Below are 68,301 nucleotides of genomic sequence, written 5' to 3'. Positions count from 1 at the left end.
AGCCTGAAAAAGCCTCAGTTAATGTTAGCTTGAGATGCTGACTGAAAGAAAGTGAGCCGAGATGCCGGCTGCCGTGCAAGCTTTACTAAAGGCAAAGACCCTGCCGGGCTGTGCTCAGAGTGGGGAACAGCCCAGGGCTGCCCTGAAAATGGGGACAGCCACTGCCATAGGGCGGTGGGAACTTATACTGGTATGTTGGCGCCAAGAGCTGGGTGATGTAATTCTGGGGTGGGGATTGAGTTAGGTCATGGGGATGGAGAGTTCTGCACATGTGGAAACGCTGAAAGTTTCATTTTCTCTGAAACCATGAGGCTCCTTGTAAAAGAGGAGGGGGGGAGGGGAGGAGGTGGACGGTGCCATTTTGTACTTGGGCTTGTCTAAGATGGTGCTGGTTATGTGCTGATCTATTACTAAGTTAGTGGGGAAAAGCACACCGAAGTATTTTTCCTCTGCTCTCGCTCAGCAACAACAATCACCAGCACAGAAATCTGACATCTGTGACCAAGTGCGTGAGGACTTCTCCCTACTGGCAAGCAAGCCAGCAGTTTTCCAGCAGCCAGCACTATCTACCTGGAGGCAGCGTCACATCTCACAGGTGGAGGGCTCAGTCCCCAAGACTGCCCCACTTCAGATGCCAGGTGCAAGTCTACACCTCTGGAACTTCTCACCAACCTGCTATAAACTGGGTTCCTGACAACACCCTCCTCAGGTTCAACTGACTTACCGAGCAGCTCACAGAACCCAGGGAAATACTTCTTACATTTGCTGGTTTATTACAAAGGATACAGGTGAAGAGATGCACGGGGCGAGGTGTAAGGGAAGGGGTGTGGAGCTTCCAGGCCCTCCCTGGAACCACTACCCTCCAGGAACCTCCACATGTTCAGCTATTGCTGAACCCTGTGCTCTCGGGTTTTTATGGAAGCTTCATGACGTAGGCATGATTCAAGCATGGACAGCCGTGTGGACGTGTGCTTGGACACAAAGGGCCTGATCTAACCCTAACAGCCTGGCAGCCTGGGTGGGGAAGCCCAGCGAGGCCTGTCTGCTCAGGTTCTTCTCGGGCTCTCTGTGCAGCATTCCTTCCACCTGCGCATGCGGCAGGACCCCTTCTGGGATGGGGGTCTGTGACCTACAGTCAGACAAGGTAGGTCAGAGAAATTTCCTGCCTCGGGGAGAAAAAAGATCAGGTGAAAGGAGGGCGGGAGAAGGTCAGAGAGCAGCGTGAGCCAGGAAGTGGGGACGAAAGCCAGTACATAAATGTGATAATATCACACTGATAAAAGTCCATATTAGGTTAAAAAAAAAGAGAGAGAGAAATGCACTGATAGATTTAACTCTGTGTATGTTGGCTATTATTTAAACAAGCCTTTGAAGGTGATCACCCCAAAGCCATGCAGATGGGTTCTGGGCCCAGGTGATTCTCCTGTGGATGGTGCTGTACCTGAGTCCAAAATCGAGCAGCTTAGACAGTACGTTGAAGATACTTGTCGAGGACTTAAACAAAGCTTTCATTAAATGTGAGAATGAAAAAAGTCATTGTTTCCAAATGGACTTTCCATGTTATGGGATTTTTAAAAATCAAACTTATTTTGAGCTAATTTTAGATTCACGTGCAGTTATAAGAAATACATGGGGGTGCTGGCCAGTTGGCTCAGTTGGTTGGAACACAGCGTGTAACACCAAGGTCAGGGGTTCAGATCCCCTTACTGGCCAGCTACCAAAAAAAAAAAAAAAAAAAGAAAAAAAAGAAAAAGGAATACAGAGAGATCCCTTGTACATTGTACCCAGTTTTCCCCAAAAGGTAATGTGAAAGTTGATGAAATAACTTTATGTCGGACTCAGACAAAATAGGGTGGGAAAGACACGGAGGAGGGGACTTATGCTGACTTGCCCGAGATAAGAACTGTTTCTAAGGACTTTCTAAAACCCATCAGAAACCCATTCAGGTCCTTCACACATCTCTAGCTTTGCACGTATGCACATATTTCTGTGACGAGGTTTATCATTAGACATTCTTTAGAACTGCAGTAATTTGGATAAGATGCTCCAAGAAGAAACTTGCTCAGTAACAGCATCTCTTCCGATGAGCTGACGACACACCTGGCTTGGAGACTCTGGAACCAATGACCTCTGCTTGCAAGCAGCTTATGTGACCCTCTCCCTCTGTGCCAGCAGAAGCTTCTTCTTACCCACCCCCCCTCACCAAATGCATTCTGGATTAAACTCAATACACTTGGACACACTTTTCTCTAACTTTTTTAGGGCAACAGTAACACTTTGCAAACCACAAATGCGCAGCATGACAACATGGTACTGACGTTGGTGCGAGCATCGTCTCGCTCTGGCTCCCGGGTCTTGCTGGCACTCACCTGTGTGTGCAGGTGCTCCGCCTCCTACCACTCCTCACACGTGTGGGCTGCTCCACCGCCACCGTCAGGATGCCGCACAGTCCCAGCACCCGGGGGTCCCTCCTGCTGTCCACCTTCAACCCTGCCACCCGCTGGTTTGTTCCCCATTTCTAAGATCTTGGTTTTTCAAAAATGTTACACAAATGGCTCCACACAGTGTGTAACCTTCGGGGATTGGTGTTTTTCCACTACTCTCCATAATTACCTGGAGATTCACCAGGTGTTTTAGTCCGTTTTGTGTTGCTATAACAGAAATACCTGAGACTAGGTAGTTTATAAGGAAAAGAGGTTTATTTGGCTTATGATTCTGGGACAGCTGCATCTGGCACGGGCCTCAGGCTGCTTCTATTCATGGCAGAAAGTGACAGGCAGCTGGCGGGTACAAGCAGATCACATGAGGACAGGAAGCAAGAGAGAGAGAGAAGGTGCCAGGGTCTTTTTAAGCAACGAGCTCTCGTGGGAACTAATAGAGCGAGAACTCACTCATTAATCCCCCCACCCCCAGGAAGAGCATTAATCCATTCATGAGGGATCCGCCCCCATGACTCAGTCAGTTTCCAACACTGCCACAGTGGAGATCAGATTTCCACATGAGTTTTGCGGGGACAACACATGTAAACTCCATCACCAGGGTACTGTGCATTGTACTTGAGTCAGGGCATTGAGTCGTACTTGGGTTCACTTCAGTGCTTAACTGTCCACCTACTAAAGGATGTCCGGGCTGTTTGAAGTTTCTGGCTATCACAAAGCTGTTACAAACGAACGTTTGGGCACAAGTTTTTGTGTGAACATAAGTTTTTAATTCTCTGGGATAAACGACCAAAAGTGCAGTCACTGGGCCACAAGATAACTGCGTGTTCAGTTTCATAACAAACTGCCAACCTGTGTTTCCCAATGGCTGCAACATTTACGTTCTTAGCAATGTACGAGTGACCCAGTTACCCACATCGTTGTAAGCGTTTGGTGTTATCAGTGTTTTGTTTTCGTCATTCTGGAAGGTGGGCACTGACATGCCATGTGGTTTCAGTTTTTCTTTTCCCAGTAGCTAATGTTAGTCGTTCATTCTTATTTGCCATTTGTATATCCGCACCAGTAAATAATGTCTGTTCATTTTTTACCCATTTTCTAGTGGAATTTTCTTTTAAAACTGTTGAGTTTGAGGGCTGTTTGTATATTCCAGGTACCACTGCTTTGTTGGAAATGTGGCTTGCAAATATTTCTTCCAGTCTATGTGTACAAAACCTTTTGACAGGAATTGCATGACCCTGTAGATGGACTGAGGGAGAGCGACGTCTCTGCTGTTCAGTCCAGGGGCACCTGGCGCCTCTCCGTTTACCCAGGTCTGCACCGATTTCTTTCATTAGTGTTGCGTCACGTCAACGTGCAAGCCCTGCACATGCTCCACTAAGCGTGCACCTCGGTACTCGTTTCCTCTGACGTCGCTGGAAACGGTATTGTCTTTAATTTTGGTCTGTGCGCATCCTTTGTGGTACATAGAAACACAGCTGAACGTTGTGTGCTGAGCTCACCTACTCAACCCAAAGACCCGAAGGATGGGGAAGAGCCCACCATGGTGGGGGCTCGGGGGAGCCCTAACGACGGGAGTCAGCTCCTGCGACCGCCCCAGTGCGGCCGAGGCCCGGACACTACCTGGCCCTGCAGCTGGTGAGGGGCAGAGTCCGTAGACCGGGTGCCTCGCAAGTGAAGCCAGCACCGGCCCCTCCCCGGCTGCCAGGTAGAGGGAGGCTACGAAGGGGCCAGGTCCTCAAGGGAAGGGGTGTGAATGGATGGGTGGGGGCGAGCCAGAGGTGACGAAGAGGAGGACGGGGGAGAGACGGGGGAGAGACGGGGAGGACGGGGGAGGACGGGGAGAGACGGGGGAGGACGGGGAGAGACGGGGGAGGACGGGGGGGAGGACGGGGGAGGACGGGGGGGAGGACGGGGGAGGACGGGGGAGACGGGGGAGGACGGGGAGAGACGGGGGAGGACGGGGGGGAGGACGGGGGAGGACGGGGGAGACGGGGGAGGACGGGGGAGGACGGGGAGAGACGGGGGAGGACGGGGAGAGACGGGGGAGGACGGGGAGAGACGGGGGAGGACGGGGAGAGACGGGGGAGGACGGGGAGAGACGGGGGAGGACGGGGGAGGACGGGGGAGACGGGGGAGGACGGGGAGAGACGGGGGAGGACGGGGAGAGACGGGGGAGGACGGGGAGAGACGGGGGAGGACGGGAGAGGACGGGGGAGGACGGGGAGAGACGGGGGAGGACGGGGAGAGACGGGGGAGGACGGGGGAGAGACGGGGAGGACGGGGAGGACGGGGGAGGACGGGGAGAGACGGGGAGAGACGGGGGAGGACGGGGAGAGACGGGGGAGGACGGGGAGAGACGGGGAGAGACGGGGGAGGACGGGGAGAGACGGGGAGAGACGGGGGAGGACGGGGAGAGACGGGGGAGGACGGGGAGAGACGGGGGAGGACGGGGAGAGACGGGGAGAGACGGGGGGAGGACGGGGAGAGACGGGGAGAGACGGGGGAGGACGGGGAGAGACGGGGGAGGACGGGGAGAGACGGGGAGAGACGGGGGAGGACGGGGAGAGACGGGGGAGGACGGGGGAGGACGAGGAGAGACGGGGAGAGACGGGGGAGGACGGGGGAGGACGGGGGAGGACGAGGAGAGACGGGGGAGGACGAGGGAGGACGAGGAGAGACGGGGGAGAGACGGGGAGGACGGGGGAGGACGGGGAGAGACGGGGGAGGACGGGGGGAGGACGGGGAGGACGGGGGGGAGAGACGGGGGAGGACGGGGAGGACGGGGGAGGACGGGGAGACGGGGGAGGACGGGGGAGGACGGGGGGAGAGACGGGGGAGGACGAGGAGAGACGGGGGAGGACGGGGAGAGACGGGGGAGGACGGGGAGAGACGGGGGAGGACGGGGAGAGACGGGGGAGGACGGGGAGAGACGGGGGAGGACGGGGGAGGACGGGGGAGACGGGGGAGGACGGGGAGAGACGGGGGAGGACGGGGAGAGACGGGGGAGGACGGGGAGAGACGGGGGAGGACGGGAGAGGACGGGGGAGGACGGGGAGAGACGGGGGAGGACGGGGAGAGACGGGGGAGGACGGGGGAGAGACGGGGAGGACGGGGAGGACGGGGGAGGACGGGGAGAGACGGGGAGAGACGGGGGAGGACGGGGAGAGACGGGGGAGGACGGGGAGAGACGGGGAGAGACGGGGGAGGACGGGGAGAGACGGGGAGAGACGGGGGAGGACGGGGAGAGACGGGGGAGGACGGGGAGAGACGGGGGAGGACGGGGAGAGACGGGGAGAGACGGGGGGAGGACGGGGAGAGACGGGGAGAGACGGGGGAGGACGGGGAGAGACGGGGGAGGACGGGGAGAGACGGGGAGAGACGGGGGAGGACGGGGAGAGACGGGGGAGGACGGGGGAGGACGAGGAGAGACGGGGAGAGACGGGGGAGGACGGGGGAGGACGGGGGAGGACGAGGAGAGACGGGGGAGGACGAGGGAGGACGAGGAGAGACGGGGGAGAGACGGGGAGGACGGGGGAGGACGGGGAGAGACGGGGGAGGACGGGGGGAGGACGGGGAGGACGGGGGGGAGAGACGGGGGAGGACGGGGAGGACGGGGGAGGACGGGGAGACGGGGGAGGACGGGGGAGGACGGGGGGAGAGACGGGGGAGGACGAGGAGAGACGGGGGAGAGACGGGGAGGACGGGGGAGGACGGGGAGAGACGGGGGAGGACGGGGGAGAGACGGGGAGGACGGGGGGAGGACGGGGGAGGACGAGGAGAGACGGGGGAGAGACGGGGGAGAGACGGGGAGGACGGGGGAGGACGGGGAGAGACGGGGGAGGACGGGGGAGGACGGGGGGAGGACGGGGGAGGACGAGGAGAGACGGGGGAGGACGGGGAGGACGGGGAGACGGGGGAGGACGGGGGGAGGACGGGGGAGGACGAGGAGAGACGGGGGAGGACGAGGGAGGACGAGGAGAGACGGGGGAGAGACGGGGAGGACGGGGGAGGGACGGGGAGAGACGGGGGAGGACGGGGAGAGACGGGGGAGGACGGGGGAGAGACGGGGAGGACGGGGGAGGATGGGGAGAGACGGGGGAGGACGGAGGAGAGGCGCAGGGAAAGGCCACGGGCCCCTCGAGGGTCTCAGGGAGTGGCAGCGCCCACACTTCTGGGGCAGCCCCGCTTGCTCTGTGTTTCTGGACCGGACCCCCAGTGACAGTCCCACAGCGGGCACCTCCATGTGACTCGCACCCCCCATAAGCACCCAGCGTGAAGAAGTTGGCTCCTCTCCCGGCTTGTTCAGTCCTACGTGTGGGCGACAGGTGGGACCTGTGAGGCGGATGTCGGTTCACCACACAAGACAGGCACACCTCGTGTCGTGTGAGACGTGGGGGTGTCCGCAGGAAGAGAGGGCTTCGTCGCTGGGAAGTCCTGCGGGCCCCGCTCCCCAGGCCGCCGCCCCCGCAGCACCGCCGGCCTCGGGGCAGAGCCAGGATCCAGGCGGGCACTGGGGTGGGCTCAGCGAGCTCTTGCAGGAGCCCAGACTCCACCTCCCGCCCCCAACCCACAGGACGCTCCACCCTAGGGGACAGAAGCTGCGTCTGCCGGCTGTGCTCGCCTGGACCGGACAGGCGGGTCCGACCGGCCGGGGCACGGTGGGCGGGGCCTGGCGGGAGGCTGGGCGGGGCGGGGATGCGGCGGGCGGGGCCTGGTGGAGGCAGGGGCGGGGGCCGGGCACGGTGGGCGGGGCCTGGCGGGAGGCTGGGCGGGGCGGGGATGCGGCGGGCGGGGCCTGGTGGAGGCAGGGGCGGGGGCCGGGCACGGTGGGCGGGGCCTGGCGGGAGGCTGGGCGGGGCGGGGATGCGGCGGGGCCTGGCGGGAGGCTGGGCGGGGCGGGGATGCGGCGGGCGGGGCCTGGTGGAGGCAGGGGCGGGGGCCGGGCACGGTGGGCGGGGCCTGGCGGGAGGCTGGGCGGGGCGGGGATGCGGCGGGGCCTGGCGGGAGGCTGGGCGGGGCGGGGATGCGGCGGGCGGGGCCTGGTGGAGGCAGGGGCGGGGGCCGGGCACGGTGGGCGGGGCCGGGCGGGAGGCGGGGCCGGGGCCGGTCGGGAGGCGGTGGGCGGGGCCGGCGGCTGCTCCTGGCGCCCCCCGCTCCCGCCGTGGATCCTGCTGCGGGCGAGTTCCGGCCGGTCCGGACTCGAGGCTCCTGCTCCGGCGGACCCGCCTCGCTGGGACCTCAGGAGTCGCGGGGGGTTGCTTTCCACACGCCTTCGGGGAAACGCGCACCTGCTGGGGCACAGCGCCTGCGGGCTCCCCTGTCGGCTCCACCCACGTGGGCGTGTCCTCGTGGGAACCGCACGGGCGTGACGCGGCGGTCACAAAGTCCCCGCGGGAGAGAACTTCGTCGCAGGACTGTGGCAGGGACTTGACCGTGAGGCCGAGGGAGGCGGGTCCGACGTCTCGGCCTGGCCCGGAAACCCGACAGGTCCCGGAGGGCGGCGCGCGGGGCGATGGCGGGGCCGGCGGCGGACGGGCCGGGGGTCGCCGCCACCCTGGTCCCGGGCGCGCCGCGCGGCCACCGCACCTACGCGCGCCGCTGGCTCTTCCTGCTGGTGGTCGGCCTGCTCAGCTGCTCTAACGCCACGGTACGAGGGGGCGGGCCGGGGTCCGGAGCCGGGGCTCGGGGACCGGGAACCGGGGGTCGGAGGCTCGGGGGCTCGGGGGCCGGGGGCTCGGGGCCGGCGTCTTCCTGCTGCGGGGCAGCCCGGAGCCCGGTGAGGCTGCGCCCCCCAGTTGCTGGTCCCGACCCCTCCTGCTGCTTCCCTGAACCCTCCCAGCCGCCATTCGCTCCAGCCAGAGGCCTGGGGTCCCTCTTGTCCCAGCGCATCACATGCAGGTGGACTGGGGTGGGGCGAACCTTCCTCCAGCCCCCCCGCCCCAGGACCGGCCGTCCCCATGCCCCCCCGGACAGGCGGCCACAGCACGAGTGGAGGGAGGGTTTGGGGCCACCTGACCCTCAGAATGACCCCTTTTCATGGGATTAGGCCGTGATGGGGACTCCATGGGGTCACCCCGAATCACCTCCCTAGTGTGCGTGAGGAAACTTGAGTGAGATTATTGGGCTTCGGGAGAACTTCAAGAACTGCTTGGGCAGCATGAAAAGGTACAGCTGGCAGCAGGACAGGCGGCATCCGCTGCACGGACCTGGGGTCTGCTGGCCGCAGTGACTCCAAAACCTCTTTCCTTTGCCTACAGCTGCCCAGATGAGCCGCGACTCTGCTGTGACTTGGCTCCCTGGTCCCCTGTGTCTAGACGCTGGGGAAGCCCTAGCTGGCTTTGGGTTGGCAGAGGGGGAGCTTTCTGCTGCCCCTTTCAGGAAAGGCAGACCTGAGTGGCTGAGGATGCAGAGCAGGGATCCCCCCACCCTGGGGCTGCTTCAACGAGTCTGAGAGTCCAGGGTGCGGTGCTGTGGTCTTGAGAAATCACTGGACACTCAAGTGGTGTTCTCCTGCAGTTCTTCCCTTTTTTTATCCACAAATCATTAGGAGCAAACAAAAGTCTCACCCTGACACCAGGACTTGTCGTGACTCCTGTCCGGGTCACCACAGTGAGCAGTGGGTGCCATGATTACCTCGCACAGGTTACCCTGGCCCCTTGTTACCCAGCTGCTGCAGCGGGCCAGCAGGGATCCCAGGTTCTGGGGGCAGACGGAGCAGACACAGCCTGCCCCACAAATTGTCATGCCCACGTTGCCTTGCACGTTTTAGACCATCCCTGCCCCATGACGGGCCACAGGGAGGGGCTTGGCTGGTCAGCCAGGCAGGGAGCCTCTGGGCCTGTGTGGGGCTGTTCCTGAGCCTGGGAGGCCTGTGCCTTGTGCTGTCCCAAGGAAGAAGGAAGAAAGTGCAGCGGCTGTCCAGGCTCACTGTCACAGGAGGCTTTGTGGTCAGACCTCCTGGGTCTCACTGCTCAGCCAGGGAGGGTGTGGCCTGGAGTGCTCCCATCCTCAGAGCTGGATGAGTCACAAACTTTGACTCATGACACACTCTCGTCATTGCCCCATGCCTGCCCGCCTCCTCCCTCCTGTGGGAGCCTTGGTGACCCCTTCTCCCGTTTGGGCCCTCCCTCCAGGGCTGAGCCAACTCACCTCCTCCAGGAAGCCTTCCCCATCCAAGGCCCCAGGGCTGAGTGTCCCAGCACACCTGCGTGTCCTGTAGGGGAGGTGAGGTTGGCCTTGGATGGGGCCAGCACACAGCCCAGGTGTTTCTACATGAGACTCGATCACCAAATTTGCAGACCGGCCAGAGGTGCCTTAGCCCTCACCCCCAAAGCGAAGGGCTCTGAGCTCTGCCGTGCCTTCAGCTCTGTCCTCGTCCCTTCCTGGCCCCACCATGCCTCCTGCCCCAGCCCACCTGGAGGTCGGACCCTGGGTCTGCACCACCCACCAGCCCTCACAGCCTTCCCAAAACATGCCCCCCAACTCCACGTCCATGTGATTGGGGACCAGGGCCACCACCTCCCCTCGCCTCGACCTCCTCTCCCCGCTATGCTCCAGCCTCAGTATCCCTCCCTGCCACAGCTGAGCCTGGGCTGCCTGGCCTTTCACACCCAGCTAACGCACAGTGCTTCTTGGACAGTGGATGCTGCCCCCTGATGATGGCCCTCAGCCCTCTCCTAAAGGGTCAGGTCCAGTCCTGGTGGGGCTCACTGTCCTGTAGGCCCTGGCCAGGTCGCTGGCCCACCAGCTGGCACACGGTCTGTGCACGCTGTCTGACCCTGTTGCCAGGTGCCCTCCTTTGGAGCTGACAGGGTGAGGAGTGGCCTCCAGCAGGAAGACCCCGAGTCCATGTCAGGCTGTGTTCCCATGGCCCTTCCAGGCCTGCCAACACTTTCTCTCCCCTGGCTGATTCCCGCACCTTCCTACAGCTGTGGCTCAGCTTTGCACCCGTGGCTGACACTGTCGCTGAGCGCTTCTCCCTATCTGTGGGGCAGCTCAACTGGCTCTCGCTGGTCTACCTCGTGGTCTCCATCCCGTTCGGCATGGCGGCCATCTGGGTCCTGGACTCTGTTGGGCTCCGCTGGACGGTGCGTCAGACCCCCACCACGGCTGCTCTGAGACAGCGCGGGGTCCCCTGCCTTTGGGCATGAGAGCCATTGCCTCCTCCCAGACCGGGGCCCACCAGCCCCACCAGCTGGGGCCCCAGGAGAGTCACTGGGCAGTGGGGTGGCTGGAGGTCTGGGCGCTGGGAGGATGACATCTGGGGACCCAGGAGATGGGGGAGCCTGGGCTGGCCGGCAGCACTCCTGACCCCTCCCCGCAGACCATCCTGGGTGCATGGCTGAACTTTGCCGGAAGCGTGCTCCGCGCCCTGCCCTGCCTGGCTGCTGGGCCCCTCCACCCATTTGCCTTTTTCATGGGCGGCCAGAGCCTCTGTGCCCTGGCTCAGACCCTCGTCATCTTCTCTCCGGCCAAGCTGGCTGCCTTGTGGTTCCCGGAGCACCAGCGAGCCACGGCCAACATGATCGCCACCATGTGTGAGTCCTTTGGCTAGGGCGGGAGCACTGGAGCCAGGAAGGCTGTGCCTGTGGGCTGGGGACAAGGCTGGCCGCAGCTGAGCTGATGCATTTCTCTGTCCATCCAGCAAACCCCCTGGGCATCCTTGTGGCCAATGTGCTGTCACCTGCCCTGGTCAAGAAGGGGGAGGACATCCCCCTAATGGTGAGGGGGCTCATGGGGGGCACGTGTGTGTCTGGGTGTGTGCACGTGTGTGTGGTATCTGCATGTGTCTGTACGTGCATGCACACCTGTGCATCCACACCTGTCCATGTGACACACCTGGGTGTGTTAAGTGTGACCTGCTTCTCATGTGGGTGTGCAGTTGGTGGTAAGTCGGGTGAGTCTGGAGCTCGGGAGGTCAGGCTCGCGCCGTCAAGGAGGAATCACCTTGAGTGTTATTGTGAGAGCCTGCGTTCTGCAGGAAGCCCCCCTGGAGCAGGTGAGGAAGACTGTGGAGCAAGCCCAAGGCAGGCCAGAGATTGAGGGCTGGGCTCAACCAGCAATGGGGCAGGAGTTGCTGGGGTGGGTGTGGCCGGGAGCCAGGGCAGGGGCCGGGTGAGTGCATCTGCGTGGTTCTCTGTGCACATGTACATCCTCTCTGCAGCTTGGCATCTACGCCGTCCCTGCTGGCCTCACCTGCCTGCTGGCCACTGTCGGCCTCTGGGAGAACGTGCCCCCCACCCCGCCCTCCGCTGGGGCTGCCAGCTCCAGCTCGGAGAAGTTCCTCGATGGGCTCAAGCTGGTTGGTGCTGTGGGAACCAGGGCTGGGGTGACTGGGGAGAGGGGACAGGGCGGGGAAAGCCCCTGGCCAGGCGCTCCTACCTGGGCTCCTGGGCTGAGAGGCCCCTTCCCCTCCAGCTTGTGCGGAACAAGGCCTACGTCATCCTGGCTGTGTGCTTCGGGGGCGGCATTGGGATCTTCTCCAGCTTCTCGGCCCTCCTGGAGCAGATCCTCTGTGTGAACGGATACTCCAATGTGAGCCTCTGGCCCCTGCCCACGGAAGTGTGGCTGCGGATCCCCACAGCCTCCCGCGCTCATGTCCACACCCTGATGGGGCTGATGTTGGCGTCCTCCTGATGTCAAGAGCCCTGCGGGTGGGAACTGTGCATGAAAAGCCGCAGTGACAGCTCTGGGGGAGGCAGGCAGGGGTGGTGGCCATGGGGACAGGGTGGTCGTGGCACTGGGACTTTGTATCTCTTCGCCCTGTTTCCAGTGCCCTTCCCAGCAAGGCCCCGGCCCTGCAGGTCTCCCGGCATGCAGAGGAGACTACCCTCTGCCCTCTGGCATCCGTGTTGGGTGTGGGTATCTGTGGTGACAGTCTCTCCCCTTTGGTGATTGTTTTGTTCCTGGGGGGGCAGGTGGCACAGTGCAGGACACACTACCCCGCAGGCAGCCTTAATGCAGTGCAGCCTGCATTTGTGCCTGGGCCCGAGCGCCGCATGGTGGTCCTACTGCGGGCCCCCTGATGACAGTGTACATCCTGGTGAAGGTGTGGCTCCCTGCCCTGGTGATGTGCCCAGGGCACATCCTCTCCTCTCCTCCTCCAGGAATTTTCAGGCCTCTGTGGGGCTCTCTTCATCGTGTTTGGGATCCTGGGGGCCTTGGCCCTCGGGCTGTATGTGGACCGGACCAAGCGCTTCACCGAAGTCACCAAGATAGGCCTGTGCCTGACCTCCTTGGCTTGCGTGGCCTTTGCCCTGGTGAGAGTACCCCTGAGCCAAAACCACCTTGCAGGAGTGGGAGGGGTGCCCGGGTAGGCTGGTAGGTTGTGAGGCAGCTTGGCCAGCACAGATGTCCGGACCCGCAGTCCTTGCCTCTGCCACTGGGGTGGCCCCTGGGTGGACTGGGCTCCTTTCTGCAGGTCCAGGGCAGAGGCACGCTGACTGCTTCCTTGTCCCTCTACTGCTGTGCTGCTCCCAGGTGTCCCAGCTGCGGGGACAGACTGTGGCACTGGCCGCTGTCTGTGCACTGCTCGGGTTCTTTGGCTTCTCCGTGGCGCCCGTGGCCATGGAGCTGGCGGTCGAGTGCTCCTTCCCTGTGGGTGAGGGCGCCTCCGCAGGCCTGGTCTTCGTGCTGGGGTGAGTGTCCATCTGCACCACCTGGCCTGTGAGGTGCTGCTTGCCCAGGGGGCCCAGAGACCCTCCTACCCCAGGCTGCGTGGCCCAGGCCCCTTTCCCACAAAGCAGGAAACCTGCCTGCTCTGGAGAGGGCTGAGCACGTAGAGGGCCTGCTGTGTGCAGGCCTGGGTGGGCTGCCCTGCAATGACTGGTGGCACCGTGGGTGGCACAGATGTCAGCCCCTCTGGGTGCCCAGCTGAGGGCCGTGTGTGTCCAGGCAGGCTGAGGGCGTGCTCATCATGGTGCTGCTGACAGCTGTGACTGTGCGACGCCCAGAGCCACCCTTCTCCACCTGCCGGCATGGCGAGGACCCCCTGGACTGGACGGGTGAGGGCCTGGCCCCCGGGGAGTTCCGGGCAGTGGAGGCACGGCGGCTGGGGACAGCCCTGGAACCTCCCTGCACAGCCCTTTCTCTTGGGGCCCCTCACTCTCCTCTCATGGGGCAGGGTTGTGGTGGGGTCAGAGGTCAGCAGGCAGACCCCTGTGTTCAGCATGGTGGGTACAGCTTGGAGATCCAGACCAAACCCCAAGCTCTACATCTCCTGTGTGGGTCATTTTAAAACCAGGGAAAGAGAAAGCGAGACAGCGACAGACAGAAAGAAAGACAGAGACAGAGAGTCAGAGAGAGACAGACAGAGTAACAGAGAAAGAGAGACAGCAATAGAGAGACAGAGATACAGGGACAGAGAGACACAGAGAGGAGGACAGATACAGAGGTAGCCACAGAGATAGAAAGAGACATAGAGTGACAGAGAAAGACAGAGACAGAGACAAACAAGGAGACAGAAGGACAGAGATAGAGGGAAAGACTGAGAAACAGAGAGGGGGGGTGTGCTGCTGACCTCGGAGCCCACAGCTGGGGACCTTGGGTCTGTCAACAGCCCCTAGGGGCCTGCCAGGGGCTGGGAAGGGGCCTGTCTGGGCCCTGCTCTGTGGTCATGGTTAGTGGGGTCAGCGTGGGTCAGGATCACCCGGGCTTGGCCGTGGCCCCTGTGGGGGGAGCTTGGCTGCTCGGGGGGAGCTCCGGGACAGAGCTGTCCATGTGTCCCCAGTGTCCATGCTGCTGATGGCCGGCCTGTGCACCTTCTTTAGCTGCTTCTTGGTGATCTTCTTCCACACCCCATACCGGCGTCTGCAGGCCGAGTCTGGAGCGTCCCCCTCCCCGCAGGACGCATGCTTGGGAGCTGGAGATGATGCACCACACCCCACCCCACACCCACCCCCTGAGGCTCCAGGCACGGCACCCTCAGGGGCAGCTCATGCCTAGAGCTGGTTCTCCTGGCCCTAGCTCCCCCGAGAGACTCCAAGACTCTCAGAGACTGTGACCAGTGATATCCCATGAAGGGGAGGCAGGACAGATAGGCCTGCGTCACTGGGCAGTGCCAGCCACAGCTGAGAGCCCGAGACAGGACCCTGGGGTCCTTGGCACACCCAGGGCACCGTGGGATGGCTCCTTGGCCCCAGGGCAGACTGTGTGGCTGTAGCAAAAAGAGCTACTGCTGTGTGGACAAGCGGCCACTGACTGGTCAGGACACTCTGTGGCCTGGCCAGACCCAGGGTGGCCAGTGCAGGGCAGGCAGTGCAGGGGCAATATGGCAGGGGGGCTGGCCCAGCATGTGGAGCACAGGGTAGAGCAGGGGGCATGGGGGTCCTGAGGGGTCCTGAGGCCAAGTCTGGAGTGGACAGGTGTGGGGAGGGCCTTGCTAGAAGGGGCCTATCCCAGAGCCTCTCCCTCTGCTAGCCACAAGGACGGGGGCAGCAGAGGGGCTCCCAGGCAGATGCAGACCCTCCCTCCCCCGCTCCTCCCCACAAGCAGACATTCGCAGGCAGGTCTGCGGGTCCACGTTTATTGAATTGGCAGGGGGGAACCCCTCACTTGTCCTGTTCCTGCCCATGGGAAAATTGGAACATCTGGTCTACCTGCCAGCGGTTGCAGGGTGGGGGGTCAGTCAGAGTGGGTCAGGCCCAGGCATGAGGGGTGAGAGCGACAGGGCTCCCCACCGACCCAAGTGGGGCCCAGAATTCGGCAGGTGAATTACAGGTGCCGAACTCAGGCCAGCTCTGGCTCCGGATCTTGCTTTGGGCTGGGTGGGCAGGTGGGGAGGGGGCTGTGCAGGGCGATGGGCGGGGCTGGGGGATGCACAGACAGCCCGGGCCTTCGGTCTGCTCCGTCCACAGTCTGTCCCTCTGGTTACCAAGTCAGCGATGCCCAGGTGTCCAGCTCGGGCCTTTCGGCACCATGGGGGAGGACGGGGGCCCAGGAGGTGGGGGGCCACGGTCTTGCCCAGTGGTACTGGGGATGTGGAGTGGCAGGGGTGGAGAGCAGTGTGGGGACAGCACTGCTGGGAGCCGTGCCCCTCGGGCCAGGACAGGCCACACTGGCTGCTGAGTGGCCTCCACCGCAGATCTTCAAATGGGCACTCAAGGGCTCCCGCCCCAGGGGCCTGTTCCGAGCACCCCACGTCCCACCCACCACCAGGCTGCAGCCTCTGGGGGCCGGCATCATCCCCCCAGCTGCCGCGGCGGCCCTGCCCCCACCTCGGGCCATACCTGGGCTCCGCAGACCTCATCCAATGTCATTTTGTCAGCCTGGGACATCAGCAGGCGTTTGACGCTGAGGAGAGGAGCCGGATTAGGAAAGGGGTCAGCGAGGCCCTTGGTGCCCCCCATGCCCAGCACCCCCTCCTTGCTGATGCTGCCTATGCCGTCGGGGTCCAGCATCTTGAAGGCTTTGACGATGGTCTCCTCAGCGTCTGTGCCTGCAAAGAGGCCTTGAGCCCCGGCATTGAGGGTTCCAGGCCCTGGGCTGCAAGCCTGAGCCTCAGGGAGGCCCTGCCCTGTTGTTCCCACCCTGGGGGCTCAGCTGGGGCCTGGAGATGGGGGGTGAGTGCAGGGCAGAGCCCACCATGGCTCTGGGGTGGCCACAGGGGCCCCACAGATGTGGGTCCCCGAATGCTGGGGACTAGGTGGGCCACACCCTCTCCCAGGCACGCACCATCCAGCTTCTCCCCAGACAGGTTCAGGAACACGGTGATGTTGATGGGTCCTGAGGCCTCCTTCAGCATGGCGCCCATCTCCTCCTCCTTGATGTTGATTTTGCCTGCTGCAGATGCAGTGGGGGCCAGGAGTCACTGTGGCAGGAACGTCATCTCCACTCTCCCTATCTGTCCTTGTTAATGTGTCTGCTGTCCCCACTGACAGGTGACCCCACAGGGCTGTCACCTCTGTTGTTCCGAGAACAGTGTGGGGCACATGGAGACAAGGGAGGAGACAGGCAGAGAGGCTGCCCTCATGATGGGCACAGGCAGGGCTGCACGAGCCTCGCCCCAAACCCTGAGCCTGGGGAGACCAGCTGCTGAGGAAGAGAGCACCTGGGCCACCGAGCCCAGGAAGAGGCTGTAATCTGCTGCTTTACTCACTGGGGTGTAAGGGGGCCCCTCTCAGAAGGAAGGCAGGTCACTTGGGACCTCATCCCCACCCCAGGTAGAAACCGGAGTGCCTTCCCCAGTTCCCAGGGTAGGATCCAGAAGCCCCCTGCCCTCCCGCCTCATGTGTGGATCAAGGCTGCCGAGGGCAGTGTGCCTGGCTGAGCTGCGCTTGTAGGTCCTGGGGCAGAACTGGGGTCTGCTGTGCATAGGGTCTCCCAGCTCCATGAGGCTGAGCTGAGGGAGGGGCACACCTCCTGGTCAAGACCACCTGTCCCTGTACATTGGCTCTAAGGCAGCTGCCTGTGGCATCCCAGTGGGGCATTGGCTCCTGCCCCAAAGCCCACCCCAGGCTCCCAAGGTGGGCTGCACCACCCACCCTGTTTCCTGGGAATGTGCTCTGCCAGCTCTGATCAGATCAGGGGCTAGGGGGAGCTCCCCTGCCTGGGGCAGGCAGAAGCCACACTCGCACAGCCTGCGGGAAGTTGGGTTGGCCCACCTCCTCCAGGGGCACCTACCCAGGGAGGCATAGGTGTCCTTCAGGTCCTCCTTGTCAATGAAGCTGTCTTGGTTCTGATCCATGAGAGTGAATGCCTGGGAACCAGAGCCGGGTCACTGTGCAGCTGATGGGCCCAGCCCAGCCCACCCTGCCCCCAGCGCAGCCCACCCTGCCCCCAGCCCCGTTGAGTGAGGGAAGCGGCCGCTCTCTAGCTCTGGAGCGAGGCCCACATGGGGTCTTCCCAGCACAAGCTTCTGGGTAAGGGGCTCCTGGCAACCGAGGAAGCCCTCACCTCCTTAAACTCCTGGATCTGGGTCTGCTCAAAGTTGGAGAAGACATTGGACAGGGCCCTCTGTGCCCACAGGTCCCCCCTTTCTTCTTGGTTTTCTTTCTGGCCTGAGATGACAGCACAGAGCTGAGGGTCCCCTCAGGGGCACCCTGCATTTGGGGAGACAATGCAGAGGATGGGTGCACCCTGAGCCCAGGCCCCCGGGTGGAAGGCCCTGATGGGAAGGGCCAGGCTCATGATGAACTCGCTGTGCTCAGGCCACTGAGGACCCAGGGGCAAGTAGACTCTGGGCTTGTTTTGTGCATCAGGGTTTTGTGAAGGCCACGCACACTCACAGGCACAGCTCGCACTCTTACACACCCCTGTCGGGCCGCCTGCCTGGCTGCCTGCTGACCGTGCCTGGGTCTGCCCAATGCGTCACGCCTGTGCCCGCCCTGCCCAGGCCCTGGGCTTGCCCATCTTAAGCTCCTGCCCACTCCCCCAGGACAGCTCAGACTTCAGTTGCCACTCCCTACAAGGACAGGCTTAGGCCACCCCAGGGGACTAGACAACTGCAGAGTGAGCAGTGATTCAGATACCTCACCCCCCACCCAGCCAGGCCCCCAGCTTCCTCAGGCACCTCTGGCCAGGTCCCCACCAGGAAGCTTTGTTCTCCTAAGGATTTTCTGCATCTCCAGGGCCACCTGCACACGCCCTTGGCCAAGAGACTGGGAGGGGCTGAGAACCCACTTGGGTGGCCCAGGACCTGCTGAGAAAGGGGTGCCTTTTCCAGACTTGTGCAAAGTTGCTGTGAGTGTCCCTGGCGCCGGTCATCCACCGTTTGCTGAGTACATTCTGTGTGTCGGGGGCTCCCACACAAGATCCTAACCTCCCTGCCTAGGTAGCAGAGAATAGTACTTGGGGCCTGCCACCCTGGTCCTGGGACCACCCCTGTGACTTCACAGCTGGGAGCTCCTTGCCTGGCCCACAGGGATAATATTTCTGGAATGGAAGAGCTGTGGAGATGGCCAAGCTGCCAGGTGGCCCGGGATGGGGCTCCAGGGCCCAGGGCCCAGATATACTGTACCATGGCTTCATGAGCAGTCTGGGGAAGAGACCTGGTCTGGGGTCTGTTGGCAGTGCAAGGTGGGCGGTTGGGACCCCAGTCTCATGCCTGGAGAATAAGACCTTGGAGCCCCCAGGCCTGTGTTTCAGTGGGAGGCGGCAGGAAGCAGGACCCAGGGCAGCTGCAGACCGGTGCAGCTAAGAGTGAAGGGGTGGGAGCACCTGTGTGTGGCCACATGGGTGGGTGGGGTATGCATCTCTATACCAGGCTGCAGGTGCCATGCGGGTGTCTGCTGTAGCTGAGATCATGTCTCAAGAGATACACAGCCCTAGTCAGGGACAGCTTCCCCTGAAGTGCTGCCACAGGGGTCCCCAGGGCCAGTGGGGTCTTCAGGCAGCGCTGACACCCCGAGCTTGAGGACCCTAGGGAGGCTCAACTTGCCTGGGAGGGGCCTTGGGGGAGGTTCCCAGAGGGGAGAACCAAATGTAGGAGCCAGGGCTGAGTTTGCCTAGAGCAAGGGCAACCCACTGCTCCTAGCAGGCGGGGCTTGGGTATGACCTGGAGGGGCAGGGCCTGGGCTGCAGGAGTCGGGAGCACCACACTGAGGATCTGTGCTCAGATGGCCCCTGATGCTGGAAATTGGGAAGGACCAGCAGAGCCCCCTGGGGAGGGTTCTGGCTGCAGGAGTGCACAGCACTAAAGACAGCAGCAGCAGAGCCTGGGAACCCTGGAGAGCATCGGGATTTGTACCGACAGCTGACCCGACAGGTGCAGAGGCATCGGCAGGTAGCTGGTGTCCTGAGCCCCGTGGGCCCCCCACGCCCTTTCCATGTGTCCTCTGCTGGTGCCCCTGCCCCGCTCCAAGTGGAAGATAGTGGTATGTGGTCCCCCACCACCACCACTTTTGCCCCACCTTGGGCCTGAGAGACACTTATTTTTGATTTTGGAAGCAATAGTTGCTGAGAAGTCAGGTATATTTTAAAATCCAGGGAAGGGAAAACCTGTTTTGTCACCCGAGTTCAGCCCAGCTGCTCAAGGGCAAGAATGCGAGTGTGGGCTCAGCACCGAGGAGGGTTACTTGTTCTGTGCCTTGTGGGGTCAATGCGGCTGCGCTTGAGGAGGGCTGGGGCAGGGCTTGGGGTCTGCCTCCCACCACACCAGGGGTTCAGGCAAGAAGGCCTCAGATAGGAGTGCTCCCACCACACCAGGGGCTCCAGGTCAGCATCACTGAGGGGGAAGAATAGAGCAGCATGGCCCTGTAAGATTGGTTTGGGTATCCCCACCCCCAGCCCAGGAAACGAGTGCACGTGACTTCCCAGTTTCCCAGCTGTCGTGGCCCAGGGCCTGGACTCCGGGGAGAGGGAGCAGGCTCTGCCTAGACCCTTGGAGGGTGAGTGCACCTCCCCGGGCGCCCCAGGACTGCCTGGCTCCACCCATCCCACCCCAGGGCTGCTGGGCACCTAAAATGTGCCTGGGGTTTTCATTGTTGCATCCCATTCACTTTAGATTCACAATTAAGTTCTATTGGTAAACGAGTGGATATGAAGAAAAGTAAGGAAAAGTGGGCTTCCTCCATCCCAGTGGAACAGTGCAGGGCCGAGGAGACCAGAGCACAGGCAGCCTCAGGGAGGCGCAGAGCCATTGCCACTGCGGTGGGGCAAAGGAGCCCATGGGGGTCCTCCACTCACAGCAGGCCAGGAGCAGGACGACACCTCAGGAAACCACTCCCGGGCTTCGTGGAAACCCCGTGTCAGCACCATGAGCACAGCTGGGAGACTGCTTGGATACGGCTCATTCCCATCTCCGGGCAGCCCCAGCCAGGGCTGACCACGGGGCTGTGGGACAGGTGGGCCTTAGAGCTTGCAACTATGGGGTCCTGGGGGCTTGGGGGTTCAGAGCACCCCAGCCCCTTCCTGGGATGAAAATAATGAGGGCTCCTGGGGTGAGGAAGCTTTAGCTCCACTGGAGGAGGGAGGCAGGAGACACCCAAAGCAGTGCAGTCACAGGAAGGTGGCCACCTTGCTCCATCTGGCCTGTTGGTGTGTCCGAGTTGGCCATAGACACTGGCCAGAGGGTCATTGCCCTGCAGCCACCCCTCTCCACTGGCAAGGGGCCTGGGGACAAGGGGACTTGCCCCGAGGGAGCCCATCTGCACCCAGATCACACTCAGCACAGGAGCCCCCACTTCCCTGCCCCAAAGCCTCCAGCACTTCCAGGGCCCCTACACTGAGCCTGCCCTCGGGGGTCGGGGCCCCAGGTGTGCGCGACCCAGGGCGGCGCTGGGGGCCGGGGTCCCCTCGGCCTGCCAGGGCCTGTGGGGTGTTCTCCAAAGCAGTTTGCAAGCCTGACCTACACTTTCCAAATATGTGTGCATGTGTATGGGCCTCCATCAGCTCTCCACCTGCCCCGAAAACGCTGTGGGAGGGTCTGCACCGGTGGGCGGGGGCAGCCGGGCGCGCGCCCGGGCAGGGGTCGGGGTCGCACGCTGCCACCCATCTCCGGAAAAGGAAGCCACTGCGTTCCCCCGCGAAGACACCAGCCCCAGCCCATTGCGCATGCGCAGCCGGTCGCGAGCCGCGCATCCCAGCCCTTGTGCGCGTGCGCTGCCCGTGACGTCGTCCTCAGAGCGGGGCGCTCCGTCTCCTCCGGCCACCAGGGGGTGCCACGCCACGCTCACTCGCCGCCGACGGCGCATGCGCCCGCCCGGCTACGCATTTGCTTCCTTGGTTTTCCGTCCTCCTGGCTTCGGGGTTGTGCTTCCGGTGCGGAGGTCAGGGACAAGATGGTGCCGCCGGTGCAGGTCTCTCCGCTCATCAAGGTGAGCCACGCTTCGTGGCCCCCGCCGGCGCTCGGAGCCCCACGGACCCCGCCGCCGTCCCTCCGTGACCCCTATCCCCGGGCCCCGCGACCTCCGGGCCCCGCGACCCCCGGGCCCCGCGACCCCAGGGCCCCGCGACCCCCGGACCCCGCGACCCCCGGGCCCCGCGACCCCCGGACCCCGCCCCGCGGGGCAGGCCCCGGCGCGCCCTGACCGCCCGTTCCCGCAGCTCGGCCGCTACTCCGCCCTGTTCCTCGGCGTGGCCTACGGATCCGCGCGCTACCGTGAGTGGTCGCGGGCGGGCGCGGGCACCGGGGTGGACCGGCGCGGACTGCGCTGCCGGCGGGCGGCGGTTCTGGATGAGGAGCCAGAGTGCTGGGGGGTGCGGGGTGCCGAGTCCGAGGGGAGGCGGCCCGTCGCAGAGGGCCGAGCCGGCGGGGGCTCGGGGTGCCCGGGGTGAGGGTCACTGAAGGGCAGCGGGGACCCGGGCGAGCTGCGCCCCGGAGGTGGCCTTCCCTGTGGACTCAGGTCCTCCTGTGCAGCGTTTCAGGGAACTTGATGGAACCCCCGCCCCGTTCCCTGAGACAGGCTACCTGAAACCGCGGGCCGAAGAGGAGAGAAGGGTAGCAGCAGAAGAGAAAAAGAGGCAGGACGAGCTGAAGCGGATTGCCCGAGAACTGGCAGAAGGTACTCGCGTCACTGGCACTTCCAGAAGGTTCCCTCCCACAAACGGCTGCCGGCTGCCGTCCAGTGAGCCCCTTCGTGGAGGGAGGGCCACCTCTCCTCACCCAGTGCTGGCCTAGTGTGGAGACGAGTGCCCGGGCCCCTTCCTTGTGGGGGTGGGGGGCATGGTGACAGTTTGCCTTTGGTGAGGCCTTGGCTGGCAGCGTGGCTGTACCACCCTCAGGGAGGCCACAGGCAGCCCCCTTCTCCCACTGACTGTCTCAGAATGTGCAGGTTAAGGAGCACCAAGGACAGCTTCAGTAGAGCATAGTCAGGTTCCATTGGGATAGGCGCTGGATTGTTTCAAAACCAAAAATGTGCAGTGCTCTTGGTGGGCTGGCCGAGAGTGTAATAACGTGTGTGTGTTTTTCTTCTGACTTTTCAGCTCAAGATGACAGCATACTAAAGTGAGAGGCCCATGTGAGCTGCGTTTCTCCAGAGCAGTAGAGGATGAATAAAGCTTTTTGTGTTGTGTGATTCTCTGGCTCCCTTTTGTCTACTGTCACCTGTTGTCTGGTTCCTGGACTCAAGCTCAGCCTTGTATTCTGTCCATCCTCTCCAGTTCACGGGGGGCAGGGGAAGAGTGCGTTTCAGAAGAAGGGATTAGCATCTCCAGTCACAGGACGCAGCATGCAGACACAGCAGGAGGTGCAGAGCCCACCACTTCTGCTCTCTGAGGTCTCCAGGTGGTGAGCCCCAAAGGACACTGTTTGTTATGGAGACAGCCAGCCCGGGGCACTGTGGGTGCCGTTTGGTTTTCTCTGCGATGTCAGAAGCCCAGCCCCCTGGACAAGCAGGGGTGGGCATTGGAGAGGATGGAGGTAGAAGCCCTTATAGTTGGGAGTCTAGATCCTCTGTCCCCCAACTCACAAATCTCCTCCTGACCCTAGAAGGTGGCCAGGTTGGACTGGAGACTGAAGCCCTGGGGCGAGGCCTCCTGAGCACAAGGCTGGGCCTCCGGTGCCTGAGCAGGTGTCCTTCCCCAGCCCAGCTTCTGGGACTTCTCACGGCCTGGTGGTGTGGGGGTAATGAGGCTACTTTCCAGCTATGTGCTGTCAGTAAATCTAGACTTCAAGCCCCTATTTCTTTTGTAAAATGAGTTCATTTGCAAATGTGAGAAATGAGGAACAGCACAGAGCATCTCAGTGCTCTGCCTTTGGTTAAGGGGAGGCCTGAGTGAGCAAGAGGGTGGGATGGGGTTGCCTCCCACGGGCTCCCTGCGGTGGCCTCCCAGCTGGCGTAACAGTGCCTGGGTCCCTCCTGTACTTGGTGGGATGGTATCAGAGGGGTTGGCTGTTGCTAGGTCCTCCTGGGAACCTGGACAAGCCTTAGCCCTAGTCACAGGTTCTTGTCACCAGGGGTTGCTGACTCGTGAGGGGAAGATTAAACCAGTCCCTTCCTGCAGGTGGAGGGCTGTGTTGGGCGTATCTGTCCCCCTCCCTCAAGAGCAGCACCATCTAGTCAGGTGTCATCCAGTGTCAGGAGCAGATGTGTCAGAGCTCACATCACGAGTTAACTTCTACCAGATAGCTCCCATGGCAAATGTTGAGTCCTGTGAAGTCCCGTTGGACTCGCTGCTTCTGCCCTCTGCTCTAGGTGTGTCAATGCTAAGTCACAGGAGGCTCACAGCTGCCGCTGTACGGAAAGCTCCCCGTGCGGAGACCTGGGCAGGCACAAGGTGATGCCTCGGGCCACCAGCCCTCCTGCTTGGTGTGGCTCAGAGCCACTGTGTGCAGCGCTTGTTATGGATCATGCGGGGCCGAGCGCCACTCTCCTGGCTTGACCTCTCTGGCAGGATTATCTGGTGGGCCAAATACGAGGTGCCGTGCACTGTAATTGCAGTACATAAAAAATGGGCCAGTTGTTTTCTCTTAATTTTATTATGAGTTTCTGGGCATATGTTTTTTTCCTAAACCGGATCAGAACAGGCATCCCTGTACCTGTCCACCCATATCCACACATGTGCATGTGCAGTTGCCATCATACCGTCAGTGAGCTCAGACACGTTTACAGACCCTTTCCAAAGATCTGCTGGTAACTATCCAAAAAATGGATGAGTAGTGAATGAGGGTACTTCAAAAAGTTCGTGGAAAAAGAGTCGAAAGACAATACAAACCTTTCCATGAACTTTTTGAAGTGCTCTCGTAAGCTACGCTGTTGAAATTATTCATAGTTGGCTTTATTTTATAAAAACACAAACCTTAAAAAATACTCAAAATATCCAAAATTATCTTCAGTCATTTTCTCAGGCTTCCCAACTTCCAAACTGCCAGAAGCAGAACCCGAGTCTTGGAGAGAGAGTGGGGAGAGGGGCCACCTGGTCCCCACGGCAGCGGTGCTCACAGGATGCAGCAGGTCGAAGACTTGGGTGCTGGGCCACCATTGCAGATTTCTGTGCCCACTGCAGGAGAAGACAGGACGTGAGAGCCGCGCAGGCACCAGCCTGCTCCTTCTGCTCGGTGTGCCCTCTACCAGCCCCCACAGGGAAAGGACACAGTAGGGGTCTGGCCAGCCCGAGCCTTTGTTCGTGCATTAGCCCTTGTCGACGCCGTGCCCAGGCTACTTGCTCCCAGCCGCCCATGCCCGGTGGTGTTGGATATGTTGGTCTCCTGCCCCGCAGCTTGGGCGGCGGGCGTAACAGCAAAGCCCAGAGCTCAGGCGGCTGGGCACAGGCAGACACCAAGGCCACAGAGCCTCGGGGATTCTAATGGGGGCGCTGAAGGGTCATTTTCCCGCAGTGTAGGGCAGAGAGGTGAGCAAATGCTCTGATGGCAGACAGGACTTAATCTTCTGTCTTAGCTCACTTTTTTTAGGTTACGTTTGCTGTTTTGTTTCTGACAGTGGCCTGGGAGAGCACGGGTAGGTTCTCGGAGCTGCCGAGTAGCTGCCGAGAGTTGAGTGAGCCGTTCAGAGGAGAGGAGAGCTCCTGGCTCGGGGTGAGAGGAAACCCTTGTAGTCTGGGTTTGTTAACAGGATGGCGCTGGCGGTGTCATCTCTGGGGGATGGGACGTCCCCGCGGCTCCTGCAGTGAGGGGCCCGGGGTTGTTTGAGACGTGCTCTGCCTCGTCTCCACACCTGACTGCTGGGCGATCTGTGCCTCGTCACACTCCGACTTGGGAGATGAACCGAGCCCCCACCCCCAGTCGCGAGCCGCGGACCTTTCTTGGCCACTGCCCGGTCCTCCTGCTGCTTCTCCTCCAGGGCCTTCACTCTGGCCTCATACTCGTCAGCCAGGGCCTTCCACTCCTTCCTGTTGTTCTGCAGGCGGTCAAACATGGGCAGGATCTCATCGTGGAAGCGGGAAAACTCCTGGAGGGAATGGAGAAGTCACCAGGCCATCCAGACCCCCCGAGGGCGGGCACGTGGCTTCCCGAGCCCACCCCGCAGACCCCAGCTCGTGTCCTCTCCCAGCTGCCTTGCTCCTCCACCAGGAGAATCCGCCTGGCAGGGGGAGGGAGGACCATGCAAGATGTCACCGTCCCAGCAAAGCCCTAAAATGGGGAAGGGCTTGGCGTTGTGTTAATGGAATTAGAAGGGGGATCTTGGGGGTGGGAATGCTCGCGATGCAGATGACAGTCTTAGCAGGGAGGAGCTCTCAGGATAGAGGAGAGAATGTCACCTGCAGTGGGGACCTTTTCTGCCTCTCACACGTACGCACACATGACGTGCACACGTCACATGTTCACACCCACAGAGTGTGGTGGAGTCAAGGAGGGCCGTGGGGGGCCCCATGTGGGGATGTGGCCTGTGGTCACGTCAGGACCCACCTTCTGGTCCCACCCTCCTGCCCAGCATGACAGCCTGGTGGGATGGGCTGGGGCAGGGAGGACCTCACTTAGAACCAGACAACACGCTTTTTACCTGGGGACACACCAGCTTTGACAGGCAGACTCAAGTCCCCTTAAGAGTTCACAGGCACTGAACAAATGGGCCCACAGGTAAGTTATGAACACGCAGGTGAGTTATGAACCCGCAGGTAACTTACTGAACCTACAGGTGAGTTATGAACTTGTGGGTAAGTTATGAACCCACAGGTAAGTTGCAATCAGTCCCCTGAAGACAGAGTGTGCTGGTCAGGGGTGGGGGTTCCCCTGCTGGGGAAGGGACATTCCCCAGCAGACTGTGGGGTAAGTGGAGGACATTCTGGGATGGGGAAGTCCTTGGTGTCCTCGAGGGATGGCTGCAGGTTTCATCTTGAGTCCAGGTGTGAGGAGGACAGCCACAGGCTGAGTGTGTTTTGGGGGGAACTGGACCTTCCTCCACGATCTGCTGTGCTTGAGATTGGGGTGGAGCCCACACAGTGTCCCTCCTGCTGTGAGGACATGGCGGGTCCCTGTGTGAGTCCACATGTGTCTAGCCCACATCCCCTTGCTCACCATGGCTGTTCCGCCCCAGCCACACGCAACACTTCCGAGCCACGCACCTTGTACACGAACGTGCAGACAAAGTCGATGAAGCCGACCTGCAGCTTGGGGAGCTCGGCTGCCTTGTTCCGGTCCATCATGGGCTGGTGGGAGAGGCAGAGGTCAGGGATGAGGGTGCTGTTTCCTCTGCCCCTGGACCTCACTCAGCCCCTGGCTCTGCAGCTCCAATGAGTGTGTTCACAGAGACAAAAAATGAGCTGAGCCCAAGAGTGAAGATGGAGCCTGGCCTGGGGGACCAAGCCTACCTCGACAGACACTGCCCTTGGGTGCAAAAGGCCAAGCTCCCCCCCAGTCAGCTGTCAGGAGCTGGCTCCTTCCTACGTGCCCTGAGACCCCAAGGCGCTGTGCTGGGGAGCAATGATTAGTCAGTTCAACCCCAGAGTCCCCTGCCAGCTGCTGGCCCTTGGCTCTGTGAACCCCGGCTCCGGCTCCCCAACTCTGTGGGCACTGTACATGGTGCTGACCCAAGCCGTAGCTGCCTGCCCAGTCACTCAGCTGACCAGGACCTTGACCACGCACTCGCCACGGGCAGGTGCAGACGTGCTCCATGGAGCTGCCTCCTGTCACTCCTTCACAGTCACCCCCATCCCAGAGGTTTGCACAGCGAGGGTGAACCACACAGGACCCTAGAGGCTGGCCTGGATGGGATGGACTCAGCAGCCTGTCCTTCCTGCAGGTGACCTTGCTTACTGGGCACACCCCTTTCCTGCTGAGCCTGTACGTGGCTTCAACCCCTGCACCCCATGCTTAAAGCCGTTCACCGTGACTTGAGCTGGCTTTCGAGATGAAGCCTCTTTCCATTGTGTTCACATGTGGCTGGAGAGCCCTACGTGGCCCTTGTCCCTGAGCAGCGACTACTGACCCTGCGCTGCTGGCCTGAGAACCCGGTGGCATTTGCCTCACTGATGTGGGCCTGCACCCCAGCCCGGGCTTCTCTGCCCAGCACTCCTCCCGGCTGCCCTGCCCCGCACCTTTTGGGGCCTGGCTCATGGCACGGCTGGACACGCGGCAGCTCCTGTCTGCGAGCCGGTAGCCCTGGCCCCTCCAGCCTTGATGACTTTCATCTCCATGCGGGCACCCCCCAAGCCCTCTATTTTCCACAACTTTACCCAGATTCCAAGCCAGCCAAGCTCATGTCACCTGACCCCACAGAGTGAGATTAAGACTTCAAAATGCCCAGGGTGCTCTGTCTGCCACTGAGCTGGGGCTTGAGGCTCCCGAGGACCATGATGGGATCTGATCCCCTTGCTGGGGTGGAAGGTTCTGGAAGCAGCACTTACAATGGGCTGTTGGTCCAAGACTGTCCTTTCCAAGTCACCTTGTTCCCAGAACTCGGCAGCCACCAGAAGCGCAACCTGGGGGGCACACAAAGGCAGTCACCCTGGAGTTTTTTTGCTTGTCAGGCCCTCCCAGGCCCTCCCCAGGATGCTCCATGCCTGTAGGGTCCCCCAATTCAGGGCTTCAGCTGGGCCACTCTTGGGCACATGGGGCAGCTCCCACTGCGTGGCCCTGGCCAGGCCTCAGTGTCACTTGCAAGTGGGTGGTTCTGCCTCAGGTGAGGCACCCAGATGCAGCCCCATGAGGTGCTGGGCAGGCGCTTGTCCTGGGCCTAAGTGGCCTGCAGGAGTCTCACCTTGCTCTGCACTTCCCAGGGCTTGGTGATGGCAGATAGGTCACACGCGGTCATCATCATGGCCCTGTGCACAGAAAAGCCAAAGTCGCAAGGGATCAGGGCACCTTCCAAGTTCAGGGAATCATTGGGTGTTTCCTGACTGAACCTCTGAGATGGGCCTGGGGTGGGGCTAATTCCCAGTCACCATCTTGTAGATGAAGAGATGGCAGCTCAGAGGATGGAGTAAACCATTGCCGCAGACCATGGACCAAGGAGGGGCCCACAACCCCAACCCTGCACTGTCCCCCTGAAAACGGAGCAAATGAGGACGGAGCATCTGTTTTGAGGCAGTGATGTGCCTGTAAGAGTCCAGAGAGTTCGGGGACGGGCCTCCCAGCCTCGCCTGGGGTGAGGTTTGCAGGGTCCAGCAGCTGAGGAGTGGCGGAGCCAGCCCCTGCTCACATGACTATCTCCTTCCGGGTGGTGTCCAGGGACAGGTACTCCACCCAGCTCTTCTTGTCCTCGTAGTTCTTGGATTCGTCCACGATCTTCTGGAACATCGTCCTCTTCCTGCGCCCGGAGAACAGGGCAGGGGCCCAGGTGGAGGAGGGGAGACGGCCGCTCGCCTGCCCTCCCGCCCACCTGCAGGAGCCCCGGGACCCCCACCCGGCCCGCCCTGCGAGGCCCCTGCCTGCCCGCCAGAGCCCACTTGAAGTAGAGAGCCAGGTCAGTGGCGATGATGGCGATGTCCATGAGGTGGATCACGTGCTCGTGCTGCCGCCGGTTCAGGTTCTGGTAGATGTTCAGCGACTGCGGGGGCCGCGGTCAGTCAGGCATCCCCTGCATCACCGCGCCTGTCCCACGCTCAGGCCAGCCGGGGACCCCAGCCCCCTGACCCCGGTCGCCCCTCCTGTGAGGCGTCCCCCTCTGCCCGTCGGCTCTGGACCCAGGTGGCCTCGGATCACCACTGACAGTCCTGCTCCTCCAGGCCACCCACGGCTTGGCTCCCCACGCTACTGGCCAGGCCCCGGCCCCCGCCTCGGGAGCCCTGTCTCCCCCATGATGGGGACGTTTTCAAACACGGACCTGCACGGTCCTCCTGCTGCTGGACCCTCGCCTGCTCAGAGCCTGTGACCATCTGGCTGCCTCTCCCTCATCTCCAAGGGAGCAGCTCCCGCACAGCCACATCCCTGTGCCCCGAGGGCAAGAACCACAGGTGAGGACACAAACCTCCTCCGACAGCAGGAACTTCCCAAACTCCAGGTGGTGCCTTTCCAAAATGGAGGAGCCGTGGAGCTTGGCTAACGGATTCTGGGACCTGTTACAAATTTCATTAAGAAACAAACAAAGCGTCAGAAGAGCAGCCCAGTGTCAGCGGGGTCCCGTGGGACCTGCCCCTCAGCCCCCATGCAGCCCCTCAAGGCTGGCTTTGGGGTGCTCGGATTTGCGCCGGGGCGGAGGCGACCTTCCCCTCGTGCACGCACCGCCCTGGGGAGGCACCTACTTCATCTGGTACAGGTTGTTGGTGCCACGGTGGTCTATGTCGTGGCACAGGCCAGCTGTCACCATGGCGAAGGCCTCCAGGTCTGTGTAGTAGTTTTTCAGCTTCCCCGTCTGTGGAGACAGGGCCGTCCGTGCCCACGGTCCTGCAGCCTGGCAGCCCCGGGCTCCGCGGGTGGGAGCTGGGCCTGGATCCGCTCCCCGCCCGCAGCCCAGCGGCCTCCTCCACGCCCCCTGCCCTGGCAGCCCCCCACCGCCCACCCCGGGGAGAGCGGGCCCTGCCTCGGGCCCCAGGACGGTCTTCCCGGCCCTGGTGAGGTGCGGGGCCTGGCGGCCGTGGCACGCACCATGAGCAGCGTGAACATCGTCTGGGCCACGTTGAAGCCGTGGCGCCAGTTGTGGTAGGTGATCCTCCGGTACCCTTTGCTGATGGAGAACAGGAACCGCACCAGCACCTGCGGGGCCGGGAGAGGACCCCAGCTCGCACGCGTGCACGCCCCGCAGGCGGACGGCGCTGTGCCCCTCGCCCCCGGGCCAGTCTCCCGGCCCTGTGCCCCTCCCCTCCTGGGCGGGGGGTGCCACACGGGCACCTGCAGGATGGAGCAGGGGTAGCAGGAAGCCTGGGCTGGGCGGAAGCTAAGAACAGCTCAGCACCTGCGCTGGTTCTGGAGCCCCCATCCTGCTGCTCAACCCCAAATTGTAAAGGGGCCCCAGGGCTGTGGGATTCTTTAAGAAGACAACGTGGTTTCTGTGTGGATGTTTAATGAGGAGGGTGCGTGGGCTGCGGGCAGCGGGCTTCGTCCTCAGGGCACTTATCTCTGGGAGAGAATATGGGTCACGGGAGCCTCTTATTGCTTCCACTGTGATCTTTTTAGGGTCAGAAAATTATTTGGAAATATTTTTTATTCTCTTAATTTTTTAAAATAAATTTTCCTTTGTGTTTCCCCTTACTGTTTTGTAAAATTTCTTTTGGAAATGCCGACCTGCGGCACCTGCTCTCACAGGAACGTGAGAGAAGATGGCCCCTCACGTGGGCTAAGGGGCTCCTGAGGGTGCAGGAAGGGGAAAGCCGCAGGGACCGAGCAGGACCGCGGCCGGGGCTGGGAAAGCCTCCGCCTCCGCCTCCGCCTCCCCGCGGGTCTCTGAGGAGCTCTGCTGGGGGCCCGGAGGACGCCGTGTGCCTTGCACTCATGTGATGGGCGTTTTTACTTCCTCTGCAGCCCACATCAAACCCCGTCATTGCCCAGTGATGCACCTAATGATCAAATTGCCTAGAATGTGTATTAAGCAAACTTTGTATCTGTCTATCCGTCCATCATCCATCCATCCGTCCATCCACTGCCCATCCACCCCCCGCATCCCTGCAATCATTTGTTCTAGGCACACGTGCTTCTCGTGCTTCAGCTGTTCTGTGATGAGCACGCCTGCCCTCAAACTCCTGGGAGTCCTGGGATCCTCAGCCACGTCCCTCTCTCTCCTGGGGGCTCTGAGACTCCTGACCACATCCCACCCTCACATCCTGGGGGATCTAGGACCCTCAAGTGCGCCCCACCTCCTGGGGGATCTGGAACTTGCGGACGACGCCCAGCTCATAGTACATCTGGATGCCGCACTTGACCAGCTCTATCTCGGTGCACTCCAGGTCAGAGAAGTGGAACTCGTAGATGTCGAACTTGCGGGGCCCCGGCAGCTCTTCCTTCTGTGGGGACGTGTGTGGGCTGGGGGAGGCAGGTCCACTGCAGCCCCCCTCGTTCCTTGTCCTTTCTCCTTTCGAGCCTCCGATGCCCCAGGTGTCTCTGGTCATATCTGCCATTCCAGTGCTCCAGCCTGGAGCCTGGACGTGCACATCATCCTCGGGCTCAAACAGGTCCTTCCCCCACCCCATGACCCAACAATAAGGAAATCGGCCAGCTGGGCAGACAGAGCCATGCTCTGAGGAAACAAGCAAATAGAAAGGTGTGCACACAAAAGGACACAGAAGCACACATGGACAGAGACACACGTGGATACCCAGGCACACGCACGGGCACATGTGGACACACAGGCACCCTAGTGGATACCTAGGTTCAGAAACAGGCACAATGCACACATGTGCAGATTCATACCACGCAGACACATGCAGCAACCACAGGGTAATACAGACACCGATTCACTTCCAGAACTTGTCAAGCACATCCACATGCTCAGGCAAAGGTTTCCTCAGTAAGGGTAACAGCACCCAGATGATTCTGGCTAAACCACACAGGCAGACACAAGGCAATGAGACATCACACAACTTCCAAGTGGATCCAGGGGTGTTCTCTGGTAGACACACACAAGCCTGTGTCTGCATGCATGCAGACACACATGCACACACATTCACACATACGTGCACGTGCACATATGCACGCACACACAGACATGCATGAACACACACAGACATACACGTTCCCATAAGCACACATGAGTGTGCACACACATGCAACACACACATACACACTGGGTGTTGCAAGGCACCTGGTCACTGCTATCGTGAGGATAACAGAAATGGATACTTACTCCAAGACATGCCCACAGACACTAAAACATAGATAGTTCTGGAAAAGCACACAAGTAACAGGAAGACATATAGGTTCCCTCAGTAGTGTAGGTGTCATATTAGCTCTTTAGCTGCACAAACACACTCACGGGCCCACTGGCCAAGGCTCAAGGCCAGGATCATGTAGACAGACGTGCTGAGGAGCGTAGACATACACACAAACACACACACCACGCACACGGCAGCCACTGTCACAAGACGACACTGTGTGTGCAAAGCCTCTCTGGTCCCAGGGATGGAAAGCTCTCCCCTCCAACCCTCAGTCTCCTCCTGAGGGACGAAAGCCAGATTCTTACCAAGATTTTCCCCAGCTCATCCTCATCACAGTCAGCCGGCTCCTTCCCCAGGCGTTCTCTTGTTGGCTACGGTGAACAACAGACGTGTTGTGAGACAGAGTGACAGCGTCCCCTTGCCCCTCATGCATGGGACAGAGTTGCATCTGGCACAAATGGGTCTCCTTGGGAAGGCCCAGGCAGCCTCTGATCCCAGAGGTGAGTGACATGTGCATGGGACGCTCACTTTCCTGCGTGCTCCTGTCTCTTGGGCTCCACTCTAAGCAACGCACATGGGTAACAGATGGAATCCTCACATGAAGGACAGGAAGGCTATGTTCACACCCAGTTCACCGCCAGGGAGACTGAGGCACAGGGAAGGCAGCCCTGGGCTGTGCCAACTGTGACGGTGTGTGGTGTCCTAGGGATGTGTCCTGAGCACAGGGCTGCCCTGCCCCCCGCTGGACAGAGAGGGACCAGTGGGATGGATGGAGCAGTACCAGGATCGTCTGGATCTCGTCCTTGTCACATCTCACGTGGTAAAGGACCATGTCCTGGGCAATGTCCTTGCGGTTCTCCAGCTTGTTCATCTTGTCATAGGTGTCTGTGTTCATTACTGACCAGCCCAGGAACTGCGTCAGGGACTGGGGACAGAGCGGCAGCGTCATCCACCCCCAGGGCACCCAATGGACATCTACTGTGTGCCGTGCCTGCAGCCGCCATTCCCGCAAAGCAGGTTCTTCTGAACGAGTCCCCAGGGTGCCCACCAAAGAGCCTTAGGTTCCAGGAAGGGGACCTCATGGGATTTCCCTGGTCCCCACTCCTGACCCCAGGCTGGGAAGGGCGGGTGAAGGGCACGGGGAAGAGGAACCCCACAAGCCAGTGTCCCACGCCATCATGTAGGGTGCCACCTCCAAGGCCACACCTGGTGACAGGTGTTTACCTCCATGAGGACCTCATCCTGTTCATCAAAGGGCTTCCCGTCCTTCCTGTTGTAAAACGTCGCCACCCCCACAATCTCCTCCTTTTTGTTGACAATGGGCATAGAGAGCACATTCTTGATGGTCCACCCAGAGTCGTCCAGGGGCCCGTCCTGCAGGAAGCAGGGTCCGGAGCTCAGAGCTGCCCTGGGTCTGGCCCTGCTGGGGCTCATGGCCCAGGAACATTAGCGTCACTCCTGCTGCCCCCAAACTGTGATGACTGGGCTGTTGTTCCTGTCTCTTCACCCCTCCTTGCATTTGAACTTTGCCTCCGTGGGGTCTGTGTCATGATTTTTCCCTCTAGAGCAGGCGGAGGCTATTTTCCCACCAGGGCTGGCTTCACGAGTACGTGAGGGTTGCAGTGACACAGGAGCCCACTCCCAGAGGGTCTGTGCTTGGCTGAATGCTCTGAAGTCACGCTCTTAAAGTTTCTAATAACTGATCAACAAGGGGCCTCCTATTTTCATTTTGCTCTGGGCCCTGAAAAATAGGGTGGTCATTGGTTCTGCCTCATCCCGCTGATGCTGAGCCTGGACGATGAAGTATGGGCAGCAGCCAATTCCCAGAGGAGCCCGTTAGAGACAAGCATCTTTATACCAGTCCGCTGACCCTTCAACTCCCCCAGGAAAGAGCCTGCCCTGGCCACGTGTCACCAGGTGAACATACATGGAGAGACTTGGGTCCTCAATTGAACCAGCCTTGCCCAGCTGAGCCCAGCCGAGATCAGCTGAGACCAGCCAAGACCAGCCAAGACCAGCTGAGACCAGCCAAGACCAGCCAAGACCAGCCAAGCCTCAGGTGAGCCTCAGCTTACCTGCATGAAATACATGCTCGTCAGTCACTGAGACTTTGAGGTTGTTTCCTAAGCAGCAAAAACTGACTTGTCCATCATTTCTGAACCAAAATATATTCTTTCCTAAGTAAAACATAATTTCTACCAATGAGTAGACCGGTACCTGAAACTCGAACATTTCATCAGCAGAGGCGTTCATGATGTTACAGATCTGAAAAAGGATCAGAGAAAGAGTCTCACCGGCAGCAGCTGAATGTATAACACGATTCTGAAAAGGGCTCCCCAGCCCAGCCCCACTTGCCAGAGATGAGCTTCTAACTAGGCAAAGCGGAGCAGCTGGGGGCTGAGCGTAGATGCGGAGGTGGCAGGAAGGACAGGCCGTGAGGGAGATAAGGGTGGGCACGCGCCACAGCACCAGACAGTGCAGGCCTCGGGGCCCAGATGGCACGGGACTCACAAAGCCACTTTCTGCCACGTAGGTTGGAAGGCCACTGGCCAGGGCCCAGTGATCGGCTGGGGGTGTGCTGGGGAGAGAAATAGAGGGTCAGGTGGACCGATGCCCAGTTCACCCCTTCGCTGGCTCCAGGTGGCAGCAGGGGTTACAGAGGCTGTGGGGCTGGGGCCAAGGAAGGCTGGCGGGTGGTGGCAGCCTGGCGAGGACTCGGGCGGTGAGAGGAGGGGTGAGGTCTCGGGCATCTGCGAAGCCTCACTCCTCCTTCCCACTCTTGGACTGGGCTGGGCCCTCACCCTGCAGGAACCCCTCCCCTACAGGGTGCCACATGGCTTCAGTCTGCCTCCTGGGACTCAGTGTTGGTCGCCGGTCCTGCAGTGCTGGCCCTGACTTACGCTCAGGCCTGGGCATGGGGTCCTGACAAGCTTATGAGATCACGGCATCCCACACAGCTTGGCCATGCAGCTGTGGGTTGGAGATCGGCTGGTGCCCTCTCCCCAGTCTCTCTAGGCTGGGGTCCTGCTCAGACCCCTGGGCTGGACCTCCCCTCCTCTCCCAGCCCCACAGGGGGCAATGCTGGGCCCCCCTTCTGGAGGCTCCGCCTGTCTGGCCTGGGCTGGCTGAGCCAAGATGAGACCCCAGGGCCTCTGAGCTCAGTTGCTGCTGACGGCCCCTGGACAGCTCACCTCATCCCCCTGGGTGTCCACTCCAGATGCCCATGGGGCCTCAGGCCCATCTCCTCACTTCTCACCTCCCCACGCCCCTTCCTGGTGTCTCCTAGAACGGTGAGTTGGCGTCCCTCCCCCCACCGTGGGGAGCTCAACAGTGCGCCAGGCACTGCCAACACTGCCATGGGAGGTCCCAGAGCCGATGGCTCTGCAGCCTGAGTCTGAGTCTGGGGTGGTCCAGCCTCGGTGATGCTCCTGGTAAAGCCCTGGCACTTACGGAATGACTTTGATGTCCTCCTTGCCGTGGAGAATGTAGTCGATGACTTTGTAGAAGACGATTTCCTGAGAAACAAAACACACCAGTCGAAGGGGTTCCTCAGCACAGCTCGTTGACACGATCCCTCCCTGAGAGGTGGGAAGAGGTGCCAGGTGCCCCCTGCCCCAGACACACATACACACATGGAGCACACTCAGGCGACACACACACATGTGCAGATGTACAACCACATCCATGTAATTATATGCACATACACACATCAATAGATGTATCCACTGCACACACATGCACATGCACTTTATGTACACACACGCAGACCATCACCAATACTCACGGGACACACACTGCACACTCTGATTCAGACTCGTCTTCCCTCTGTCTGTGTCCTGCTGAACCCCGCACACAACTGAGCCTGTACTCCACGCACGCACGCACACACACGCACACATGTGCACACATGGTCTACATGCAGGGACATGTTACAATGACTTTAGGATGGAGCGGCAGGAGCTCCAGCCAGTCAGAGCATGTGCTGGCCTTTACGACCAGACTGACGACCCCCTGCTCAGGGTCGAGACCTGGCCACTTCCTCCCTGGAGCACAGCAGGACTGGTGTCCGCGGGAGATGGCAGACTTGGGGGTCTGCCCACCTGTTCCCACCTCCCACCCTGGAGGCGGAGCCAGGGAAGCCAAGGTGTGCTGGCCCTGTCCCCTGCCACCAGGACTCACCCTGCCGTCGGGTGTGCGTGGGCCTGAGTACGGCTGAGCTTCTCCCATGAGCACAGGCCACACATCAAAGAATTCCTGGGCGGAAGAGAAGAGAAGAGACCAAGGTGGTTGGCATGGAGCGGGGCGAAGGTGGCAGGCGCTCCTGGGAGCCGGGCCTCACCTTCTCCTTGGTCATGTCCAGGAGGCCCACTGAGTAGCGATCACAGTTCAGGTAGGCCCGCACGGTGTAGAAGGCCTTGTGGAACTGTCTCTCAATGTCTGTCAACTCCTCAAACACCTTGTTGGCCGACCACAGCAGCACCTGGAAGGGGTGGCACACCTATGGGCCTGTGGCCAGCCTACGCCCCACAGCTGTCTGACCACAACGCCTGCGAGATGCCCACCTGACCAAGGAGCCTGGGAAAGACCCTGGTCAGTGGTGTTGTGACCCAGGGTTTTATCCAAACAGGTGACCTGCTTCCTGACCTGGAGGTACCCTGGAAATCCACTGGGCAGTAAGGCCTCGGGCTTCTTGTTTTTTTCCTGCCTCTCCCTGCCTAGCACTGGCCTTGTGTTCAGTTGGTGAGTGAATGAGTGAAAACTGGAATCATCTGCTGCAAGCCTGGGAGGGCAGATCTGACAGCCACTGCTCCGACCGACCGGCTGCACTGGAATCAGCCCGTGAGAAGCTGGGGGCTGGGAACCTAAACTCTTTGTTTCCTGGATGTCAGGCCTTTACTCACTCTCAGCCGCGTGAGTCTGAGAGTTGATTCATCAACACCCTCCACGAGGTCCTGGCCAGACCCTGTGTGGGACGTCGCCCCTGAGGGCCCCAGGCTGCCTACCAGGCTCAGACCAGCTCCATGGGACCCCCCTCCTCACCCAGCCTGGGCCACTGCCCAAGCACAGGCCCCTCCAGGGCCACCCCTTGTGCTCACTGTGTGTCCTCTGGCCCTTGATGGGCGCTGCCTGGTGCAGGGCCCCTGTTTCCCCCTTGCGTGGCTCCCTTCCTGCCAGCCCCATTCTTGGGGCCTCTGAAGTACCCTCCGCCATCTGTTGTCTCAGGCGGTGATGGTGACGGTGATGGCCCCAGGAGCCTTGACCTCTCCTGTAGTCCTCTCAGCAGGAGGTGGCCCACCCTGGGCATCTGCAGTCCAGGGCTCAGCCATGCCCGGGGCTCCTGTGCCTCTAATGCTCAGCCCTGACCCTCCTTCATTGGGGACTTCTGGTCAACCTGACCCTTCACTCCATAGCCAGTATTTCCACCCTCCAAAGCAAACTGTGATGGCCTTCCCCTGTCCCGGCCACCAGTGACCTCAGGAATTAAAGGAACACGATTCCTGCACCGTCGGCTGGCGGCTGACGGATGAAGTCAGTCCGCCCAACACCAGATCTGGAGTGGGAGGAATGCACACGCCATGCCCGCCGGGGCCGCACGCCACCCCCACCGTGCAGCAGGAGGCAGCTCAGAGGGCCTGTGTCACTTCCGTCTCCCCCGTGTGGACAGTGAGGCCAGTTGTCCGGGCACCCAACCCGTGCACGGGGCCGTGGGGAGCATGACCAGTGTCTCCTGCGGCCCAAGGCGACAGAGTCTTTGTAGCTCTTTTTTTCTGTGCATCGATTCTATTTATTCTATTTCTATTTATTTTTAAATGACAAATAATAATAGGACAGATTTATAGGGTACAATGTGATGTTTTGATCTATATATACGTTGTAGAAAGATTCAGTCACTCCAGTTAATATCCGTCACCTCACATATTTATCATTTTGGGGATGAGAACATTAAAAATATACTCTTTTAGGCTCCAGGACCCCCGCGGACACCACAATGTGTGAGTGCCCAAGTCCCTGAGGTGAAGCAGCCCAGCGCCGGCATGTAGCTCGCGCACGTCCCCACACGCTTCCAGTCATCTCCAGGTCACTTATAACTCCCAACACAATGCAGATGCTGTGCGGTTCGTATACTGAATTTTTATTTATTTATTCATTTATTTATCTCCCCCCTGAATATTTTCAATCCACAGTTGGTTGAATCTGTGGGTGCGGAACCCACGGATACAGAGGCCGACTGTGTGTTATTATCAACGTGGTCACCATGCAGTGCCGTAGACGACTGTAACGTCCTCCTCCAGTCACGCGGACACTATCCTCTTTGACCAGCATCCCTCCTGTCCCTCCAGCCTCCAGTAACCACCTTTCTACCCTCTGTTTCTATGAGATAAACTTTTTCAGATTCTACATCTACTACGGATTGAATTGTGTCCCCCACGTTTTATGTGTTAGAAACTTGGCCCCCACTGTGACTGTTAAGAGGGCGGGAAATCCTCTCACGGTCGTTGAAAGGTGGAGCCTTGAAGAGGTGACTGGACTGCCGGACGTGCCCTAGTGAGGGGGTTAATCCATTGACGGGTGGTCGTGGCTGTGGTTCTGAGGGCTTTAAAGTGAGAGTGCGTGAGAAGCTGTTTCTAGACCCGCCATCTGCCACGTGAGACCCTGCACTGCTGTGGGTCGTCAGCACCAACAGGCCCTCGGCAGGAGCGCTCCCTGGACTGTGGACTTTGCAGCTTCTGAAGCTGTAGGCAACAAATATTGTTTCTTTACAAATTACCCAGCATCAGGTATTTCTGTTATAAGCAACAGAAATGGACTAATACACCATATAAGTGAGATCCTACAGTATTTGTCACTGTGCCTGGCTTATTTCACTTAGCAGACGTCCTCCAGAGCCATCCGTGTGCATAGCTTTTTATTTTTATATATATATTTTTTTCAGAAAGATGACTGGTAAGGGGATCTTAACCCTTGACTTGGCGTTGTCAGCACCACGCTCTCCCAAGTGAGCCCCGGGCCGGCCCTTGCATAGCTTTTTAATCCAGCAGCTTCTTCGTGTCCCGGGTGTGTCTGAGCTCTGTCGCCCCACAGTCTTTTCCTTTTCCTCTTGGGGACCTGCCCCTTCCTGTCAGTGCCCCAACCGCATGCTCCGCCTCCTCTGGAGACGGACCCCACTCCTTCCACCCTGTGTTTCAAACCGTTCTTCTCTCTGGAGCCTTCCCTGACTCCCACTCGGGAGCCACATTTCTCCTTTGACCCCACGCTTTCTAATCTCTGGTCTCACAGGAGCGTCTCTGCTGGCCCCTGCCTCTCCGCCTGGCCCCTTGGTGTCTGCTCTCTCCGGCCTCTGGTGCTGACGGACGCTTCCTCCCCCACCTGTGCGTCTCCTCTTGCCTCAGACTGCACTGGTCACCACCATCGAGCTGCTGCTCGTGCCCGCCCCTTGGTAGGAGCTCCCAGAGCCCTCCTACCCTCCCCGAGCCACCCACTGCTGCTGTCCCTGCACTGGAGGCAGGGCTCTCCAGCACAGCAGTGCGCGGGCACGGGTCAGGGGGATCGCTGGAGTTTAGTGGTTCCAGACCAGGACTCAGAAAGCAGCAGAATTGGATATGGAGTGCTCCTGCACAGCGAGGGAGCCCACTTCTCTGTGGAAGTCCTGTTTCAGTTGTGGAGACCTGCAAAGGTCAGGCGCATTTTTACTGTGCACCTCCCCACCAGGGACGGCCATTGGTGGAAGCCTGGCCCTGCCCACACTCTCCATTGGTGGAGGAGGCTCCTTGGAGGCCTGGCCCCACCCACCTCTCTCCCACTCCCTGCTCACACTTGGGCTTACTCCTGCCAACCTCAGGGCCTTTGCACAGACTCTGTCCTCTGCCTTCAGAGCCCTCATCCTAGGACTTCCTCATCCTTGAGTCTCAGCCTCTAATCATCTCCTGAAGGCCCTCCCTGAGAAACACCAAGCCCGATCCTGCACCCTATTCCCTTCCCATCCTCAAGGAGGTGCCATCTCACCATGTCCCCCATTGACCACAAGCTCTGTGGGGTAGGGAGGTGCAGTTTTTCATGCCCAGCTTAGGCCTCGCACCTAAGTGCTCAGTGTTGCATGAATTTCCATTCCGTGAGATGCACTGCTCTAACACAAACCATCTGAACGCCACATGCTTGTAGCCAGCTGCCACCTGGAGGGGTCTGCACACGTGCATCAGGGGGAGGACGGACCTCCGTGGTCACCCACCCCACCCCATGCGTTGTCTCCATCTGCCAGCTGGAGGCTGAGCACCTCAGGGCAGGGTGGCTGATGGCCTGGGAACAAAAGCCCCCATGAAGTCATGGACAGAGAGGCTCAGACCCACTCCCTGACATGCAGCGGGTGGAAAGTGGAGCTGCCTCCCACCGGCTCTGTGGCCTCAGCAAGGTCGTCTAACTTGCAGACCTCAGTGTCCACATCTGTAAAGCGCAGATAATTATGTTCAGCCCTCGAGATGCTGGGAGGGTTGAAGGCAGTGTTACTTGTCAAGCTCCCGGAGGAGTGCCTGGCTCTGGGAGCCCCGTGCAAAGGCGTCCATCCCACATATATCTTGCGGTGCATGGAGCTCCCGCTAGGACCAGAGACCACGTTGGGCATTCAGAGACGTGGCGACAGCTGTAGGCTGGAGCTCAGGCAGAGTCTGGGCTGCACACTTAACTTTCTGAGTCCCCTGAGTATGTCGGTCCCCAAAACCTGTTACTCCAGGGAGAGGGACAAAGGGAGCTGGTGGGAGGTGGGCTTAGTCCCTCACACCAGTGTCTAAGGTGAGACCCCACTTCCTGCAACCCCTGTCGCCATCCGTCCCTGAGCCCCGATGTCACCACCTGCTGTTAACATTGTCATTTGTGTCTGAGGCGATCTGAGCCCAGGCCACCTGGTCCTGAGGCCTCTGCCCTGTCCCCTTCCTGTTTTTGTTTGGACTCCCTGGGCTGTGCCCTGCACACACTCAGGAATCAGCTGAGGTGCAGGCATGTTCACAGTGCAGCTGGGCGGCACTTGCTGGCGTCACCAGCCACCCGCCGGCTCAGGCTTAGGACCGTCTCTCTGCCCCCAGTCAATGCCCCTGGCCATCCAGAACGGTCTTCTGACCTCTGACCCCAGAGCGTTCTGGAACTTCATCTAAGTGGCCTCAGGCAAGCCCAGTGTCCTCACTGTGTCCCTCGCCTGTGGCTCCCTTGCAGCTCCTATTAGCTCTGACCGAAGTGGCCTAGAAGCTTTTCAGAAAGGGACTGGCGGGGACCCCCAGCCAGGGAGGGCAGTCAGGGCTGCAGGCAGTTCTGATGTGGGAGCAGCAGGTAACGACCCCGGAGAGCTGCTGAGTCTCCAGGCGAGCACCGCGCGGGTCATGGCTTTGATTCTCAGTGATCTGCTCTCCTTCTGGAGCTCAAGGGAGAGGAAACGGGCCCGCGTCAGACGGAGCCGCGGGAGCATCTGTTCATTACAGACCCTCCTGTTCAAAAGCAGCTGGAGGCGGCCTGTGCTTTGTGCAAGTCAGGGAAACGCCGCTCAGAGCCGAGGGCCTCAGAGACAGCTCTTCCCTGGGACCGGGCGACGGCCAAGTGGAAAATCAAAGGTGTCACACTGAGACGTGAAGATCCGTGTTTTAAGACTCCCGTCTAAAGCCCGTCCGTGCATGTCTGCGTTTCCCATGAGTCGGTAATTCATTCGCTGCCTCGCTCGGGGCTGGGGTGATGAACAGCAGGACAGCAGAAGTGCCTGCTCTTGGGACTCAACAGCTCACGTGGTGGGGGCAGTGGGGGATGGGGAAGCTGGGGGTGTCCTGGCACTGGGCCAGTGCAAAGGGCCCTGGGGGGTCGTGGTCATGGGTGGGGGGAGGGGTGGGGACTTCAGGGAGCCCCAAAGGTCACCTAGTGACAGGACTTGTTTTAGAAGTGTGGCTCAGCTGCTGAGCTGGTGTAGGCTGGTGTTGGCGCAGGAGGAAAGGGACCCGAGACAGTACGCAGGGGCCACTCCCCTGACAGGGCAGAGTGGTGGGGGCAGCCGGGCAGGGAGGTGGGCACTCAGGACATTACAGGTAGACAATTAAAACCTGCTGCTTCTGAGATGTGACTTCTTGAGGGAGCAGAGCTTCTGGTGAGACCCGCTGGTGGGATGTGTGTGGAGTGGGGTGGGGCCCAGAAAGGCTCCAGGCCCGCCTCCCCTTGGGCTGCCTCTGGGCTTGTGGGGTGGGTCTGAATTCTGCTTGAGCAGTTAAGTTGGGGTCTGGCTGAGGTGAGGCAGCTCTCTTCACACAGGGAAGATGCGAGGGGCCACGAAGGCCCTCAGAACACCCGCCCCGAGGAGCTGGGCCAGCCCCCAGAGCACAGTCCCCACCTGGACGTGGACCAGGGGCCACCTCTGAGGCCTCAGCCAGGTGCTCCTGTCTGGCTGTGAGGCTGCTGGGACATTACACACCCGACCTTCCGGTGTTTCTGGGCCCGGACTGCGAGCTCTGATGGGGCCGTGTCTGCTGTGCTGCCCCACAGACGGCAACGCTGTGCTCCTCAGCAGAGACCGGGGCCGCGGGGCAGGGCTGGAGGTGCCCACGCTCCCTGGTTACCTCACAGGAGAATAGAAACCTCGGGGAGAGGCTCCAAAATGCTTGCAATTACTTTTATAGTTATCAGAATCTGGACTGAGAGTCCACAACCTATCCAGACCCTTCAGAGAGTCGCGGTCACAGGAGAAAAGGCCACCCCGGGGTCTCAGAGGCAGCGGACAGACTCACAGCCCGGCCCGGCTCTCCTGGGGCAGAGCCCTGCAGACATGAGCTGGCAGGAGAGAGGGTCATGCTGATGTCTGCTGGGGGCTGAGAGGAGACTGAGAAAGTCTAGACACTTTCATGGGCTTTACCTCGAGGAAACCCTCCAGGTCCTGAAGATCTGAGGAAAACCCCTCGTGTTCCTGGCAGGCAGGGGAAGGGAGCTGCTCTGAAACACGCCTGAGCCTCTGCGCAGTGACTCTGCCGCTTCTACCTGCGGGCAGGTGGGTGCTGAGCTGGCTCCAGCCCTCCAGCCCCCTGCCTCACCCAAGGGGAGAGAAGCAGGGCTAAGAAACCCTGTGAAGTCACAGCCCGGGGACGCACAACAGGGCAGACTTAATTCCAAGACTGCAGACCGCTTCTCGGTCCCACAGCTCACCATGACAGCACCAGGCTCCGTTTTAATAACAGCGGATTAGAGCCGGGGGGGCTGCAAGTTCCTTCGAGAAACCCAGAGATGGCAGGAAAGAGGCTACGGACTGAGCTGTGTCCCCCCAGCTGTATATGAAGCCCTCGCCCCAGTGCGACGGGGTGTGGAGGAGGGACCCTTGGGAAGTGGTCAGGGTGAGATGAGGCCGGGGGGTGGTGACCACTGATGGGATCAGTGTCCTTATGAGAGGGGAGGAGAGAGAGAGGGCCATTCAAGGACACAGTGAGCCCAGAAGGGCCATCGCCAGGAGCCAGATTGGCTGGCACCTCAATCTCGAGTTTGCAGCCTCCAGAAGTGTGAGAAATCAATGCCTGTGGTCTAAGCCACAGTCTGCAGCATTTTGTTCTGGCAGCCCAAGCAGACTGAGACGGGAGGAGAAACAAGCATGTAGGCAAACAAGGGCACTAGAGGAAACTGAGGCCTCTGGCGCCTGCGGCCGCAGTGGGTGTTCAGTACAGCCCAACTCGTCTCCAGATGAAGACAAGGTCGCACATGACTCCAGTTCCTGCTGTTGGCAAAAATTACAAGGCAGGATAGAGGCACGAGAAAAACACAACCTGAAAAGACAAAGCAGGCAGTAGAACCAGACTCAGATGTGGCAGAGTCTGGCGTGAGCAGACTGGGATTTAAAAATAGCTGTGATTAATATGCTAAAGGCTCCGATGGGAGCAGTGGACGGCACGCCGTGACAGATGGCAGTGTGACGGAGAGCTGGGGACGCTGACACGGAGCGAGCCATGCTGGGAATGAAAGGCGCTGCAGCAGGCACGAAGGGTGGCTCTGGCCACAGCAGACCGTGAGTGGCCGTGAGTGTGGAGATGTGTCAGCTGTGAAGTCCCCAGCGGAAGTGCAGAGAAAAAGAATAGAGCCGTGGGACGGTCACGAAGGCACTGTGGGAAGACAGTACCACGAGGAGTGGAAAGAGCTAAAGAAGGAGGAATGTTTGAAGTAACGACAGCTGAGAATTTTCCAAAATCATCGGTAGACACCAAACCACACATGCATGATGCTCAGTGAACAGGGGAAATGTCCCCAGGTCTGCAGTTGGGCAGATCGTAGTCAAACTGCAGGAAACTGAAGAGAAAATCTAGAAAGAAGCCAGAAGGGAAAAAACACCTACTAATAGAGGGACAGGGTCACACATCACCTCGGAAGCAAGAAGCAAGGAGAGAGAGGAGTGAAGTATTTGCAGCAGTCAGAGGGAAAAACGCGCTTTCCTGTCATTGTACAGCCAGCGAAGTCACCCCTCAGAGTGAAGGAGGAATAAAGACCTTTCCTGACAAACGGAAACCAAGGGAATTTGTGGCCAGCAAACTTGTCCTGCAAAACGCGCTCAAAGGCGTTCGTCAGAGGGGAGAAGTCCGAGATGGGTCAGAAGCTCTTGCCCACGGGAGGAAAGGAGAAGCATTGGGAAGGACAGCGAAGGCGACACAGCAGCTGTCGCTTTTCTTATTCTTAGTAGTAGATGCCTGTTTGTTCAAAGTAGCAATGGCGACAGCGCGTCGTCCCTCGGTATCCTTGGGGGGTCGGTCCCAGGACCCCTATGGATACCCGAATCCACGGATGCTCAAGCCCCGTGCATGAAATGGTGCAGGACTCGCACGCAACCCGTGTACTTCCTCTGCGTCATTTAGATCATCTCCAGATTACTTACAATATCTAATATAATGTAAGGCCCTGGAAGGAGTTGTTATACTGTATTGTCTTCATCGTATTTTTAAATTGTCGTATTGATATTTTTTATTGTTTTAGAAAAATATTTTTGATTCGCAGTTGAATCCATCGCCTGTATGGGGCGATGCCAGCATATAGATAAGTAAAGTGAAGGACCGCGCCGCTGCAAGGGGTGGGCGGGAGAAACTGGGGACGCACCGTCACCAGACACCTGCCCCGCGGGTGAAGCGGCTCCGTGTCATGTGAAAGAGGACTCAGAGTGGTCATAAGTGTGTGCTGTGAATTCTAGGGTGACTCTAAAACTCAGAGAAAAACAAACACAAGTATAGTTGATAAGTTAAGAGAGGGGAGAAAATGGGATTATATAAGGTGCTCAGATAGAATCAGAGAAGGTAGGAAAAAAGAGGGGAGGATAAAAAAAGAATAAGTACAACAAATAGAAAGCAGTTCAGAGCACGGTATATACTCATTAATCCAACCATATCAATAATCGCTTTACACGTGAATAGTGTAAACGCACCACTTGAAAGAAGGCAACTTTCAGAGTAAATGAAAAAACAAGACCCACCTATACAATGCCCACAAGAAACCCACCTTCAGTATAAAGACACAGAGAGTTTGAAAGTAAACGGGCAGAGAAACATATACTGTGCCAACTCCCATCAAAAGAAAGCTGGAGGGGCCGGCCCGGGGCTCACTCGGGAGAGCGTGGTGCTGACAACACCAAGTCACGGGTTCAGATCCCCCACCAGTCATCTTTATTAAAAAAAAAAAAAGAAAGCTGGAGTAGCTATATTAATTTTAGACAAAGCAGACTTCAAAACAAGGAACATGTCAGTGATAAAGAGGAACATTACATAGGGATAAAGGGGTCATTTGTCCAAGAAGACATAAACATCCTTACTGTGTATGCACCTAATAACAGAGCATCAAAACAGATGAAATAAAACTGATAGAACTGCAAGGAGAGAGGTGACTTGGCCGCTAAGGTGGAGACGTCGACACCCTCCTATCAAAAATGACAGATTCAGCAGGCGGAAAATCAGTAAGAACATCACGGATCAACTGGATATAATTGACATCTACAGACCACTTCATCCAACAACAGCAGAATGTACATTCTTTACAAGGTCACACAGAGCATTCCCCAAGACTAACCGCATTCTGGGCCATAAAACTCATCTTAACAAATCTAAAAAGAGAAAAATTACAAACAATATGTTCTCACGCCACAGTGGAGTTAAACTAGAAATCAACCACAGAAAGATGGCTGGAAAATCCCAAAAAAGATTAAACAACACACTTCTAAATAATACATGAGCCAAAGTCACAGGAGAAATTTTAAACGATTTTGAACTAAATGAAAACGGAAATATACAATTTATCGAAATGTGTGTGTTGTGGTGAAAGGAGCACGAGGAGGGGCCGCTACAGCACTGAGTGCACACAGCACAGCAGACCAATGACCCATGCCTAGGAAAGTGGAGAAACGAGACAAATTAAGTCTAAAATGAGCGGCAGAAAAGAAATAATAAATAAGTAATATGTGTTATGCCCCAGAATTTGATATGCAGATAAAACAGACCAATTACTTGAAAGACACAAACTACCAAAAGTCACATAAGGAGAAACAGCATGATCTGAACAGACCTATAAGTATTGAAGAAATTGAATTGGTAATTAATACCCTTTAAAAAAAAAAGCACTGACTCTTGATGGTTTCACAGTTAATCCTCCCAGACATTTAGGGAAGAGATTATGTGGACTAACCCTAACCTCTTCCAGAAAATAGACGCAGAGGAAACTCTTCCTAACTCATTCTGTGATGCCAGAATTACCCTAATGGCAAAACCAGGAGAAGGCATTATAAAAAAGAAAAGCTATAGACCAACATTCGTCATGAATGTAGATGCAAAAATTCCAAACAAAACATGGGCAAAACCAATCTAACAATGTGTAAAAATAGTTATACTCCACGACCAAGTGGTGTTTATTCCAGGCATGCAAGACTGGTTCAACATTTGAACATTGATTACTGTAACCCACAACCTCAACAGGCTACAAAAGAAAAAATCTCATGGTCTTATGAATGGATTTAGAAAAAGTATTTGACAATATTCAACACTCAGAATAAAAACACTAAGCAAACTTGAAATACAGAAAACTTTCCCAACTAGATTAAAAAAAATTCCACCAAAAACCTGACAGCCAACATCACACTTAATGGTGAGAAAAGATGCTTTCTCCTGAGATTGGAAAAAAAGACCTAAATAAATGCAGAGAGACTCTGTTTATGGACTGAAAGAAGCAATATTTTTAAGAGACAATTGTTCTGAAGATTGGTCTACAGATTTAGTAAGTCCCAATTAAAGTACTAGCAAGTTATTTTTGTGGATACTGACAAACTGATTCTGAAGTTTATATTAAAAAGCAATAAACCAGAATAGCCAGTAAAATACTGCCAAAGAAAAACAAATTTGGAGGACTGACACTTCCTACTTCAAGACTTACAAGCTACTGCGATCAAAACAGCGAGGTGCTGGAGCAGGAACAGACACTCGTCAGTGCAGCAACGCAGGGGCCCGGAAGCGACTCGCCAGCACCGCACTCGCCTCAGCCAACAAATGGCTGCAACAGCCGGACTTGCACACGCGGAGAAAGAAAGAAGGAGTCCGGACAGACTTTACACCTTCACAGAAGGAATTATAGACCTAATGTAAAATGCGTGAAGTTCTTAAGAACTTCACAGTTTTATAGAAGATAACGTAGGAGAAGATCTAGGTGACCTTGGGTTCAGTAATGAGTTTTTAGATACCACACAAAGTACAATCCATAAGGAAAAAATGATAAGTTAGACTTTATTAAAATTTAAAACTTCTGTTTTGCAAAATACACGAAGAGAATGGAAAGACAAGCCACACCTTAGGAGAAAATATTTGCAAACACTCTAATGAATTCTTATAATTTAACGTTGCCCCGCATCCATTTTGAATACGAGTTCACCTCTCTCACAGCAGATGCAGGCCCGGTCCCCTGGACGTGGCTTCTAGCTCCGCACCACACCCAGGGGCTCCGCTGGTGACTAGAGACGCGAACTTAAAGGCCTCTGTCCCACCTGGCAAACAGGTTGCTTTAGACAGACCATTCAGTGACCCACACCCTATCCCCTTGTACACACTGCCAGTTGCCACGTGTTCTTCCTCTCTCTGTCCCCCTCTCCGTCTGACTCTTCACTCCTGCCTCCCGTGACCCGGGACAGGGGACGGTCCTGCCGCCTCACTGCGCCCTCGCTGCCCAGGATCTGGGAGGGACAAATCTCCGAGCTCGTTTCCTGCCGTGGGGTGTTGAATCTGCGCTTCCACCCAAGGGACCAGCGGCTGCCCCAGGCCGGGCGATCCTGGTGCCAGAGCTGGTCAGGCGGCCTAAACTGGACACGGCCCAGACAAGAGCCGCAGGGCGTCTGTCAGTATAGACCAGCTTCCCGTGTGAGGAGCCTGGTCCCGGTCACACAGCCAGGCGTTTGGCCGTCCCCAGGTAAGACAAGTGTCCCGTGACAGGCGCGCTGTCAACACCTGTGTCAGCTCCCTTCGCTCCGTTGGGGCAGCGCTGCCAGCCGCTCCGGGCCTGGAGCCCCAGTTCAGCAAAACAAACACGTACCCGCTAAAGGGCTTGTATCCAAAATATCCAAAAACTCTTAGAACTGAACAATGAGAAAACAAACAGCCCAATACACAAAATGGCAAAGTATCTAAGCAGACACCTCAGCAGCCTAAGATGTAGGACGGCAGATAAGTACATGAAAATATGTTCATCATCTTTTGTCCTTAGGACTGTGAGTCAGAGCAATAACGAGACGCCACCACACACTTCTCAGACTGACTAGGACTCAAGTAACCGATGTCACCAGAGGCTGGTGAGAACGCGGAGCACTGGGAAATGTCATTCATTGCCGGCGGGAAGAAAACGACAGCCACTCTCTGTCAGTGTCTCACAGGGCGAACACAGCGCACCGTGGAACCCAGCGACCCCGCTCCTCGGTTTGAGCCAATCGAGTTGAAAAGCTGCGAGCGCACAGAACCCGCGCGGACGCCCACGGCCGCCTCCTGCATAACTGGCCCGAGCTGGGGCCGCGCTCCGGCAGGGGACACGGTAGGACCAGCCGTGGCACGTCCCGACAAGGGACTGTGATTCAGAGCTAAGAAGAGAGCTGGCAGAGCGCTGCAGGGACCTCAGGTGCTAAGTGGAGGAAACCGACCAGGAAAGCCCGACACGGGTGGTCCCAACACGCGGCAACCCGGAAAGGCCGACGTGGACACGTGGAAGGACCAGCGCTGGCCAGCGGTTTGGGGATGAGTGGCTGAGATGCAGGGGATTGTCAGGGCATCAGAGTCATTCTTTATGACACTGTAATGATGGGTACGTGTCATTGTGCATTTGTCAAGACTTGCAGAAGTTTACAGTGCTAGGGGGAACCTTAATGCATACCAAATCAAACAAAATCACTTTCTAGGTTGGGGGACTCCAGGAAAGAACGTAGGCTGGAACGAGACTGTGTTCCCAGTGCATGGCACTGCCTCCTGCAGGGCGTGGGGACGGGCGTGGGGACGCGCGTAAGTCTGGAAGGAGTGGATCTGCAAGACACGGGGCAGAAGAGGCCACGCGTGGCACGTCCTCCCCAGGTCCGCAGTTCCGACGCTGCCATATGCGAGCACGCGTGGATGGCGGGTGCTCAGGTGTCTCGCCGTTTGTGTGGGGATTTACACATCAGCAAGAGGAGGTGTCCAGATGATGCGCGTGGTCACGGATTAGGGTTGGAGGCCTCAGTAAGAACTTGGGTTTGACCTAACCGAGACACAGATGGTTGCGGGTAGAATGTTTATAGATGTGTGCCTACCCACAGGTTAGCACACACTCAGATGTCTCCTTCTCTGCCAGCAGCAACGGCCCCAGAGCGTGGCTTCTGATACCGCTCTCCAGCAGAGCGAACCAGGCTCCGGGGAGCAGCGGGTGACTCTGGAGGGGCTGGAGGTGTACAGACGAGCCTGGAGCATCTGGCAGTGCCAGAAAGTAAGGAAGTGAAAAAAAAACAAACCAAACCGAAACCAAAACCCCTCAGTGACCAAAGCTGGAGCAGTCGGAGCAACAAAATCACAAGCACAAAATAAACACCTGCAAGTCCAGACTCACGTAATAAGCAACCAAATAATGTAGAAAACGGGGAGAAGAGACACATCTCTTGTGCAAAAGAATTCCAGGAGAATTGCATAGATTCCCCCAAAGAAGGCAGGCGCGCAACCCCCGCTCCCTACGTGTGGGCTCCAGAGCGGGTGCACGGAGACAAGGGTCACACCGCAGGCCACGGGACGGTACAAATGCCCTAATGTGATGCGATCAAGATAACTTTGCCTCTGTGATCTCTCTTCCCAAAACCCACAGCCCAGTCTAATTCCAAGCAAACATCAGAAAACTTCCCGTAGAGGGTCATCACGAACACACCTAACCAGCATTTCTCAAAACTGCCAAGGTCGTCAAAAACAAGGGGACTGTAGAAACTGCCCCAGCCAAGAGGGGCCCAAGGAGACATCCCCCGGAGACAGGAAAAGGACAGAGTGGACCTTAGTTAATCAGACTGTGTCAGTATTGTTTGGTGCTTACAGTAAATGCTGCTCACCAACGTAGGACGTCACCGAGAGGCGAGCTGCCTGCAGGCGCGGTGTGTGCGAACTCTACCGGCAGCTCAACGTTTTCTATACGTGTTGAATTGTTCTAAAAAAAAGCCTACTAAAAAAAGCAACATGGAAAATTTATGTGAAATGTCCAGAATAGGCAGATTTATGGACACAGAAAGTGGAGTATGGTTGTCTGGGGCTGGGGGCTGCTAACAGGTGTGGGGTTTCTTTCCCAGGTGCCGAGAATGTCTTACAAACAGTTGAGTGGTGCGCAATGGGGCAGAGACCAGGTCTGGGTGTGAGAAAGGGCCTGACGTGGCAGGAGTGGCCGGTGGAGGACCTCCATTCTTTTCACTAAAGACGGAACGAGCAGATCTGTAAGAGGACAGGAAAGGCCGGCAGAGAGGGAGGCTGTCCACGCCCAAGAGGAGCTGCCCAAGGGTGCAGGCCCCGGGAGAGAGTCGGGGCTGCCGGGGAGAGGCAGGCCCAGGCCATGTTGGCACCTGGGGCGTGGGGGCCCTCTCCTGAGACCAGAGAGCAGGAGACAGGAGGATGCGTCTGCCCAGGGTGTGCGGTTTGTGGGAGGGTGTGCACTGCACTGTGCGATGTGCATGTGTGTGGCCCAGCTCCAGCGTGTGTGCTGTCCCTGGTGTGCCTGGAGGGCGGGGGAGGGGAGAGGAGGATGCTTGTGGTGACCAGCAGAAGGTTGGGGCCTCCTGGGGGCTCTACCCTCACTTCTGATGTCTAGGTGAAGGGTGCTGGCAGTGAGCGACCGTCTGCCTCACTGGGATGTCCACCCTGGTCCTCCATCCACCGTACTGAACCGTTCGCACGGCTCCACCCTGGGCCAGGCCACGCCTTCTCTTTCTAAGATCCTCTCCAGCCGCTGTGGGCCTCCTGCCTCTGGTCCCTGTCCCTCAGCCCGCCCACTCTGTGGCTCACCCACACCACAGCCTTCAGTTTTCCCAGGCCCTGCTTTGCATCCGGGTGGCCGCAGCTTTTAGCTCCTCCTGCCTGCAGGCCCCACTCTTTTCTGCCCCCTAGTGTGGATGCCCTGGTTTCCTTTCTGAGTGCCAGGCTGCTGGGCCTTGTCTCTCCCTGGGCTGTGGCCCCCAGCTCCACACGGCCCTGGGAGACATGCTCTGGGTTAGGGCCAAGGCATCCCTCCGGGGGGGGGGGGGCGCTTATTGCAGGTGCCCATGAGCTGGACAGCTGCCAGATCCTCTGGGGGCTGCTGCCCCTCTCGCAGCCCTGGGGTCAGGAGGAGGCCCCAGCTAAGCCTTGCTCTCAGGACGCTGAGCACAGCAGGCAGCCTCTCACTGTGTCTAAGAGCGCTGCAGCAGGTGACCAGCATAAGGCTTGTGAAGGTCTGCAGTGGCCTGTCACCATCGTGTCCCCTCCTCTGAGCCTCAGCCCAAAGGTGGATTGTTTCCCAGCCTCAGGCCCACAGCGGTTCTCCCACAGCACTCTCACTATTGGTCCAGGGCTCCTGGGGCTGGGGGATTCAGCCAGGGGGACCACCGCCCTTGAAGGTCACCTCCATGTGCTTGTCCACAACCCATGGCACACCTGCCGCTGCCGGACCCCTGAGCCTCCCTCACATGGAGGAAGAAGACTCCAGAGCTGGAAGCAATGGCCTCCAGCATCTCAGCCAGGACCCAGCCCACCACGGAGCTCAGTAGCCAACCTGCTGGGGCCTGATCACTTAGTTCTCTTATAGTTCATGTCGCTCGTGCAGAGATACCGTTCAGCTGGCTTCTGGGCAGCGGGGTCGGGGGGCTGTCTGTGCTTTTGTACCTGTGCTGGACAGGGTAACCGGCCTGCAGAATTGCTGCCCTCCCCACCTGCAGCTCAGCACAAACACAGAAGCCACGGGACCCTTCTCTCCCTGGAGCAGCCCCTTTCACTAGGGACCTGCCCAGGTAAACATGTGTCACCTGTCACCCATCTTAGTACAGGCAGAGAGACGGGGCAGAAGGAACCCAAACCCACTTGGTCAGACATGTGCTCAGCTTTGAGCATGACATTGCTGCCGTCCACGTGGACAGACCAGCTCGGGGGGCTGGAAGGCTGGAGGACCAGCCAGGCTGGGCGGCGCAAGCAGGTACCTGGCCTCGGCGCGTCTCACAGTTGTGGAGGTAGCTCAGGTGGTAGATCTTCAGGTTTAACGTGGCAAAATTCAGATACTTCAAGAAAACCTGAAACAGGAATTGTAAGAGCGGAAGTTAAAATTCCAGTTCTTGGGTGTGCTCCCAGGTGTGCATTTGCATAATAGACACAAGCTCACCCGTGGCTGCCCAGAGGACGAGCCACACATGTGTGGGGGCCACCAGGAAGCGCGCTCGGCAGCAGGCCTGGCACACAGGGCAGACTGCGAGCTCACACGCAGACGCACAGGCGCGCAGCGGGCCACGCCTGCCTGACACTCACGTCCTCGTCCTCGCTTGTGAAGCACGGGCCGTCCAGCTTGTTCACCGCCATGATCACAGCCACAACGTCCTTGCCATTCATGATGGGCGTGGCCAGGATGTTCCTTGTCTCATAGTCAGTGAGCTCATCAGCGAACGGGCTGAAGTGGGGACACTGGCAAGAGAGGAGAGAGGCCTCTGCTCAGCATCTACCTCCATTCACGGCCTACCTGTGCTCAGTGTCTACCTACACCCAGGGCCTACCTGTGCTCAGTGTCTACCTACACCCAGGGCCTACCTGTGCTCAGGGTCTACCTACACCCAGGGCCTACCTGTGCTCAGTGTCTACCTACACCCAGGGCCTACCTGTGCTCAGGGTCTACCTACACCCAGGGCCTACCTGTGCTCAGGGTCTACCTACACCCAGGGCCTACCTGTGCTCAGGGTCCACCTCCACTCAGGGTCAGCCTGTGCTCAGTGTCCACCTCCACTCAGGGTCAGCCTGTGCTCAGTGTCTACCTATACCCAGGGCCTACCTGTGCTCAGGGTCTACCTACACTCAGGGCCTACCTGTGCTCAGGGTCCACCTCCACTCAGGGTCAGCCTGTGCTCAGTGTCTACCTATACCCAGGGCCTACCTGTGCTCAGGGTCTACCTACACTCAGGGTCTACCTGTGCTCAGGGTGTACCTACACTCAGAGCCTACCTGTGCTCAGGGTCTACCTACACTCAGGGTCAGCCTGTGCTCAGGATCTATCTACACTCAAGGTCTACCTGTGGTCAGTGCATGTCTATACTCAGGGTCTACCTGTGCTCAGTATCTACCTACACCCAGGGCCTACCTGTGCTCAGTATCTACCTACACCCAGGGCCTACCTGTGCTCAGTATCTACCTACCTGTGCTCAGTATCTACCTACACCCAGGGCCTACCTGTGCTCAGGGTCTACCTACACCCAGGGCCTACCTGTGCTCAGGGTCTACCTACACCCAGGGCCTACCTGTGCTCAGGGTCTACCTACACCCAGGGCCTACCTGTGCTCAGGGTCTACCTACACTCAGGGCCTACCTGTGCTCAGGGTCTACCTACACTCAGGGCCTACCTCTGCTGAGTATCTACCTACACGGAGGGCCTACTTGTGCTCAGGGTCTATCTACACTCAGGGTCTACCTGTTCTCAGTGTGTATCTACACTCAAGGTCTACCTGTGCTCAGGGTCTATCTACACTCAAGGTCTACCTGTTCTCACAGTGTATCCACACTCAAGGTCTACCTGTGCTCAGGGTCTATCTACACCCAGGACCTACCTGTACTGAGGAGTGACCTGCACTGTCTGGTTTAACTGCTGCCTCTACCTTGTGGGCAGACATTGTTTCCCTCATATAAACAGGGGAGATGGGGCCCAGGTGCACTGGGCATTCCCTGTCGCGAGCGTCACGTCACCTGTACTGTGTTTGAGGTGTCCTACACTACAGGAGTGCGCCGCTCTCCAGATCCGGCCCCCACTGCTCACACTCTGCGGAGCGCAGCAGCGGGTCGGGGAGCACAGGCGCTGTCTGCCTCGGGCCCCGCCTCTGTGAACCTGGAAGCTCACCCCTTGGTGACGCTTCAGCTATGGTGATGCACTTAGTTTGTTATTTTGCTGATTTTGACTCTGCTCCTGTAGTGTGAGGTAAGTGAGACCCAGCACAGCTCATGGAGGAGGCACCCAGCTGTGCTGGGCAGCGGGGGAGCCTTGAGGAGGTCAGTCCTGAGGCAGGTGTAGCCAAGGGACCAGGAGAGACTGGGAGGGGCGGCAGGGCGCAGATGGCCCTGGGGAGAGAAGCCGGGGGGAGGACCTAGGACAGCCGAGCAGTTTGACCAGGACCTTCAAAGCAAGGATGCGGCACCATCAGCACAGGTTTGGATGGGGGGAGGGGTTGGCTGCTGGAGGGTGGACCCCCCGGAGGATCCGTGCCAGCCTCAGGTACTGTGGGGGCAGGGCTGGCTTCCCACCCTAGCCCCCCCACCACTGAATTTCCTGTTTTCCTGGTAATTCATGCTCCTGATGTCCCATATGTGTCACGGGTGACCCATTTCCTAAGCGGCAAGTGGGGACGCGCCTAATCCTGGAGATTAGCATGTCCAGGTCGCAGGGGGCCGCTTGCTGCGGCACACAGCATAAGAGGATTGCAGCTCCCGTCCCCCTCGCCCACGTCCATCCCCGAGGGACAGTGGGGGCTTCTGGGGAGGCCCTTCTGGGTGGAGGAGGGGAAGGCCTCTCCCTGAGCCCCGTCTTCCTCGGAGCACCCCCTGGTCCGGACACCCACCTCCGGGGCCTTCCCAGAGTCTCTCCTGCCCAGCAGCCTCACGCCGTCCAGTGGGCACATCCAGACCCACCTGGGGGGCACCTCTGCCCCCAGGGCCAGCGTTTTCGCCAACACATCCTGTCCGTCCCACTGTCCATCACCTGCAGTGAGTCTGCTTTTAGCTCCCGAGTCTCTCTTCGCTCCATGCTCCACCCACACCCAGCCTTGGACCAGCTCCTGGACCTGCTTCCTAAGTGGCCCCCACACTTCTCTTGGACCCTTAGGTTCGCCGTCCCCCAGTGGCCACTGGTATCCTATGGGCAGAGCTGCTGGGTGCCTGGAGCTCCGCCGACTCCCAGTCCCTGCTGGGTCTCTGCACCGGCCCCAGCTCTAACCTCTTCTTCCCAAATCCCCTGTCCTTAGGAGCCTTGGTCCACTGAGACGACCAGGGCCCAGCCCAGGCCATCTTCTCAGCCATCCCGGAGCAGGGCTTCCGTCCCCGCCCCAGACAGCCCCAAAGCCCCCACCCAGTCTGTCTGCTCCAAAAGCCATGGGTCCTGACACAGTCCACACCACCCCCACCGTGGGGACCGTGGAAGCCTCGGCCATGGGGCCCAGACACTGTGATGGGAACATGGAGGTTCTGTTTCAGCCCAGAATCCCAGCCTGTGCTCTAAGGACTCAGTGGCCACATGATGTCAGCTTAAGGACTTCCTGAGACCATCCGGCTGATAAGCAGAAGCTTGGCACTGGGGAGCTGTGGCGGTGAGCCCACCCTCCCCTGGAGAGCTCACCGGGAGCTCGTTTCTACCTGGGACAGACAGGCAGGCAGCTCTGAGAACTTGCTCTTCTGCACAGAAAGAGCCTCTGCCCTGGACAAGAGGCCTCTCTCGGCCTAATGATCTGAGCTGAGCCCTGGAGACCCTAGGACGGGCACCAGGCCCTGTGCTGCCCACAGCGACCTCGAGGCTCTGCAAGGACCCACCTCCCGCACGTCCTTGACGTTCACCATCTTCTTGGTCTGAGCCACGTGGCCCACGACCCCGATGTCCAGTGGGAAGACAATCTCAGAGTCGGGGGGCACCAGGCAGTCCTCCAGCACGCTGCCCGGCTGCACGCCGAAGAGCCGTGTGGCCAGCTCGGCCACGCCGTTGCGCTGGCGGTACATGAAGAGGCTGCAGCGGTCGGCCTGCAGGATGGTGCAGAGGCGCCGCAGGATCTTGAAGACCACCCGCTCCATGTTGATACTCTCCTGCATGTCCTGCACCACCTCGAAAAGTGCCGCGCTCTCCTCCACCTGGCACAGCTCGCGGAGGCTGCCGCAGTCCACCAGGGGCCCGTCTTCGCAGGCGCTGGACACATTCTCAGGGCTCAGCTGCTTCTCGAAGTACTGGTGCGCAAAGCCGGGGTTCTCATCCAGGAACCTCCGCACCTGGTCCTCACTGAGGCCCATGGTGACCTGCTGTCTGCGTCCCACGAGCTGCTGCTCACCAGCCGCACATGGACTCCCAGAAAATGCTGTCACAGCAGAGTCTTTCTCAGAGACGATTAGCAAGCCCAGAGGACAGTCAGCTGACTCTCAAGCCAGCCGGGGGCCTGCCCCTCCCCAGACCCCAAGACTTCCCATTTTCCCTGGAAATCAGACACCCAGGAATGGGGCTGGGGGTAGAAGCTGGGAGGCTCCTGCCTGATGCAGGGGTCTTGGGCAGCTGGGGTCCTGCACTGGCTTCTGGTGGGACAAGACCTGAGACCTAATCCCCTGAGGAAGGTAATCCCACAATCACCATGACCCTTTCTGCCTGGGGAGCCGCCTGAGGATTCAGGTTGGTCCAACAGGAAGCCCCAGGTCCTCCTGGGCACCTAGGCCTGGGCTCAGGTATGCTGGGGTGGGCGTGGGGGTGGAGCACCAGCTCTGCCTGAGCAGGGACAGGGGGCCACACCCACACCCCAAATGCCCAGAACCAGAAAGGGGGACCCCGGACATGCTGGGTGTCAGAGGATGGAGCAGACGGGCCAGCTCACCACGGAGCAAGTGGGGGTGGTGGTGGCTTGGGGGGGACCAACGGCGGGGGTCTGCAGGACTTCCCCAGCATCCTTAGTTAGAAGTCATCTAAATTAACCCTGTCTTCAGTCTCTCTCCTCGGCCTTTACCTGCCATGGGAGCACTGCTGGACAGGCTTTGAGATGACATCACTCTGAGGCCATGCGCTGTTGGTGGCAGGAGGGCCTTAGCCAAGTGGCTGCCCAGCTGTGGAGCCCGGGACTATCCTCCTTGCTGTCACCGGCCCAAGCCCCTGTGCCTGCTTGTTCACCATGGGACACTTGCTGGCTCCTGGGCCACCACTGAATGGTGACCCTGCCAGGTAGGTGGCAGTGTTTCTGACTTCCTTGAATGTAAAAATACTAGTCCCTTCTTTTTGGGGCACCTTTATTTATGCTGCCAGATCCTCTCCTCACCCTGAGCTGCCCTGTCACAGCACTGTGTTTCACAGATGAGGAAAACTGAGCATCCATACCTTGAATAGGGACAGTGTACCCAGATGGCAGCAGGTGCATTTAGCCCAGGGTCTGGGCTGTCTGCGCTGGGTGTGCACAGATATCAGCTTCTTTGTGAGTCATGATGCTAATAAGAAAGGTTGGATTGGATAGAACTGGACTGTCCCCCTGCAGGCAGGCCCTTTGCCCTTAACACAAAAGAGAGGGTGTGCAGCTGCGTGCGCGTGCGTGTGCATGTGTGTTCATGTGTGCGTGTGTGCGTGTGTGCACGAGCAGGCGTGTGCCCGGAGATGGCAGGAGGGTTGGGAGCACAGCTCTGTCCCTGGTGGGAGCCAGCCCAGGGCGCCAGGCCCTGCAGGTCGCTCAGCAGAGACCTGGTGGGCACCGGGCATTCTGGGCTTGGCCAGGGCGGGGTGCCCACAGCCCAGGAGTCACACCCCAGGGTCTCCAGTGAGGAGGACCACCCTCAATTTCTCGTATCAGTTCCATTTTGCCCCTGTCTGTATTGTCACTACGCTTTTCAGCAGATGCAAGGTTCGGCTGGTGACGCTGCGTGTGAGTGAATGTGCGGGCGCGTTCGGAGCTGCCCGGCCCGGGAGCCTCCATGGCCGGGGTCGCTGCCTGCAGTGATCCCGGCGCTGTGAAGCCCCTGCCTCTGCCGAGTCGCGCCGCGGGTGGGGTGCCGACAGGAGTCGCCTCCCGACCCCTCAGCTCGCCCACCCTGAGGCCTCCCTGGCGGGAAAGCCGAGCAGCTCACCTGCTGTGGAAGGAGCAAAGCCACCGCTGAGCGCCTGGCCTGGGCAGCCCTGCTGGGCTGAGGGTCTGGGGGCTGGTGGGAGCGAGGGACGGTGCAGAAGGGAGTGTGGTGTCCGCACCCCCCAAACCCCCAGCACCCCGTGGAGGAACCTGAAGCTCATGACTGGTGGCAGCCTTTGCAAATACCCAGCTCCCTCGCCTGCAGGGGCTGAAGGTAAATTCTGAGTGACACAATCAGGGTTGGTTCTGTTCCTTCTGGTCTCAATCCTTACATACCTACTGGTGATGCCTGGGGCCCCTTATTGGGGTGGATTCGGCACAGTCAGAAAGATATACCTGTGAGTTACACCTGCAAGACACACCTGTGAGGCACACCTCTGAGGCAACTTGGGAGATACACCTGTGCTCAAGGGGCCATCAGACTCACCAGGTGGCTTCTCTCCACAGATGTACCTAGGGGGTGTTTCAGGTGAAATGGAATCGGTCCTTTTCTAGGTTCCTATTAATTTTGTTTCATCATAATGTGGAATTTTAAAATTAGCAAGCATATCCCGGGAGTTATTTAGAGCAAGGAATTTGCCATCAAATAGCTATTACATGAAGAGAATTCTAGTTTCTTGGACCAAACTGTGGAAAGTTTGCAATTATGCAAGGAGCAATGTGCCCTAAAATTAAAATCAGCCCATCAAGAGGAATGGTGAGAGAGGAAAGTGGGAGGGAATTAGGGCTCACAATCAAAAATTCCATCAAGTTTGCTGTGCAGAGACATGGGCAGTCCCATTGGGACCTGGCACTTGCACAGAAAGGTTTTCACTGGAACAGGACGGAAGAAGCGATCGACCAGAAAGGATGGGAAGGACGTGGGGGCTTCCTGGATACTTGGAGCTGGAATCCCGACCCGAGGACAGGACCTGTGGGTGTGTGGGGTGAGGCTGTGTGCAGATCCTCAGCCTGGGCTCGTCCTCTGAGCATTACCAGCTGCTGGACCTCAGGGGAGTTTCTGAGCTTCTTCAGGTCCCAGTTTTGTCTCTGGCCAACAAGGATCTTGCAGTGTTGTCATGAGGGTGAGACCTGGCCTGCATAGTGTGCAGCAGGCACTAGCACACCCCATGAGGACAGGCGGCCGACAACCAGCCTCAGAGGACCCCCATCCCTGCCCACCCGATGGGGGGTTGTGGGAAGGTCCACAGGAGACTGGCGGGGTGGCAGGGGAGCTCCCGATGGCTGGAGCTTGGGCAGAAGATGTCAGACTGAGAGGAGAGAGCAGGTCCTGTGCTTGCTGTTTGGAGAATGGCGTCCAGAAGTTGGAACTTCCTCACTCATGTTGTGTATGCGTCTTCTCTGCAGGACAGTCCCAGGCTCCCTCCAGAAAAGGTTCCCAAAAGCAGTGTCCCTCCTCATGGACCCAAGCCCCCAGCCTTGAGGGTCCTGCAAACCAGACCGCCCACTTCTGCTGGGGACATGGTTGGAGGTGCCGACCAGCCAGGCTGCTGAAGGGGCTTGCGGCAGGAGTGGTGGCACCAGGAGGAACCTCAGCCACACCTTGATCCCTCCTCTGCCCAGACCTGGACACGGTGGGGCATTTGTCTGCTTGCCCAGATTGTCCCCGCGCTGGGGGAGATGCAGGGAGGGAGGCAGAACACCCATTCCTCTGATGGTCTGGGGGTCTCTCACCCACCCCAGCAGTGTTTGTGCTGTCCCCTAGGGCAACTCAGGAGGTAGTGACAGGGGTCTCTGGCACCTTGCAGGGTGAGTCACCCCTGGCAGGGCAGGACCAGCTGCTTGGCAAACGCCCATTCCCTGCTTTTTCAATAAGGGGGCCACAGGGCTCCCCTAGGTCCCCTCATGGGATCTCCTCACCCAATTGTTTCATCTTAGGCTCTGGGGTACAATGTTGAAACTCCTGACACCCCCCACCCCATCCATAAAAGACATGGTCACTGTTCTCATAGGGCCTATAGTCTAACAGGAGCAACAGACATTTATTGAAGAATCCCACAAATGTCTATAAAACGCTCACTGCCAGAACCAAGATCCACAGCGGCCCAGACGTCCCCAGTGCCTGATGGGCCTGCACAGGCAGAGAACGAGACACTGAGGCAGAGAGCAGGGGGGCTTGTGTGAAACGGGGCTCGGGAGACTGCGGGGTGCCACAGCCTGTGGGGGGTTGGGTCTATTCTGAAACAACAGGAGCCATGGGAGGCTCCAGGAAGGTGGGGACAGATTGTGGTGCAATCCAGAGTGCATGGTCACCGAACTGTCCCAGGTGGCTTTTCTGTCCCATGTGACTGTTCTGCCCCAGGTGACTGTTCTGTCTCAGGTGGCTTTTCTGTCCCATTGACTGTTCTGCCCCAGGTGACTGTTCTGTCTCAGGTGGCTTTTCTGTCCCATTACTGTTCTGTCCCAGGTGGCTGTTCTGTCCCAGGTGGCTGTTCTATCCCAGGTGGCTTTTCTGTCCCATGTGACTGTTCTGCCCCAGGTGACTTCTGTCTCAGGTGGCTTTTCTGTCCCATTGACTGTTCTGTCCCAGGTGGCTTTTCTGTCCCGGGTGGCTGTTCTTGCCCTGCCTGTGGGGCTTGGCAGTGTGCGTGTGTAACTTAGTCCTCAGCCTACACGCAAGTGGCCCGTGCAGGTTGTGGAGCTCGTGCTCTGAGCAGGTTCCTCCTCCCAAGCCACCTGCTGCGAACTGAAGACACGGCTGCCTGCCCGGTGCCACCACAGACTGTCGCATCTGTGCGTGCCGTGTGCCGTGTGGCTCCTCCTGCCCGTGCCGTGTTTCAGGGTGTGCGTGGGACAGGTGACCCAGGTGCTCACGGGCCCGTCGTGTCTGGCCTCACCCTCTCTCGGGGGGAAGAGACTCCTGTGAGGGACGGAGAGGAGATGAAGCAAGAGCAGGGGGGGACAGCCTCGGAGCAGGTGTGACACCTGTGGGGGGAGCGAGGGAGGGCAGGGGGGTGGGGTGGGACAAGCCTGAGTGCAGGACTGACAAGGAATCAGTGCAGCTCGGGATGGCTGAGGCTCGCGGGGCGACCGCCTGCCGGGCCGCACCTGCCACGGGCTGGGCTGGATTCCGGCTTCCAGTCCTTCCTGGAAGGGGCTTGGAGGTCGCTGCTTGTCTCCACAACGAGTGAACAGCTGAACAGGCTCAAAAGTCAACGCTTCTTGGATCCGTACGAGAGCGGGGGACACAGGGCCAGCCACCGCTCGGGGCTGCAGAGACACCAGCGAGCACAGGAGTCGCGGCTGCCTCGGGAGCCCGCGCCAGGACGGGGAGGCTGATCCGCGGCTGGCACGCGCGGGGGGCTCGGCACGGGCACGCCTGAGAGTTCAGACTCGGGGGCCCCGCGACAGGCGCTTCCAGGCGTCCGTGAGCTTTACCCCCGGAGCCTGGGCACGTCCTCGCAAGTATCAGAGAAAAGTCTGTGGCTTCAGGGAGGGCAGATGGAGCCACCCTGAAGGGCGGCAGGGCAGTCTGTCCGCCTCAGCAGGGCCGTCGCTCGGGAGAAACGCGTTCCCGGCGCCTGAGCCGCCCGGGGGAAGGAGGCGCAGCTGCAGCCCCTCTGGCCGTCGGTCCCAGCTCGGACGGCCTCGTGAGCTCGCAGCCCGGGGCCAGGCGCGGAGGGGACGCACGAGTCGTCGGGCCAGGCGCGGAGGGGACGCACGAGTCGTCGGGCCAGGCGCGGAGGGGACGCACGACGTCGGGGCCAGGCGCGGAGGGGACGCACGAGTCGTCGGGGCCAGGCGCGGAGGGGACGCACGAGTCGTCGGGGCCAGGCGCGGAGGGGACGCACGAGTCGTCGGGGCCAGGTGCGGAGGGGACGCACGAGTCGTCGGGCCAGGCGCGGAGGGGACGCACGAGTCGTCGGGGCCAGGTGCGGAGGGGACGCACGAGTCGTCGGGCCAGGCGCGGAGGGGACGCACGAGTCGTCGGGCCAGGAGCGGAGGGGACGCACGAGTCGTCGGGCAGGGGCTCAAAAGGCCCGAGCTCATAGGCCGAGGTCTCCCACGCACGCAGACGACGACGTGCGAGGACCCGGGCTGTGCCAGCAGAGGGAAGGAGACCCCAAGAAAGGAGCGACGTCAACGCTAGAGGCGGACGACGCGGCACGGGGGACAGCGCCTGTCGCGGGCTCCTCAGCAGACGGGCCACGGCCCGCGGGGTCTCAGCTCAAGCCCCCAAGCCCGAAGGGCACAGAGAACAGTGGCCGAGAGGAAAACAGAACAGAGTATCCGAGGCCCGCGGGGAAACCGTGCGAGGCGCGACACGCGTGTAGCGGGAGGCGCGGAAGGGACAGAAAGGACCAGGAAACGTTTCTGAAGCAGGAACAGCCGCGACTCGCCCCGAATCACCGGCCGACGTGAAGCCGCAGGCGCAGGGGCTCAGCGAGCTCGCGCAGGGCGAATGCCCAGAACAGACAAGCGGCGTCTGCCGCAGGCACCTCACGTTCGAGCCAGAAAAAGTCAAAGGGAAAGAAGAAAACACCTCGAGAGAGGAACGAGAGCAGAGAAGCCGCTGCCCGGGGCGCTGCGACGCGCGGCCACGTCGCCTCCGTCGCCTCCGGGACGCGCCTCGCTCTGCCTCCGCCGCTGAAGCAGAGGCCGCGGAGTCTATTCAGCGCCAGGCTGCCCGCGCCGCGCGCCAAGTAGAAGCAAAGGCCAAACGGGGCAGGTAAGAAAAGCGAAGCGCCGCCCCGAGGGCCGCCGCCCACCGCACACGTCCTGGGGCGCCCGGGAGACGGCGCGAAAGTCGTGCAGACAGAGGACGCCCGTGCGGCGCACACCCCGAGAGACTGCAGGACACTTGGACTAAACCCAAGACCCGGAAACTCGCAGCCGGGGGAAGGGTCACGTGGACTGCTGCGGGCGGCTTCCACGTTCCGGCCTTTAGCAAAGTGTCACCAGCGCAGGGCAGGGTGGACACGGCCTAGGCACGCGGTCCTCGGAGCTGACCTAGCAGGAAGGTGCTGAGCTGACGCTCTGGCCAGGGGTGAAATAAGGCAGACCCGGAACCTGGGAAGAAGCCTCGAGGGTCCAGAGGGGAAGGTGCGTCCTGGGACGGGCTCTAGAGAAAGGAACCGGGAATTTACAGGATGCGTTTGGGGGAAATGACAGTCGGGAAAGGAGAAAGCTGCACGTGTGAAGCAGACGCACCCTGGGGGCTCCACGAGGACCCGCCATCTGTGGGGTGGACACTGGGCCCTGGCACGGCCTGAGGGGGCGGGGGCAGGTGTTGAGAGCCAACCCTCTTCTGCCCTGTGAGGAGACCAGTGGCACACCCACCACCGAGGGGTCGTGTCACCGCAGCACGAGTCTGGTATTTGGAAACAGGGTGATAAAGTCTGAAGTAGCCAATGGAATGGTGACCTCAAGGGAAGGCCTGGGGAGGGGGGGCTTCTGTTTTCAATGTGAGCCCTTCGATGTTGATTTCTTTTTAGTCTATTGGGATTTATTTGAAGTAAAGACAGGAAAATTTTAAGTGGAGGCAAAAAAAGTCAAATGTGGGGTCACAGGTCACGTGATATTTGCTGGTGGCTTTAAGGTGGAGGGTTTTGGGAGAGGAAAGAAAAGGAGGCTGGGCATGGGGACTGTTTTTGGGAGGAAAGTGATCCCGAGAAGCACAGGGAGCCTGGGAAGGGCTGGGCCGGGCACTCTGTGGGCTGGTGTGCAGCCCTTTCCTGGCAGGCGGTCAGACAGCAGGATGGCAGGAGGACAAAGGCCTTAGAGAGGAGGGGCTGGGCCAGAGAACAAGACACCCGAGGAAACAGGAGACCCCCGAGGGTCATGAGATGGTAGGATGATGCAGAATGCCACCAAGATGCAGCCTCTGCTGAGGACCCAAGCCCAGGCTGGGGGCAGCCCTGGGCACCTCTTGCCCACCAGAAGCTCCAAGCTACACGTCCCTGCACCGTGGCTCCCCTCGCTGGTCCAGGGACAGACTGCTGTGACGCCAGTGCCCAGGAAAGAGCCAAGCAGTAGAGACCTTCATCTCCTCAACTTGAATATTGCTGAAAAAGGCAGGTTTGGTGATTAAGAGACTTTGGAATCTTAACCAACATCACTTTATAATGAGAGGGTTTACGTGCGGTGTTCGTGTCTTTTCTTTTTTTGGCATTCTTTTCCCTCTGCCTTGAAGACTTCCTTTAATGCTTCTTGCAGTGAAGGTCTGCTGGTGATGAATTTTCTCAACTTTTATAAAGTCTATTTTGTCTTCAATTTTCAGGATATTTTTGCTAGGTGTAGAGTTCCAGGTTGATAGGATTTTCCTTCAGCAAGCTCAAGACGCTGCTCTGCCGACCTCCGGTTTGCATTGTTTCTGGAGGAAAGTCTGCTGTTGCGCTTATCCTTGTTTCTCTGCAGACAGCGTCCTACTCGTTCAGGCTGCTCCTCATGGTGTCCCTTTACCATTGGTTTTCAGCAATTTGATTAGGAAGTACCTGGGTATAGTTTTCTTCATGTTTCTTTTGCTTGGAGTCTATTGATATTCTTGGATCTATGAGTATATTGTTTTCGTCAAATCTGGAAGTTTTCCAGCGATTATTTCTCTAAGCATTTTTTCCATCTCCTTCTCTTTCTCCTGTCCTTCAGTGACTGCGATTACAGCTGTATTTAAGCTGCTTGAGGTTGTCCCACAGCTCACGGATGCTCTGTTCATTGTTTTCTGTCTTTCCTCTCTCTGTGTTTCATTTCGGGCAATGACTATGTCTGTGCCATGAAGTTCATTAATCTTGTCTTCTGCAGCGTTTAACCTGCTGTTATTCTCACCAAATTTGTTTTCATCTCAGACACTATTGTTTTCATGTCTGGAATTTAGATGGCTTTTTATATTTATCCATGTCTTGTTATATTTTCCATGACTTTCTCTTTTTTTTTTTTTAAAAGATGACCGGTAAGGGGATCTCAACCCTTGGCTTGGTGTTGTCAGCACCACACTCAGCCAGTGAGCGAACCGGCCATCCCTATATAGGATCCGAACCCGTGGCCTTGGTGTTATCAGCACCGCACTCTACCGAGTGAGCCACGGGCCGGCCTCCATGACTTTCTCTTATATGTTCAACATTTCCTCTACCTTCTTGAACATATGGAATATAGTTATAAAAACTGTTTTAATGCCCTTGAATGAAAATGGTATTATCTGTGTCATTTCTGAGTTTGTTTTTATTGATTTATTTTACCTCATTATGGGTTATATTCTCTTGCTTTTTTGCATGTATGGTAATTTTTTATTGGATGCTAATGAGTTAGTCTGTTTTCTGTTGCTCATAACAGAATATCTGAAACTGGGTAATTTATAAAGAAAGAAAATCTATTTCTTACAGTTTCAGAGGCTGGTAAATCAACAGTTCAGGGGCTGCATCTAGTGAGGGCCTTATTCTTGTTGGGAACTCTCTACGGTCTTGTGGCAACCAGCGTGTCACATGACAAGAATGGCAAGAGTTCTGTCATGTTCTCCTTACACAGCCACCTGTCCAGGCTCATGACAACCCATTAACCATCAACCCATTACTCCATGAAGCGGTCGATCCATTCACAAAGACACAATCTTCATGAACCAATCACCTCCCAAAGGCCCCACCTTTCAAATGTCATAACTGGATCTCCCACCGCAACACTGTTGCCGTGGGGATCAAGTTTCCAACACCTGAATTTTTGGGGGACACGTTTGACATACCAGCTAGACACTGTGACTTTCACTTTGTTGGGTTCTGGATATTTCTGTATTTGTATAAATATCCTGTGCGTTGTTCTGGGGTGCAGTAAAGTTACTTGGAAACAGTTTGGTCTTCTTGGTACTTAGTTGTAAACTTTGTTAGTGGTACCAGCGCAGCGTTCATTCTAGTTTTGCCCCAGTACTAGGGCAAGACCCTTCTGTGCACTCCATGGAATATGCAGTTTTTCTCCCTGGCTGGTGGGAACAGGCACCATTCACGGGTCTTTTTGGACCCTTCTTCTTTCAGGTGGTTTTTACCCCAGCCTCGTGTTGGGTAGTTTAGTGCTGGGTCCCCCCGTTTGCCTTTGAACTCTCAGGGGTCACTGTCCTGCATTGCCTCACATCCAGTGTCTGAAAGCCATGGCGTGGCATATTGTGTCCAGCTTTCAGTTGTGCCAGGCGGGAGGGTGCCCCGGTCCCTGCCACTGTGCTGCAGCAGGGGAGGAAGCCCATTCCTGCGCGTCACCTCCCGCTCTCCCAGCCATGGCTTCCCAGTTTACTTCCAACTTCCTGCCACACAGAGAGCTTCAGTGTATGTCCCTGTGGGCCTCGCGAGGACTCATGTGGAACATATTCCAGAAGGACTTGGCTCAGGAATCCAGCCAAGGCAGCAGCACCGGCCGCAGCCCGGATGGCAGGAAGCACAGGCGGGAACAGATGGGGGTCCAGTCGGCAGGTGAAGGAGCCACACCTGTCTCAGGTGTGGGGCTTCCCATTCCCTGGTGGAGGCTGTGGGTCCTGGGAACACAGAAGTCGGAGGAGAAATGGGAGGATTTTCCTAGAATATTTGGGCTGGACTCCAAAGTAGGCCCTGGAAAGACCTGCCGCCTGGGGTCTTTTCCGAGGTCCCTGTCAGAGAGGGGTGTCTCATACTCTGCAGCAGGCTAACATCTCGGGGTCAGACTCACCCTCCCACGTGCTCCCAAATTCACTGGTGGAAGTGCTCGTTCCAGTGACTTGGTTGGCATGGCGATGGGGCCTGGAGCTGAAGTCAGACCCACCCGTCCCTCTGCTCAGCTCCACACCTGGGATGGTGTCTCTGCAGCCCACGGCTGGCAGCAGCACTGTGGGTTTATGCTGCGTTTTGTTCCAAAACTCCATCCTCACCTGGCAACGGCAGTTACCAATTCTGGGGTTACAAACTGTCCTGGCCACACGCACAGCTGGAATTTGGGGATGCTTTGGGGTTAGTGCCGTGATGATCTCTGTGCCCATGGATGCCTGGGGGGTGAGGGGCCGAGTCCAGCTAAGATGTGGGGCAGCACAGCCCCTGCTGGGGAGAGGCGTGGCCTCGGATGGTGTGTGGGGGTGTCTGTGAGTATTTGGGGTGACCGGAGCCTTTGTCCGGAGGGCCCTGATTCGCCAGCCTCCAGGCCTGGGCAGGCTCAGGATGACCATGTCTGTGCTTCCATGGGTCTGCACAGCCCTGGGAGCTGGGCCATTCCAGTGGGGTTAGGGTGACACAAGTACCTGACCATCCATGTGGGCACCACCCAGAGACAGCCATGAAACAGTGCTCGGCGAGCAGGACCTGGATTGGCTGTGAGCCCTTCCTATCACCTGACGGAGCTATCGGATGCATGTGCCAACACATGTGGGGCCTGGGCATCAGCACAGAGCCGTGGAGCCAGGCAGATGGTGACAGGTGTGTGGTGGCCTCCACCTGTCTGAGCATGTCCCCGGGGCTGGCAGGGAGGATAGGCTGTCCACTGGATCCCTGGCCAACTGGACTCTGGGACAGTCCTGGCTGGGAGGGGACCTCAGAGTGCCTTCCTAGTCATCCATGGCTACTTGCTGCCCTCGACAGGGACGAGGGTGGGGCTGCTGTAAAGAAGGGGGCCTGACCTTGGATGGAAAGGGGCAGACGGAGGTTGTAGGAAGGAGGTTGAGGGGCCACATGCCTCACCCCGGCCTGTCCTGTTGGGCACCTCATGTCCCTTCAGCCTGCTCCCTGCAGGCGGCTTGAATTTAAGAGTGACTTCTTGACTCCCAGGTGGCCCCAGGTGGATACTTTTGAAATCCCTCTTATCACAGGTGGCTGAGGTGCCACGTCTCCCTGCAGGGTCTGGGGAACA

The 68,301-nt window shown here is 58.8% G+C and overlaps 3 protein-coding genes across 3 annotated transcripts; 2 read left to right on the top strand and 1 right to left on the bottom strand.

The window, feature by feature from the left end:
* Positions 1-7,950: 7,950 nt before the first annotated feature.
* On the top strand, positions 7,951-14,381 carry SLC49A3 (solute carrier family 49 member 3). The gene is made up of 10 exons (XM_063108489.1): positions 7,951-8,085; positions 10,367-10,525; positions 10,762-10,975; positions 11,083-11,159; positions 11,602-11,739; positions 11,856-11,972; positions 12,545-12,697; positions 12,918-13,075; positions 13,332-13,441; positions 14,167-14,381. Exons 1-10 carry the CDS (start codon positions 7,951-7,953, stop codon positions 14,379-14,381), a joined length of 1,476 nt encoding a protein of 491 aa, XP_062964559.1.
* Positions 14,382-21,087: 6,706 nt separating this feature from the next.
* Positions 21,088-22,390, top strand: ATP5ME (ATP synthase membrane subunit e). The gene is made up of 4 exons (XM_063107405.1): positions 21,088-21,190; positions 21,420-21,474; positions 21,779-21,877; positions 22,299-22,390. Exons 1-4 carry the CDS (start codon positions 21,155-21,157, stop codon positions 22,322-22,324), a joined length of 216 nt encoding a protein of 71 aa, XP_062963475.1. The 5' UTR covers positions 21,088-21,154; the 3' UTR covers positions 22,325-22,390.
* Positions 22,391-24,252: 1,862 nt separating this feature from the next.
* On the bottom strand, positions 24,253-56,719 carry PDE6B (phosphodiesterase 6B). Its single transcript, XM_063107404.1, has 22 exons — positions 56,252-56,719; positions 53,003-53,155; positions 52,681-52,770; positions 36,358-36,498; positions 36,198-36,272; positions 35,469-35,533; positions 34,530-34,596; positions 34,236-34,283; positions 33,243-33,392; positions 32,800-32,943; positions 32,324-32,389; positions 31,002-31,148; positions 29,797-29,904; positions 29,454-29,563; positions 29,180-29,267; positions 28,659-28,759; positions 28,412-28,519; positions 27,971-28,034; positions 27,618-27,692; positions 26,337-26,420; positions 25,072-25,222; positions 24,253-24,314 (listed from the first exon to the last, which is right to left on the bottom strand). The coding sequence occupies exons 1-22, from the start codon at positions 56,717-56,719 to the stop codon at positions 24,253-24,255; spliced, it is 2,565 nt and encodes an 854-aa protein (XP_062963474.1).
* Positions 56,720-68,301: the final 11,582 nt, after the last annotated feature.

Source organism: Cynocephalus volans, chromosome 9 (genome assembly GCF_027409185.1).
Source record: "Cynocephalus volans isolate mCynVol1 chromosome 9, mCynVol1.pri, whole genome shotgun sequence".
Classification (NCBI taxonomy): Eukaryota; Metazoa; Chordata; class Mammalia; order Dermoptera; family Cynocephalidae; genus Cynocephalus; species Cynocephalus volans.
Note: the sequence above shows the minus strand (reverse complement) of the source record. Positions and strands in the feature narration are given on the sequence as shown.

Coding starts and splice junctions, on each gene's coding strand:
- SLC49A3 (XM_063108489.1), top strand. CDS start 7,951: ATGGCGGGGCCGGCGGCGGACGGGCCGGGGGTCGCCGCCACCCTGGTC. Junction 11,973..12,544: donor GTGTGAACGGATACTCCAAT/GTGAGCCTCTGG, acceptor CTCCTCCTCCAG/GAATTTTCAGGCCTCTGTGG. Junction 13,442..14,166: donor GGACCCCCTGGACTGGACGG/GTGAGGGCCTGG, acceptor ATGTGTCCCCAG/TGTCCATGCTGCTGATGGCC.
- ATP5ME (XM_063107405.1), top strand. CDS start 21,155: ATGGTGCCGCCGGTGCAGGTCTCTCCGCTCATCAAG. Junction 21,191..21,419: donor AGGTCTCTCCGCTCATCAAG/GTGAGCCACGCT, acceptor CCGTTCCCGCAG/CTCGGCCGCTACTCCGCCCT. Junction 21,475..21,778: donor CTACGGATCCGCGCGCTACC/GTGAGTGGTCGC, acceptor TCCCTGAGACAG/GCTACCTGAAACCGCGGGCC.
- PDE6B (XM_063107404.1), bottom strand. CDS start 56,719: ATGGGCCTCAGTGAGGACCAGGTGCGGAGGTTCCTGGATGAGAACCCC. Junction 28,760..29,179: donor AGTTCCTGCTGTCGGAGGAG/GTTTGTGTCCTC, acceptor CGGCCCCCGCAG/TCGCTGAACATCTACCAGAA. Junction 24,315..25,071: donor CCGGGCAGTGGCCAAGAAAG/GTCCGCGGCTCG, acceptor CTTCTCCTGCAG/TGGGCACAGAAATCTGCAAT.